The sequence below is a fragment of the Sceloporus occidentalis genome, unplaced genomic scaffold (assembly GCF_023333645.1).
Source record: "Sceloporus occidentalis isolate IW3139 unplaced genomic scaffold, rSceOcc1.0.p SCAF_240, whole genome shotgun sequence".
NCBI lineage: Eukaryota > Metazoa > Chordata > Lepidosauria > Squamata > Phrynosomatidae > Sceloporus > Sceloporus occidentalis.
In genome coordinates, this window is record NW_028317220.1 from 860916 (window position 1) to 933004 (window position 72089).

At 41.8% G+C, this 72089-nt stretch overlaps 1 protein-coding gene across 1 annotated transcript; it reads left to right on the forward strand.

Annotated features, from left to right (window-relative positions):
- The first annotated feature begins 22958 nt into the window (after positions 1-22958).
- LOC149276420 (phospholipid transfer protein-like) lies at positions 22959-36492 on the forward strand. The gene is made up of 15 exons (XM_089503676.1): positions 22959-23058; positions 23247-23346; positions 23423-23551; positions 23941-24096; positions 26612-26675; positions 26958-27021; positions 27208-27299; positions 27684-27860; positions 28209-28268; positions 34638-34802; positions 35397-35464; positions 35831-35873; positions 35949-36012; positions 36219-36295; positions 36379-36492. Exons 1-15 carry the CDS (start codon positions 22959-22961, stop codon positions 36490-36492), a joined length of 1473 nt encoding a protein of 490 aa, XP_089359802.1.
- The last annotated feature ends 35597 nt before the right edge of the window (positions 36493-72089 follow it).

Here is a 72089-nt window from a genome sequence, read left to right on the forward strand (position 1 = left end):
ATCCTTGGGATTTGTTTTTTAATCTTTTATCTTGAAGTCATTCACAGATTAACTGCCATAAATATCAACACCTTTACACTGCTTAGCTACAGTACACAGCCAGTAAGACAGCAAAATGCAGTCTCTCAAAAGAGTGGCAGATGGCACAGAGAGGGATGAATTGGGATGCCAGCTTTGTGTCATCCTAGTCTGATTGTGGGGGTTGTGTGTTAATGATTATTTATTTTGGGATGAACAAATGCTATGGCAGTTGGAAAGTACTTGGCTGGAAAGAGGATGGTTGTAGGCTTATCTACCCTCTCCCTGCCCCCCTATTCTCACTATCTACCCTACCCCCCCTTTCTCACTAGCTACCCTCTCCATACACCCTCTTCTCACTATCTACCCTCTCCCTACACCCTCTTCTCACTATCTACCCTCTCCCCCTTTGAAGGTCACTTACCGTGCAGTTCTTTGGTGGGGGCGCGAGGCCTCTGTCTCGCTGCTCTGCCGTGGTGTGCGGGGCTTCACTGCTGAGCACCGGCATAAGACATCATATGCCGCCGCTCAGCGTGAAGTGCCGGCACTCAAGACTGACGCCTCATGCTCCCACCACTGCAGCACGGCAGGGAGTAGAGGAGACAGAAGGGCGTCAAGCGGTTACTGAAAACGACCGCTTGGCACCCCTTGGGCCCCCCTGAGAGAACTCCAGGGCCCGGTCGCACTCGCGACCCCGGTAGTTCCGCCATTGCCTGTATCACATCTTGTAGGTCAGCAAAAGACGTAGCAGGAATGCTCACAGCTGGCATTATCTGACTAAAAGCTTTATTAAAACTCTTTCAGGTTGAATGTGGAATGATAAACCCCAGTGGGCAAAGGCATAATATGGAGATAGGAACATCATAGGAACTTGACTGAAAAGCAGACAGATTCAGGAACTCTAATTTCTCTTTGGAGAAAAGCTGGAAGTTAGAAAAGATGTAGAGTGGTCAATGTGACAGAATGACCGGTCATACAATGCCCAAAGGTAATCAGAGATGGCTCCAGCCTGGCTGTCTAACAAATATAGCACAGGTAAGAACTCCATTGTTTAACTAATCCCATTAATAGGATTGCTGCCAGGGGAATTGAAGGTTGGAATGTATACATGTATCTGTTTATCTATGTTTTACAACAAAAAAATGTTCATTCTTGCTGTACTCAATTCAAGATAGTTGTGTCTACTTTTTGGGTACACATAGCAGGGTTTTCAAGGTGTGCAAGCTGACTGGTGCTGGAAGTGATTTCGGGAACAATAGAAGGATACATCTGGGTTATCTCTGTGAGTTACTACAGCTCTCTTGGTGAACCCCTTACAGTCAGAATAGCATGGGGTTGGCGACAGGAGATCAACAGAAGCAACAAAGACTTGCTAGAAGTCGTGAACAGGAAGTCAACTTGAGCGGCATAAGAGTTAAAAGAGCAGATCTATGAAACACCAAGGAACAAGCGTCAAGTATTTAAATGCATTTTATACTTCAACGTTTGTACTTTAATGGCCCTTACCCAACATGCGTGTACCAAAGCCACAAGCACATATTATTGAGGAGAAACTCCCTGGCTCCAAGAGGAGGTGCCTGCCGCACACAAATGGACATTGAATAGCAACCAGAACCCCAAACACTACTAATATACTACGACTAGACCCTCTCTAGTGAATCCATTGCAAACAGTTTATTCAGAGAATGGCTAATCCGAAAGTGTCTGCCCAGGGAAATTATATCATGCTCAGTAGGTCGCTAGCACTGGGTTGTGAGCAGCCTTCTGGGTGAAGTCTGTTGGAGGGGACCAGGTTAAAGGGATGATGGAAGTTAGAGGCGATACAAATGTGCTTACTTATGTGACATGGCATTCTATGCTGCTGACTGAGTCATGCAGTTCGCAGAAAGTAGGGAAGCATTTACCCATGTTTGGGAAGCTAAATGGAAAGATATGGAGTAAATTGTAATTATGTACTCAGTCTTCGGCTCTTGAGGTTGTTTGTTGAAATGTTTGCCTAAGCATAATAAACTGGCAGGGATAGTTCATCATTTTGGATAAATGCTTTCCTCTCTGTTTCTGGCATATTGAAATGTAATCCATTGTGCAGCTGGGGTGATTGTATAACTGGGTAACATTCTCTTTTTTTCGGTTGCTGTTAAAAGTCTTGCAGTAAACAACATGTCCCGTTGTTTCCTCATCCTTCTCACACATTCGGTAAAAATCAAGTGCAAGCTGTAGTTTGAATTCACATTGCATCTTAAGCCTGTTTTGCTCAAGACTTGTACTGTCTTCTGCCAAGTTTATCCAAGCTTCTTAGAGTTGCTCTGGTTTCTGTAGGTATTGCCAATGGATTTAAGGAGTATTTGACTCTGTTCTCAGGTGATAGGGCATAGGTGTTAAGAATGTTTTGCTTGTACCATGTTTCACAGATCTTCTGGTTTCTTCTACAGCCTTTCTTCGATCATATTGCGCTAAGCTGCAAACTTTCTGTCAGTAGTGTGGAGTGTGTACGTGTGACGTTTTATGTATCTTACTATGCATGCTTCTGTTCTTCTCTGTCACATCATCTCGATTACTTTATACATACCTTCCATAGTGTATTTTTTTGTACAATACAAAATGCATATCTAACTGTATTCATGGTAATATGCTTTCTCAATCACATAAAAAGCTACCTAAGGTACAAATTAAAAAGGTAAATTGTATTTAGGCATCTTTTATTTATACATTAAAATAATTCAAACCTTCAGTTTGCTGTGCTCCAAAACATGTACCTGTCAAAATGTCCCATTTAACAGGACATGGATTTAAGGCACTGAGCTGCCCAACTTTGGGGAATTTGGGGAGATCAGAGATGTCCCTTGACAGGCCCACTGAGCTGTTAAATCCTTTAAGGGCTAAACTTTTTCAGCACAGACCTCAATCACAGTCCTCGCCTAGCCACTTCTCTACGTATTGACTAAGAACGCTGCAATATGACATTGTATCCTGACTTTCAGCATCAATATATCACGAGGGGGCTGGATCAGTAAATTAGGTGGGTGGTATGCAAACAAAGTATCTTTGTCTTCTACTGAGCATATTAGCTCAGAACTATATCTAGGACATTCAAAAACAGTAATTTTTAGTAGAAGTGATTGTAAATTGCACAGCAATGGTCCCCATTAACACTCAACACAGCTTTGGGATTTAAACTGAAAACACATATCACCTTTTATTGATTTACATCACATATTACATTACATCTATTTATATATACCATTACATAATTACATTATGATGGAAACCCTTCCACTTAAATTTAAGGGGTAAATAGAAGTATTATTAAACACCCATCTACACACACCAGACAAGCCAGAAGGCTTGTTATTCCCTCAGAAATCTCATGCCTCATACTATTAAGCCAGTATCACAACCTCATGCTGACGAGTCCCATGAAGGACGAAACAGCTGTCCATGAGTGGTGATCTGGCTATTGTACCTCTTTCTGAGTTTTGTCTAAAGGCTGTCTTGTACAGCGGGCAATTACTTTCAAGGAATCCATGTATAAAGTGGATATAGAGGCAAAGGTGATAATTGTTAACCTTGTTTGCATGTGCCTACCCAGAATCCCTTGTGGTTGTGAAAGCACCATGAGATTTCTGAGGGAATAACAAGCCTTCTGGCTTGTCTGGTGTGTGTAGATGGGTGTTTAATAATACTTCTATTTACCCCTTAAATTTAAGTGGAAGGGTTTCCATCACCTTTTACCCACCATAACTTATGTAATGGTATTTCTTAGTTACCCCAAGCCTCATACTATTAAGCCAGTATCACAACCTCATGCTGACGAGTCCCATGAAGGACGAAACAGCTGTCAATGAGTGGTGATCTGGCTATTGTACCTCTTTCTGAGTTTTGTCTAAAGGCTGTCTTGTACAGCGGGCAATTACTTTCAAGGAATCCATGTATAAAGTGGATATAGAGGCAAAGGTGATAATTGTTAACCTTGTTTGCATGTGCCTACCCAGAATCCCTTGTGGTTGTGAAAGCACCATGAGATTTCTGAGGGAAAAACAAGCCTTCTGGCTTGTCTGGTGTGTGTAGATGGGTGTTTAATAATACTTCTATTTATCTATTTATATAGAGTCAGCAGGTCCCGTAGCTCTGTTAGAATCAGTGAAATAATTCGTCACACACGATAACAAACAGATACAAACGGAGAAGAGGGCCCTGCCATGTATTCGGTGGTTGAGGGGGATGTGAACCCATAGGAGAGGAGTGAGTCATGTTTTCCAAAGGGGTCAAATACTTATTTCACTGAGTAAAATGCAAATCAATGTATAACTTATTGGAAATATGTAATTCTGGATTGTTTTGTTGTTATTCTGCATCTTACTATTCAAATAAACCGTTATTATTATTACTACCAAAATTATAGACTGATCTAAGATCTTTGTCAGTGGGCAAACGTACAAAATAAGCAGGGGATCAAAAATTTGTAAATCAGGAATTGTGGATAGAATGGATGGTGTGATTACCATAAACTTAGTCTTGGAGATGTTAAGCTTTATGTATGGGAGACCATCCATGAAGCAATTCCTGAATGACCGTCGGTGAGACGAGTTAGAAAAGATGGTGAAAGAGGAGATATAGATTAGGGTGTTGTCTGTAAATGAGTGGTACTGGAAGCCAAAGGACGATAAAAGTTGCCCAAAGGAAGAGGCATAGATGGAGAATAGTAGAGGCCCAAAAACTGAGCCCTGAGGAACACCAACAGCAATTTCATAACAACAAACCTATTTGCAACACAGTTGGAAATGTTGTAATTTCACACATTTTACTGAGGGCATGCGTTTATTTTGTATTTAGGGTGTATTTTTGTCTTAAAATGCTCTGCTGATGGTTGATTCATGGATGCTTGTATATTGTGAAATATGTTTATGTGGGGATGAAGCACATCTGCAAATATTTTTGCAAAGAGTCACTCTGTTGTCAACAATAAGATCTTTAAGGTTAAAGAAGTGCTCTGAGAACAAAAAGTGTTTTTATTGGGGTCAGCAGACTGCGAGCTTTTAGTCTAAGAAGCATGGTGTCCATGGTAAAATGAAGATGTGCAAAACACTTAGCTGGTTGTCAAAATAGTCCTGATGGCTAGGCTTAATCAGAGTAAAGCCTCTTATCTTTTTATTTTAAATGTAACCATGAGATAACTGTATAGATCAGCGCCAGGATTGGTGTTGGTAAAATGTCAGGATTATAGAGACAGAGTGAATAATAAAAATAATAAAAAAAAATAAGGGGGAGGGAGAACAAAAATTCATATAGGGAAGGTAGCCTGCTAAAACACCAGTTTGAAACTGTTCCCAAGTGCCCTTGCAAATTGTAACTCTTGATGTGATGTTTGTGGTGTTTTATTTATAATAAGTTTGGTAAAATACATATAGTATACATAAAATCAAGTGACAATATCTTAAAAAATTGTTCTCCACGACAGTTTATTCAGATACCGTAATGCGTTTCACCATAACGCTTCATCAGAGGTTGGATGATGGATAATTTAATCTTGAGATGGTGTATTTCCTCAATGGGAGGCGGTATAAGCAGTGGCGTCGCTACAGGGGGGCAAGGGGGGGCAATTGCCCCCCCTAGGTTAATCCTTGCCCCCCCTGTTGCCCCCCTACCGAAATTGGAATAAAGTCGCAATGCGACTTTAAATCCCGTCTTTTTTTTTTTTTTTTTTTTTAATGTGGAGGAGAGAGAGGGTGCGGCCCGCGTAAGATCGGCAGCCAGGGCAACCGATCTTACTTGGGCCGCACCTCGAGCCCTGCTACTTACCTGTGGGAGGGTCTTCTGTACTGCATAGAGGAAGCGGAAGCTAGCAGAGAACGCAGAGGGAGGCCGCGCCCCCTGCTGAAGTCTGTCAGCGGCATCGAGGAGCTGCAGTGCAGGTAAGGGGGTGGGGAGGGTGTTTGAATGGGTATGGGTGATTGAGGGAATGAATCTGTGAATGAATGAGTATATGAATGAATGTGTGTGTGTGTGTGTGTGTGTGTGTGTGATAGCATGGATGTGTAAGTGCTGGAACCTTGGCATGATGGAACTGTGATTGCTGTTAGCAATCACACTCCTATCATGCCAAGTCAGCCAGTACATGCTGAAACCTAGCTAGCTGCCCCCCTTGTGTATTGATGCTGCCAGCAGTATGGGGTCTGCACATCACTTACAGCCACCCTGTACCAGCATGTACTGGCTGACTTGGCATGATAGGAGTGTGATTGCTAACAGCAATCACAGTCCCATCATGCCTAGGTTCCAGCATTTACTGGTTGGATGTGTGAGTGCTGGAACCTAGGCATGATAAGACTTTGATTGCTGTTAGCAATCACACTCCTATCATGCCAAGTCAGCCAGTACATGCTGAAACCTAGCTAGCTGCCCCCTTGTGTATTGATGCTGCCAGCAGTATGGGGTCTACACATCACTTACAGCCACCCTGTACCATCATGTACTGGCTGACCTGGCATGATAGGAGTGTGATTGCTAACAGCAATCACAGCAAGCACAGTCCCATCTTGCCTAGGTACCAGCATTTACTGGTTGCCTTGGTATGATAGGAGTGTGATTGCTGTGTGGGCAGTGTGGACACAACTTGTGATCTATGCCTGTAATTTAGGGGGTTTTAAATATACCTTTTAATGACGTGTTTTTATGTGAATTCCAGTTGATCTATGCCTGCAAAGCTGTTTTTTTGCGTTATTCTGTAGAGCCATATCTATATATTTCCATACATTATTTATGTATACCTGCAAATACAGTGTTTCCATGTATTTATTTGATCTATACCTGCAAATACAGGATTTGTATGTCTGATTCTGTTTATTTGATATATACCTTCAGTGCTGAGATCACAAGTGAATATCAGTTGATCTATACATGTAAAGCTTGGTTTGTGTGTTAATGTGTTGATCTATACCTGCTATCGGCAACTGGGGCTAATATTAATATATATATGGGCAGCAGAGGCATCAATACACAAGGGGCAAAAACACTAAGGGGGGTATAAACGACAATGCAGTGTGAAAAATCCATCCAGCACAGCCCTGGAGGGAGAGAAATGGACGCAGGGGCCCATGACTGGGGGGGCCTGGGCTGCCCTTCCTCTCCTCCTCCACTTTCACCTTTTGAACTGTATAAAGTTACTAATTGCCCAGCTATATGTAAATCTGCAGATTAGGGGGTCACTCGGGGTTGGTCAGCAGCCCCCTGGTGCCCCCCCCCCATGATATGGGCTATAAATTTGGCTCCCTACAGGGTAGGGCATTATTCCTTACTGCCGTTTGCCTGAAAATATTCCCTCCCACCCTCCCTTTTTTTTGTGTTTGTTTCTATGGTGTAGGTTTTATGCTGGCATGGTGCTAGAGCTACTCACCTTTAGGGGTGGTTGGCTCGTGGTGCACAAGCCTTCGGGCTTAAGTGCAAGACACTCCTTGGGCTAAGGGCCCTTGCGATTCCTATTGGTGCCACGGGCTGACGGGCAAGGGACGCCGTCAGTCACAGCGGGTATATGGTTTACACGCCTATGCCAGATGGTGTTTATTCATTGACGGTTTCACTGGTTACTGTTTCAGTTTGATGGTGTTTAGTTAATTGTTAAAAGGGGCGTTCGTTAAGCGCCCAACACATTGGTGTAAAGTTTACAAAGGGTTAATGGTACTTAACCCTTGACACATTAATTGTGTTAGTGTCACGGTGCGGAGATGCAAGTTGGATTGCACCGTGGACATATTAATCCATATCTGACTTTTATTGACATTGTTAAATAAATAAAGTCAATTTGTTAAAATTACATTTGGTGTATGTCTTTATTGTGGTTATGGGAGGAGGGGAAAAAGGGGGGCTGCCAGGTAGGCCCTCCTCCAGTCATGATGTAGACGTCTGTGACGTAGATTGTGTCCTGCTGTTTGTGTGTTTTTGGTTATCAGTGTAGCAGAGCCTGTCCTCGGGTGTGTGTGTATAGGTGTTGGTGTGGCAGAGCCTGTCCTGGTGTGTGTTTGGGTGTTGGTGTGGCAGAGCCTGTCCTGGTGTGTGTGTTCAGTTGTCAGTGTGGCAGAGCCTGTCCTAGGGTGTGTGTTTGGGTGTCAGTGTGTTAGAGCCTGTCCTTGTGTGTGTGTGTTTGGATGTGGGTGTGGCAGAGCCTGTCCTGATGTGTGTGGGTGTCTGTGTCGCAGAGCCTGTCCTGGTGTGTGTGTCTGAGTGTTGGTGTGACAGAGCCTGTGTTGGTGTGTGTGTCTGGGTGTTGGTGTGACAGAGCCTGTGTTGGTGTGTGTGTTTGGTCATCTGTTTCCTGGCACTTAACTTACAGTAGGAATTATTTAATTTATATTTATCCAGAGATAAAATGCCCTCCTGAAGTTGTAGTGACTTCAGGGGACAAAACGTTCAAGGCCCTGAAATCATTTAGTGGAAAAGTTATTTATTGTGTTATAATATTTATTTCAAGGTCGCACTCAATTGTGGCTTCAGGCTTCCCATGTTGAATGATCAAGTATTATTTTAGCCCAATAACAAAAGTATAATTCCATAGCACATTACTTTTGGAAATTATGAATGCCCCCCCAGTTTGACTGTGGTATCTTGTGTGCCCCCCCTATATATTGTTTCTAGAGTCACCACTGGGTATAAGTATCAGTATTTTGGGTATTTGTTGTATAATTAGGTAGTCCTGACCATGCCAGAAGATTATTATTATCTTTTATTTATAAAGCGCCAACAATTTACACAGCGCTTCATACAATACATATATTCAAGGGGTATGACAAGACTAGAATTGACAGACTAAGACAAACCGGTACATTAGGGGGAGAGAGCCCTGCTTACAATTTTGAGATTAGCAAATTGATGGCGAGGATGGACTACACTGGTTTATTTGGTGGAATTAAATGTGAGGGGGGAAATATTGGTTATGTGCTCCGAATGCCTAAGGGTTATAACTGACCATTAATCAAAGTATTCCAATTATTATTTTCATTGAGTTCTGAAAATTCAGTTACCCAGTATATATGGGGATTGATATTGCAACAATACTCCACTTCTCTACCACATTGACTATGACTCTGCAAAATCTGAATATTAATTTAGCAAAAAAAGAAAAAGCCTGAATATAAGACGACCCTATAGGAAAAAAGTTTTACCAGTAAATGTTAATTCATGTAAACTATGTGAACAATTGTTTGTTAATAAAAGCTATGATTGAGAAAAATATTTTGTTTTTATTTCCTTTTTTTACAACCTGCCCCCCAGTTATGCACATCTGCCCCCAGGCTTGCCACTCTGCCCCAGAAATGCCTTATACCCCCTATATGCCACTGTGCCCCATGATATGCCTTTTAACCCTCTAAATGCCACTGTGCCCCATGATACCCCTTTTAACCCTCTATATGCCACTGTGCCCCATGATATGCCTTTTGACCCCCTATGTGCCACTCTGCCTCCAGAATTGCCTTATACCCCTATATGCCACTCTGGCATTTAGGGGGTTAAAATGCATATTATGGGGCAGAGTGGCATATAGGGAGGTATAAGGCATTTCAGGAGGCAGAGTGGCGTATAGAGGGTTAAAAGGCTGGAGGCAGAGTGGCATTAAGGGGGTTAAAAGGCATTTCACAGAGCACTCTGCCTCCAGAAATGCCTTATGCCCCCCGTTTAACACTCCCTCCCCCTCCAAACTTACCGGTGCTTCTGAGTAAGCTGGGGGGGCATAACACAGGATGATCCAGGTCCCCTGCATCTGAGTCCCCGGTGCTTAGTCCGGGCAGCGTGTAGAGCTCTACGCGATTCGCGTAGACAACTTCCGCTGCAGCGGGGGGGGGGGGGGGGCATAACACAGGAGGATCCAGGTCCGCTGCATCACTGCGGGGGATCTGGATCTTAGTCTCATAGTCAGACCTAGCTGAGGTCTGATTATAAGACAACCCCGATTATAAGACGAGGGGTATTTTTCAGAGCATTTGCTCTGGAAAAAACCTCGTCTTATAATCGAGCAAATACGGTAATATGTAGTGGTGCATAGTTATAGCAACTAAATTGGCATTATAGAAGATTCTGGTGTTGTACAGATAAATTTGACGAATGATTCTTTGTAACCTAATGTGCAAATCATAGAATTATTTGTTTTAGCAAGAACAAGCTGTTTTATTAGAAAGCAAGGAAAAGATATCCGAAAATATAATCAGAACAAAGAGTAGCAAGTACCAGGCATACTGCCCGTATTGTCTGAAGCGTCTTGTAACTGTATGGCTCATAGCCTTTAGGAGTTGGCCACTCGCAGTATTGTGACTCATGCAGTATACAACACGAGGCCAATACACGTAAATTTGTGTATAAAAGCAGGGGGAGGATCCCGATTATTCAGAAGCCTCGATTACCTGTATAGGAGTGCACACCTGTACAGTGTTGGTACTTTCCCGAGGAGGTTCTCTGACTGGTCGCCGGTGCTTCCCCAGCTGATGATTCCAGACAGATGACATGCTAGCCTCTCGGTGATGTAAGTATATAATCGATTGTTCTGATCAGATTTGTGATTTGTGAATACTTAATAAGATTGTGTTCAGGCAGTAATATCCTTATCTATCATATTATCTATCAATAAAACCATATTTATCCATTTATTCAACCTAAATGACCTTCTTTAAAGGCGTATCCGAACCTATTGCCATTTGGCAATACAGGTGTCTTCTACCTTGAATGTGCAATCAGACTCTGCCCACAGAAGAAATGCTCTAGTTGTACACATTCAGCATTTTAGGGGCCTTATAGGGGATGAAATAGATCTGGATATAAACTTCTACAAAGGATATCTTCCATCTCATAGATGTTTCATGCAAGCCACCAATGTCACCAAACCATGAGATATAAGCAAAAAGGGTTCTGAGTTATGAGGCTCTGTTTTGACGTGTCTACTGCAAACAGCTGCTAATATTAGCTTCTCCCTGAGGCCTGCTACATATCCTTAATTTACACAAACATGACCCTGGAAATATTTTTTTATGTTGGCAAGGACTTGTTCTTAATCCATAATTTGGCACAAAATTGTAGGGTTTTGGTAGGTATTATTGTCCACATCTCTGTTTCCATTTCATTGACGTTTGTACAACATAATTTATCAGTGCTGGTGTCATGCATCAGAGACACGCTACGGGCAGCCGAGTTGCAGCTAGCCAGAGCTAAATGATGGCTGTTCCTTAGCAGTCACTTCGAGTAATGCCAAGGCTCCTGTGATGTTAACTTGGGGGCACACCCGTGAGTTGCAACGCGGGGCAGGTCAGGCACAGCGCTGGATTTAAAAACTCGGAACTGCTGTACAGAAGCACCCCAATGTGACTCCTGGCCTGTTTGACTGCTGTCTGACAACCTGCTCTGTGTACCAACCTTGGCTATGTCTGACTACCCTCTTAGTGTACCGAACCCGGATTTGGCCTACCACCTGTTCTGTCTACCTGACTTCGCATCCTGAGGATACCTGTCCTGAGTGTCTTCCTGTGGCATCTCCTACATATAGGTATCTGGCCTTCCGGCAAGTGTTTTGCTATATACTACTCTGCACCTATAATATTTGCCTCTACCTGTTCCTCACACTATTGGGGTCATCAAAGTCCATGGCTCCTATCTTGGGGCTTTTACCGGACATCCTAGTCCTTCACGCACCCTGGACATCGCTGTGCAACACTTGTGACTGACTCTGACTAATATGTAGGAGTGTGTATTCCCTGTGCCAGCAAAACCTTCCATTCCCGACCGGCATGATTTTTTTTGTGGATCTTTCCCTTTTCGAGGGCAATAATGTCAATTTAGTTGTAGTGGATTGTTTTTCTAAAAATGATCATTTTATTCCTTTACTTAAACTGCCCTGAGCTCCTCAACTGGTTTCTATTTTTGTAAGGGGAACTTGTTCATTTACATGATCTTCCTTCCATATAATTTCTAATCAAAGTGTCCAGTATACAGCTTTTTTTGGAAAATATTCTCTTCGGCGGTGGGTATTTCCCTGGTCTTCTCAGCTTACCACCCTCAAACTAATGAGAGAGATAGTCAGTTGCTGGAACAGTTTGTCAGGCTGTTTGTGGGTTATCACCAGTCTTACCGGACCCAAGTCTTTCCCTGGCCTAAATTTGCCACCGATAACATCTCTCACAAAAAGTCTCTCTCTTTTTGTAATTTTGGATACCACCCTTCATCATTGCCTTCCTCATTCATGGAAACCCCAGTTATTGCTGTGGACCAATTGCCAGCTGTCTGGGCTACTGTTTGGTAGGCGTTATCTAAAGCTTCTCTACGCTACGAACGTCAGGCTAATAAGGTTCCATCTGTGAAGCTTGCTCCTCGTTACATAGTGCCCGGGTTCTTTGTCGCATGAATCTTGTGGCCTGTGAATTCCTTCGCTACCCTCCCTATCCTTACTCAAGCCTGCAACAAATTTACGAAGAGTATGCCCCATCCTAAGCCAGTGATAGTAAATTCTCATCTGGAATATGAAGTGAAGGACATTATGGATTCTAGAAAAGTTCAGAATTCTGTGCAATACCTGGTGCAATGGAAGTGTTATGGCCCGGAGGAGAGGTTGTTGTTCTCATCATGTGATCTATATCTTCCTGCTCTGCTTCAAACATTTCATAAAACGTTTCCTGATAAACCAGGGAGCCCTCGAGGATGGGATAATGTCACACATCAGAGACCCACTACCAGCAGGCAAGCTGCAACTAGCGAGTTCTCTGCACAGAGGTTTCCTACCCGACGTCTAACTCCTGTGTGGTCACATCTGGATTCTGGCAGTACTGCTGGAACTATGTTGGTGAGATAGCTCAGTTGGTAAACTCCTTGACAGCAGAACCTGTTCAAACCTGCAGAATCACGACAGGGTCAACTTTCCAAGGTCAATAAATGATTACCATTGATTGAGTAATAATAACATCTATTTATCATTCCACTATCGTTTTATCTTCTTTTGTTATCTCTACTGTTCTTTCTATCTCGCCTGTCTCTTTATCTCTCACTTTTCTCATCATTCTCCCTATCTCTCCTCTTATTCATTATCTTTCCAACTTTTCCCAATCTCACATTTTTCTTATTATTTCCCCATTTTACTCCCATCTATCTTTTTTATCATTTTCTCATATTTTCTAATTTCCCCCTTCTCACTACCTCTTCCCTTTTTTCACCATCTCTCCTCATTATTTTTCACTTCTCTATATTTGTCTCCCTTCTTTCTAATGCCTTACTAGCTCTCCTTTCTTTCACTATCTTTCCCCTTTACTTATTTTCCTTAGATCTGTGGTCTGAGGTCTGTTTGTACAGGCCCCTGTCATTTTACTCTGTTGCACTGCATATGGCTTCAGTGCTGAGGATCAGGATATGATGTCATATCCTAGCGCTCAGCATTAATAGAGGGAGCAGGAAAACAGACTTCACACTCGCTTTTAGGGGGGCAGTTAGCAAGAGATCTATCATCTCCTCAACTGGCCCTGACCCTCAATATTGATTGGACGCTGGACAAGCACCCCCTCATGCCCCCTAGCATGCAATCACACCCTCCACATCAACACCAAAAGAAACACAAAAAAACAAAAGTACTTGCTGCACTGACTCTGCAGATTAGGAGACTGCCAGAGTCAGTGCGATTTTCCCTACTTCTGACCCTAGAGAGACTCTGCAGGTAAAGTCCTCATGCCACATGTGCAGGGCCGGGGAGGAGCAAATTACTATGTCGTTCACATAACAAATGAATGCAGCCGGTCCAGCAAGTGACACTTTGTCACTTTAACACTTCACTGTGTCACACTCTCTTTTCCTGCCTCATGTGGTTCAGGTATCGATTAAATAAACAACAAATAGAAACACAGCATTGTAAGTGAAGAGCAACACAATAACACACCAACCCAGCCTTGTAGCTATAGATCAACAAAAAATCACGCATTGAAGGTATAGATTAAATAAGTAAAGCATAGAAACCCTAGATTGCAGACATAGATCACAGGTTGTGCAGATCCCTGCCACCCGGATTTCACACATAGGACCTGCCCTGGAACTCATATTCCAGTCATAGGACTTGCCCCAGCACCCAGATTGGACGCATAGGACTTGTTATCTTTTTCCCCAAACAGCTTGTCTGGGCCATCTTGTCAGTGCCACCAAACATTCTACCTGTACCACATATACCTCAAACAGCCTGCCTGTGCAATCTTTGCCCCCCAACACTTATACAGCCATGCTAGCACACACATACTTATTCATACTCCCTCCCGCACCCCTCAACCTTACCTGCTGCTTGTTCTGTGTTGAACACACTGTGTTAAAACAACTTGTCTTTTATCCCTCAGCAAAAGCAGGAACACAGCACGGTCACATAACGCAAGCAACACAGGAATAAGATGCGAGCCCTTGCGGAAGTGGTCACCAAGGCTGCGAAGAGTGGTGGGCCCATTTGAAGTGGCAATCCCTGAGACCCAGCTGCTGTGAGCCCCCAGGAATGACAGGGGGCAGCTGCCCCTTTTGCCCCATGTTAAATACTGCCCTGCCTCCAGCATCATCAGTGGCATTTCATTTGGGGGTGATACATACGGGCACCCCTCTGGCCCCCCTATCAACACCACTGGATACAAACTGGTTAGTGATATATTTGGGACTCTTTCAAGCCTGGTGTGGTTATGATGTGTGGACCAGTATGTGTGCATGTAACATTAAATATTATATAACAAATATGGCATTAACAGTTTGCCCTATATACCCTGCTCATTTGAAAGCAGTGCCAGTTGTATCATTGGCGGGATGCAGAAATACCCAGATATCACTCTCTGACAGTGTCCTATGCAGGTGGATTAGGGAAAATAACTATACCCAACTCATTACGCACACACTGACTCTAACACCATACACTTATAGATACACTATCCCTCTCCTACTTTCTCCCTCCCACTCTCTTCCCCTCTCCCAGGTTCCACTAACCACTAACTAGACTCACCTCAGACACTGTAGAACTATACACTGACACAGACACTTAAGTCATATTAACGTAACACCACACAGTAACACACACATGCATTCTAGCAGCATATACTAGCATAGGCACACTATGACACATGCACTTACCTCACACATTAACACCCATACTTTAACACCATACGTTAACACACACACACACACACACACACACACACACACACTCTTCTTCCTCTTCTCTTCCTCAGCTATCCCCCCTTTAACGGATTTTCCTCTCCCACACTTTTCCCTGCTCTGTTTTCCCTCTTCCTCAGCTATTCCTCTCTAACGGCCCTCAGTTATTCCTTATAACACAGCCCTCTTTGTCCCTATCTCTCTCCCATCTTCTACTTATCCCCCCACTCACATCTTTCTCTCCCTCCCTGTTACCTAACGTGAAGCCCTTTCTACATGTCTGTGTAAGCTGCCGCACTTCTACTATGTAACTTATGTAACATGTGACCCCATTGGGCTATTGGAGGCACCTGGGAGCAGGACAGGTGGGACTGCGGGAGCTTTCTGAGCCCTCCTTGCCCTATGCAAATTATGGAGTCAAAGAAACCATGAGTAAGGAATAAATAGGTAGCGTACCTTGTAGACATATCCATATCAACATGTCTATTTTTATTTTGGTTCCAGATTTTGTCTGGGATTAATAAGTATTTTGTATTATAAACATCTGTCTCGTGTGTGCTTCTGTAATCACTGCATATTGTATGTGGGTTTTCTCTTGTGTATGTGCTTTCAGGCTGTACAGGTATCCTGAACATTAAATCAGCATGTGTGCTTGTATATGCCTTGCGTATATTTTCCACTGAGCTGTGTGTAATTGCTGAGCTTTTTCTGTACACTTTGAAGCGCATGCCAAGCTGCAGCCTCGGGGTCTATTGCGTGTCCAGCTGTGTGGTCTGAGGGTAGGAGGAGGAGTTGTGTAAGATGTGTATGTGTGTTGAGTATAAAAGACTGCAGGCTGCTTTCTGATATTTCTGCTGGTAGCTGCTGCTGTGTGGAATCTGAGTAGAATCATTACACATCACGATAAAGGGAGCATTCTATGGGTAATTGTCAGAACTAAGGTGAGTGAAATGGTTTTTTGTAAGCTAACACCCATATACCTTATGAATAAGCTCTATATAAAGACAGAATCTGTGAGCATCTGAGGTTTGTGAGAAATGAAGATGGTCTGTCTATTTCCCTATGAAATAGTGATAGTATTTTACCTGTGACATAGGAAAGTCCCAAACCAGAGAACAGCCCTTAACCTGATAAAAAAAACCAAAAAAAAAAACCTAAACAGTGTTACTTCTGAAGTTCAATTAAGCAGCAGTGGCATTACATAGCATTTATCTACTGTATGGAACCCAGATTGGGATAGTAACTCCCTTTTTTTAGAAGACGGACCACTTCCAGACTTGTGATGCTGCTGTCCAACTAGAGAAGGTGACCCCATGGTAGATTAACCATAGTGCACTCTATATGATCAAACTACAAGTTGACTGTATAGCAACGTTAGAGGTAGATATCGGTAGTAGTAGGACAGTGTCTTTGGAACCACGAGGTTACTGTATAAGCAGGTATTAGATAGATGGCAAGCACAAGTTATGTTCTCAATATAACCATAACTGCTATGTTTACGCCTGTAAGAATGAAAGATAATTGCTAAATTTGATTACTGATGGTATGAGATGACACATATCTGTTACTTTATTCACTTTTTTACTTGCATGAAATTACATATATTGTTCTCAATATACCGATTGCTAGTTAGTACTATCCTTTGGCATTTCCGTATCCCTTCTGCTGTTGCTTGTGGCAAGTAATAAGGAACTTTAGGCAGTTTTTCGCTGTAGAATAAAATGCTGCTTGTTGACACTCAGGTATGTTCTTTTGGACTGTGGAGGGTGCAGTTTCAAGCACAGTAGATTGTAAGCTCACAAGGACCCTTTTCTCCATCTCTGGTGTGTCTTAACATATATTAATGTTATTGTCTATTTTGTATATTGTTAATTTTAATATTGTAGTCATTTTTCACTTCTCTTTGAAATTGTCCAACCGAATCTGCTGACTCTCTTTAAATATAACGTAATATAAAATAATGGGTCCCATTACACAATCCCTATAGAGACTCTGCTTCATCAAAACCGCAGCTGCTATTAAACACAGTGCAGAGCATTACAGTCTGTTTTCTGATTTTTTATTCATATACTACCCTAAATGTATTATATTTTGCATGTACTGTATTTATGAACCTGTCTAATGAGAGTTTCATGTTCTCTATTTTCATATATATGTGAAAGCGATTGTAGATAATGGATCATGGGTGGTTGGTACTGTGTATGTGGTGCTGGCAATAAAAATGTTAAGCATCTCTATCTTTATAGTTATAAATGAGCATTTAAGGATGTGTATAGTAAACAACCTTATTGTCATAATGGGAAACTATACGGTAAGTAGGGGATCTAATGTTAAGTTCAACTTAAGTAGAGTCTTATCTTGGAATTATAAAGTGCGCAATGAGGCAGACTTCTCCTGGGATCTTGTCGGATGCTGTAAGGGTATAGTCCTTTGTAAAGGATATTTTGTGTGCGACTCCCAGTAACATTAGTGTGTTGTATTGAAAACAACTAGTGTTGTGTACAGCTACTATCTGCCTTACGTACAGTTGGTCAGTAAGTTAAAACAACCGAGTAACTACAGCTTTGTACTAATAACAAGAAGCATTTAGATTAAAGAAAATCAAAAATCCAAACCACATATAATCATATTTATGTTTTAAATACAGCCCTACATGGCATAATTGTGTGTTTTTATAAAACCTGCTTATTACATACTCTTTTATCTTTTTGGTGACTACATATTTCTGGAATGAAAATTTATACGTAGTTAAGTTTGCATTTTTTTTTATTTAGTCCTCCTCCCTAGACCATCTCTATTTAAGTCAAATGATTGTAGACCAGATACAATGTGGCTGTTGAGAATGCATTTATTAATAACTCTAAAGCTGTGATTACGGACAATGCGCTGAACAGATACAATCAGGTTTCTCTGTGGTTTTGGAGGTTTCGTGAGGGAGAGGCAAAGGAATGGCGTTAGTGCTATACAACAAGTCTCTTCATGTTGGGATTCCAGATCAATAAAACCTTTTAGAAAAATTGACATGAAATGTAATGGACTATACTGCTTGAATTTACAAGTTGTGTGTGTGTGTGTGTGTGTGTGTGTGTATATGTGCATAACATATCTAACATTCAGTTTCCTAAAAAGCTAGACAAATATTTTCACACCTCCAGGGTAAATGCCTCTATCAAACTCTAATGATTTCAAATGCTAGGTGTTTTATATACTGTATATATATATATATATATATATACTTTGTATATGTTTTTTAAAAAGGTCCTTTGGTGATATTTGTGATATAATTGATTGGGTGCACGTGGTTGCTATAGATCAGGCATGTCCAAAGTCCGGCCCGAGGGCCAATTGCGGTCCGCATTCCGGACTGATAAGGCCCCCCAGATAAGTTGCCCAACTATAGATCTGTTTTTTTTATATTAAAGGCAGAGTGATTTAACACCTGTTTAGATTTGTCATCCAAGTCACAAAATGAAAAGTATGCCGTTTTCAATAAGCTTTGCATAAGATAGTTAATTTCCATTTAATTTTAATGGTTCAAAGAATGTCAGGCAAAATGGTCGGCCCTTGCACATGTTCACTTCATCAAATCTGGCACTCTTCGAAAAAAGTTTGGACATGTCTGCTATAGATGTTTGGTGAAATTTATGTTTGTATACATGTTGTGGGGTAGATAAGTGGAACAGCTTCCCAGCAGAAGTGACAGATGCTAAAACAGTAAGGACATTTAAGCATGCATGGGATAGTCATAAAGCTATCCTAACTCTAAGAGGAGACCAATGACTGATCAAGGAGTCTTTACAGAAGGACAAATGGGCAGACAAGGTGGGCCGAATGGTTCTAGTCTGCCGTCAGATTCTACGTTTTTACTTATCTAAGAAACATATGTTATATATCGTTTCCATGATGAAATATTTAATAAATATTGTAAATATTTGTAGCAAATTACCTTAATAAATATGGTCATCTTGGTTACAATATTTAGCGTTTTATGGTAAAATCTTATTGTCCACTTATGGGTATTATATAATATTGTTGCTGTGTAGACACTAAAAATACTAATCATCATACCTAGGAACTCTCAGGGTTTAACCCAAAGTCTCAGGGTTTTTGCCCCAATCTCAGAGAAGTTGAAAGGTGGAAGATTATCATGGTCAAACAGGAACTCTATGGAACTGATTCTATCCTATTATGTCACAACTGAATTTAATGACTCAATCAAATGCTGATAATTCCAAATGCTAGGTGGGTAAAAGCATACATAGGAAGTTGCATGCGTAACATTTATTATTATTATCTTTTATTATATAGTGCCAACAATTAACGCAGCGCTTAAATACAATATATTTATTCAAGGGCAATGACGAGACGAGAATTGACAGACTAAGACAAACCGATACATTAGGTGGAGAGAGCCCTGCTCACAAGCTTACAATCTTGAGGGAAAAATACTGATTTATATTGTGCCATTTGAAAAGGTTTTGGGTTTTTTTTGTGGAAAACGAACTTTGACGGAAAAAAGTTTATGGGGAGTGATTGCAGGCAGGTCACATTTGCTACCAATTGGCCACTAGGTAATGTGATAAATTCCCCGGTTTTTCTATTTTCTGGCTAGGAGATGTCATCTCATTCCAGCTTTATGCATATCTGATAAATGATGATTTTATTACATTTGTGTTTAAAGTTGATCTTTTGTTAGGTATAGTTTACAATATGTGTATGGATGTAGCAAGTGCTTTATTTGTGTAGGACGTTATTCCTTGTATATAGGACAGTTTGGCAGGTTATAGTTTTCAGTTAAGGAACTCTTTGGCAAATTCTTACAAGGTTCCTCTACGTCAGGGTTCCTCAGACTTGGGTTTTGTGATGCCCGTCACTGGGTTGTGCCCGGGCTCTCGCTCTTTCTTTTCAATTGTATTTCTGTTACCAAGAATTACTGAAGTAATGAAATACACACAAATCTTTTGATTGATTGATGTCCTCTAAATGTGTTTTTAGTGCTCCTGTTTGATAGGGCCAATCAGCTGGGCTAGTCTTGTGAGACAAAAGTGACCAGTCCTATTCCGACAGGCACACAAATAGGGTCCTGCGAGTATATGATACTACTGGACTGGGTCACAGGGAAAAAACTTTGAATAACATTGTTAAGTCAATGGCGACTGGGCTTTTTAGAACTATGCAACTATGCATCTTAGTAAGTAATTATATGCTGCATGAGTCGAAGTTTTGTCTGAACATGATGATTTTTCCAGTCACTTGTGGTGTAGTGAATAGACCCAAATCTATATACAGGATTCAGGGAATCCAGGAATAATTGACACACTATATGGAACTGTTAGCATGGTTTAAGTAAACCAAGTAGAATGTAGTAGACAGTTATTACATAGAGATTAATACGCAAATCTGAGGAACTGTGTCAGAGTCTAAGTATTTAGAGACCTATATACATATATAACAGTAAAATAATTCAAGGATGCCTCGGATGTGCATAAAAGTATCCTAAGAAATTAATAAATATAATTAATAATTTAATAAATTAAATAAAGTGATTTAAGTCAGGCAAACTAGAGCAGCCAATTGTTTCTTTTCTGCTTTTGCTATCTATATATCTATGACAGCAAAAGACAGGGTTGAATAGACAGTTCTTGAACAAAAACAAGGTTAAGATAATCAAATTGGAAATATAACTCGAACATCAGAAAAAAACATATACACTGGAATCGGACAAAGTAGCAAAGTCTAATAACCTAGTCTTCTGTCTCTCATCATGCTGACCTGGGGGGTCTAACGGTTCCTGGTGGGTTAAGGTATTTATTGATGCATATTTGAGTCTATTTTGCATGGACTCCAGTGAATTTTGCATTATGTCATGGTTGGGGGTAAATCAAAGACTGCTTGATTGAACACGTCCCCAGGTCTACAGCCTCTACTAAACAGGAAGCACACTTAAGTACACATCATGCACATGTTCTGTAGTACTGTCATTGAAGTGAATGGGAACCGAATTTCCATTGTAATCAGTGGAATTAGTAGAATGCTAACTGAACTTCGCTCAGAAGACCAAGCTCATTGGCTCATTGATCTTAAAGGAAGACTTCAGTCATAATTTATAGTAAAATGCACACTGGAGCCCATTTTGCATGGACTCCAACGTGTTTAACTGTGTTCAAATAAATGTATTAATTCATTTTAAATTGTAGCCAGAAAGTAAGGCTTATGCTTTCCCCTCACCCTTACTTGCTAATGACTAATTCTTAATTTTGCAACTACCAAAACAGCATGGTTTCCAAAGCACCATCTGCAGTCACAAGTTATTCATGCCTTTTAGTTTCTTGATCATAGGTCAGATGAGCTCATCTCCTTCAAAAGGATAAAATAGGACATATAAACATATAAACCAGACTGCTGAGTCTGTTTATACCAACACCAGGGATTCCAGAATAAACAATTGTTTAGGAGAAAAATAATCTTTCATTATGAACCACAAAATTATATGATTTGTCTAAACCTGTCTAAACCTTGGATTCAATGACCTAGATTTAGTTAGAATCTAGACTATAACCAGTGGAAATTGCTTGAATTGCTAATGGAAACACCTGTAAACAATTCAATGGGATCCGTAGACCCGTGCAGTGGGTTTTATCTTTTCTAGTACGGTGTTTACGTTTAGTTCAGCCACATCTAGCAGAGGTTAGGCAAAACATATATTAGGCAAAATATACCTTTTCAATAGTTTGCATGTAGTATTTTCCATGCATTCTTACTGTTAAAATGTGCTCGTTCTGCGGTTGAGTTGGGCCATTGAATTGCTTACTATGTTTTTTTTTACCACTGTTGCAAATAATGCTTTAATCGGGTAAATAAATCAACTCCCATATCTCTTTCCTCTAGTTTTCTTTTACAAATGCATTACAACTTAGAAGCATAGCTTTTATTGTTGCCTAGTGGTAGCCTTGGCTAAATTATGAATTCACTGAATGATGTTAATTGCAGTCTTAGCATGTGATCCCTTGCCTTCAGTTATTGTAGCCAATGGTTGCCAGAGGCCCCTATGCGATACATTGGATGCCGTTAAGGAGCTGCAATGATGGGAAACACCAGTGGGTGAATCACTATACGATCTTCCCTTTTGGATACATGTGTTTAATTTATAAACCTATTAAACAAGGACAATAAAGCAGTTTACAGCTGCCACCTTTGTCATTTAAAACCTGCCACCTATGAATTTTACATGTTGCAGAGAATGCATAAATTTCTTATGCAAAAGATGTGACTTTACATACAGGGCCGCTAACAACTCCAACAGCTGAACTGTAGTACAATGCTGACTAAATGGAATACAATGTTGAAATTCACAGCACGCAAAATAAACTCCCTTCTTGTCTTGTGTTTTTGGGCTACTTTCTCAGAATTTGTTTTGAAAGAAGTTACTTCAGGTCAGCGAAGCCTTTTTATCAGATGGCAGCTGCTTTTGTTCTGCTTAAAATCTAAAATAATCAAGAGGTTCACAATAAATATGTCAAAGTGAAAAAATACGATCAGCAGAAGGAAGTTCCAGATTTTCAAAACAACAAGATATTTCTTTCTTGGCTTATTCTGCACCTAAATTCCCAGAAATATAGGTGCAGAATAAACCTGTAAATAAGGGAGCTTGTTTTTTAAAATAATGTATATCATTTATTTTTTGATTCTGTGAAACATGTTGTCTTTCTAGGAATGTACATTACTCAGTATTTGCAAATATGTTTAAGCTTTGCATTATTGTTTTTTTTTTCTTTTTCATTTTCAGGTTGAAAAGTGCAATGGCCGTACCAATGTACCTTCTGTTACTTCTCCTACCCTGTGTGGTATCGGGGCGCAACTCAGTTAATCCTGGCTGTAGAATAAGGATCACATCTAAGGGGCTACAATTTGGTAAGGAGATATTGAACATAGAATTGATGTTCTTAGGAGCATGATCTTAATAAAAGTTGGGTTTGCTGCTGATTGAGAACTTGCAGTAAAGATGTCTGGGCTGGATGTGTATTTATTTTAATATCTTGGACCCATACACAGTCTATATAGTTCTGATGAGTATGTGGGTAATACTATTTTCTGATCAGTAAAACAGCAGGGTCTGAAATTTGTGGAAGAGGAACTGGAAAACATCACAATCCCAGACCTGTCTGGAAAAGAAGGGAGATTCTCATACAGCATCAACAAGTAAGTGTTTGCATGTGTTTTGTAGTTTACTTTATACAAGGTCTCTTCCCGTGTAACACAATGTTTTCTCTTGCAGTGTGCATGTCACGCATTTGCAGCTCTCTTCCTCTGAGTTGTGGTTTCAGCCACACAAGCAACTTGTGTTGGACATAAACAATGCATCCATCAGTCTCAGCTTCCAGCGAAAATTGCTGTATTGGCTCTTGTAAGTAACATATCTTGCCCAGTTTTATTGTTATACTTTGCAGTTTTATTGGTTTCCATTCCTGGTAATAGAATCCTGGGCAAATAAGTGTTGGAAGCCCCTCTCTGATAACACATTTAATGCTCTTTAGAGCGGTGGACAAAAGACACCATCGCCCCCATTGGTGTTTTTTAGACAGTCACAACTTTTGTCCCCATTACAAATTATCGATCTTATCTCTACTAACAGAGATCTTTGCCAGATTAATGTATGTATCAATAACAATGATTATAAATAAACCTCAAGTTCTTTAAACCTTTAGTGGCAGAAGCACAAAAGAATCAAAAATCCATATTATGATAGGAATTTGTTGTACCATTAATTTATTATTATTATTTTTATATTTTCAGCTATGACGTGGGGGTTATTAATGCTTCTGCTGAGGGGGTGCATATTAAAACGGAACTGGAGCTGGCACGGGATACCCTTGGCCGTTTAAAGATTACCAACATGTCATGCGATGCATCCATCAGCAAAATGCAGGCTGGTTTCACCGGCACCCTTAAGTAAGTAAAATATATTCTGATTGTGATGTACGCTTCCTACATATAATGGTCCCTAAACCCAAAGGTAACCAGATTTCTAAAATGAAATCCGGGGACATTTTTTTTTTTTTATTGGCAAATGTGAAAAAAACATTTTATATGCATATTTTCTTCAAACTATATACTTAGTGCGTGTTTATGAAGTGATTGTATGATATATGTTATTTCTCACATTTTGTCCATGAGATATAAAATACTCGTTAGAACCTTTTGGGCAGATTGAGAGCATCATGGGCCTGGTGCCGAGGATTTTGGGCCTTTTCATGCAAATAAATAAAACAGAGTCTTAACCAGGACAGGCTCTGCCCCACCGACACCCAAACACACACACACCAAGACAGGCTCTGCCACATCGACACCCAAACACACACACCAGGATGGGCTCTGCCACACCGACACCCAGGCACACACACCAGAACAGGCTCTGCCGCACCGACACCCAAACACACACACCAAAATAGGCTCTGCCACACCGACACCCAAACACACACACCAGTATGGGCTTTGCCACACTGACACCCAAACACACACCAGGACAGGCTCTGCCACGGCGACACCCAAACACACACTGGGACGGGCTCTGCCACATCGACACCCAAACACACGCACTGGGACGGGCTCTGCCATGGCGACACCCAAACACACACCAGGATGAGCTCTGCCATGGGACACCCAAACACACACTGGGACGGGCTCTGCCACATCGACACCCAAACACACACACTGTGACGGGCTATGCCCCATCAACACCCAAAACACACATACCAGGACAAGTACTGCCACACCGACACACACACCAGGACAGGCTCTTCCACACCGACACCCAAACACACACACCAGGACAGGCTCTGCCACACCGACACCCAAACACACACCAGGACAACCTCTGCCAAACCGACACCCAAACACACACACCAGGACAGGCTCTGCCACACCGACACCCAAACACACACACACCAGGACAGGCTCTGCCACACTGACACCCAAACACACACATACCAGGACAGGTACTGCCACACCGACACCCAAACACACACACCAGGACAGGCTCTGTCACACCGACACCCAAACACACACACACACCAGGACAGGCTGTGCCACACTGACACCCAAACACACACACACACCAGGACGGGCTCTGCCACACCGACACCCAAACACACACACCAAGACAGGCTCTGCCACACTGACACCCAAACACACACCAGGATGGCCTCTGCCTTTTCATGCAAATAAATAAAACAGAGTCTTAACTCCTCGGTACCTGGTGCGTGTGTTTGGCTGCCACACCGACACCCAAACACACAAACACCAAGACAGGTTCTGCCACACCAACACCCACACACACACACTGGGATGGGCTCTGCCACATCGACACCCAAAACACACATACCAGGACAGGCACTGCCACACCGACGCACACACCAGGACAGGCTCTGCCACACCGACACCCAAACACACACACCAGGACAGGCTATATGATTATTTACAGCAATCACACTCCTATGAGGAGTCTGTGCAATGTTATATAGAAGGCTTTACCATCATATTTTATCTTGAAGATGTTCTCCATTCCAGTAGCTTTTCCAGAATTTTCTTCAGTGCATTTTAAAACAATATACACTGATTTATGATGACTAACATATAATTGTACGCAACAAAAAAAGACCTTTTTCGTAGAACAGCGGCCCAGACTGGCCACCTGGCACACTGGACAAATGCGTAAAAAGATAGCGTGCCGCCGCGCATATCTCAGCAAATCCACTGAGCAAACTTTGTCACTTTTTCTAAATTAGTGTGCCCACTATGTAGGAGGTGAGAGTAGGATCTCACCCTATTGAGAGTGTGCCTTGACGTGGCGGGTGAGCTTAATTATGCTTTGGCCAATTCATATAACCAAAACCTCTCATTTATATTATGTTTATATATTTGTTGCCAACTTAATTAGGGTGAGAAGCGCAGACAGTATTTTGTTTTTTGTATACATTGTACAGCCAACACACTGTATTTGCAGCATGCTTACACCTGTTTGGTAGGCCTCATATTATACATTTGTATTATTTGAGCCTGAGACTAGCTTAGCGCACAGACATTTTTCCTTTTCCCACTTTTTCTAAATTCACTACCCTTAAACTATCTGCCCTCGTTTTAATTCTTTGTCTCCTGTTGAGTGCTAAAGTGTTTCTTCAGCTCAGGTCCAGTTCTAAAGGTGCACAACAGTGAATGTGTTCAGAAAATCCAGAGATTTCTCATATAAGCACTTCTCGTATACACTGTTTTATGTTTCTGAATTGCAAAGTTGAACCCTGGCATATTTCAAACTCTGTGATGTTGTCAATACCCCTAGTGCCTTACCATTAACTTGTCCTAACTCATTTCCAGTGCCTTAGTATTTACCTGTTTAACCACGTCATCCTACTTTCACACTACCAGCTTCATGTCCACACTACATACCAATGTCACTCTCTGTTTATAGGATGGTGTATGAATTTCTGAGTACTTTCATAACCTCAGGGATGAGATTTCTCCTAAACCAGCAGGTAGGTACAAGGAGTAGGATGTATTTAGTTCATTTTTGGTAACACAAACGTATTATAACACACTTACCTTCATGGCCCTTACCCATAGTTAATGATTGTTCGTGACAAACTGTTTTTAAGAACTGAATTAATGTGATTCCTTTAAAAGCGGTGTTCTATTGTTTCTTTGATGTAGTGTTTTCCCATCATTTACCATTGCTAGCTCTACCCTTACTGCACTTCACAAAGGCATCTCCTGGCTTCCTTTAATAATTCACTATACCTGCGTTGTGTTGGTTATAGATTTGTCCTGCACTCAGACATGCGGGGCTGGTGCTGCTGAACTCTCTCCTGAACACAGTGCCTGGTAAGTACAGTGCTGAGTCTCACTATGTATATGGGAGGGCTAAGTCTTAAAGTTAAAATAAGGATTGACAGAGTCTCTGGGCAAGTGTATGATTCAGCAGATGTCTTTGAAGTCCTTAACTATGTAATGTACAAATATATGTATACTAAGTGACAAAAAATCTCTCTCTTTCTTCTCTCTGCGCAGTACGGAATCCAGTGGATGATTATATAGGAATTGATTATTCCCTCTTGAGTGACCCAGATGTGTCTGAGGACAACTTGGATATGGACTTTAAGGCAAGAGTCTTGGCTAGAAAATGGCTAGACAATGTATTAGACATAAGAACAGGGAAGGTGTTGATGAAATTGTTGGAAAAGTGTAGAGAACCATTAAGTTGCCAGGCATCCCAGGTGTATGCTGTTCCATTGTGGTACATTGTTTTAGTTCATTAAATTTTGGGTAAACAAAGGTTCATTTCAAATTAAAGCCCTGTGACCTGACTCACAAACCCTAAAACCTTAACACCACCTGCTTAATACATATGACATACAACATAATTTCAGTAAATTGCTGCAGCAATGCCAAGACAACTGCAAGAACTATAGTTTGACACCCCTGGGTATGGTTTTGAAGTGCATTGCTCTGTCAAAGCTGTACTAATGTGACCCATTGTTTTGCAGGGCATGTTCTTCTCACTGTCTGGAAAAAATGTCACACTTCCCAACACTTCGCCACCACTGTATATAAAGCAGCAGGAACGCATGGTGTACATTGCCCTTTCTGAATATTTTTTTGACTCAGCGATGCATGCATATTATCAGTCTGACATACTCAGTCTGGATATTGCTGATGAACAGGTGAGTGTACATTTGCTTACTGATCATTTTTAAAGATTTTTTTTAAAGTCCATGTTTATTTCATCACCAGATGCAGGAACATATGTGAGATTGTTATGCTGTTGGTCATATTAAGGAGAAAACTATAAAAGCTTTGGTTTCCATTGATCACAGTGTCATTAGGTGAATTTCATGACATGATCTATCTGTGCCATATTTTCACTCAATATAGTTACTGTATAGCTATGAGTATCAAATATGGCTAGTGTGCAGGCCTGACTCTAGGAGGGTCACCTTACGTAAAGGCTGTAGGCATTGCTGATTGGCATGAATGGTACTTGTTACCTGCATAATCTTATGTCTTCTCAGATGCCCAAAGATCTGGAAGTCCTGCTGCGTACTTCATACTTTGGAAGTATCATGTTGCTGGTATGTATGCCCTCTCCATATTAAATACTGCTTACACTATTATACCCATCTTTTATCTGTATAAAGTCTACCTGTGTGAATCCACTGCTCTACTTATAGGTTTTGATTTAATAAGAATATATAATAATTTCCTGCTTTATGTCCTACAGAATTATTATGTGGGAAACACTCTGCAGTGATGCTTGGCTTCACCAGTTTGGAGTTTGTAAACCAAAAATGGAGTTTGCAATTGCAGAAGTAATGCAGCTTTAATTCGTTTTCCCTGCAAGATGAGCTTGGTGGTCAATTACATGATTTAATCAATTAGATTTCTTTACTAGTCGGCCCTTCATAATTCATAGTGAAGACAGTGGAGTTTATTCACTAACTGGAGGGATAAGAGGGAAATTGTTGTTTTAACTCCCTGAATTCACTATTCATTAGAAAAGGCTAAAACTAGCAAGTGTCTCCTGTAAGAGTGGCTGAGCTGGCCATGCAGTGGGTTTGGAGACTGAAGAAAAAAATCACTGGATGGAATATACGTTAAACAGGAATATCTAAACCCTTCTTACAGCAGGACTCCACTGGCATTGGACCTTCCTAATGTATAGCTAAATCAGGAAGGTGAACTGACAACTTTCCAACTTTTAATATAGTGAATGGACACCAGTGAGATAAAAACGTAAAATAACACCCAAACGCACACCAGGATAGGCTCTGCCACGGCGACACCCAAACACACAGACACCAGGACAGGCTCTGCCACAGCGACACACACCCTATATTTTGACATCATATTAGCCTGTTCACCAGGCTAGTATGCCATTGACAAGGGTGGCTGCCAGTAAGGTTCAATACTGTCCTCTGCCACTGGAGGAGAATGCATTTTTCCCTGCCATCCCAGGTGACACTATGAGAGACTCCTCCTCCGTACCTGAGATAGGGCAGGACTCAAACAGTTAAAAGGCCCCTCCCCTCCTAGCACCCTCAGTGTTTTTTCCTGCCCTACATCAGGTAGGGAGGACTCGTCTCCCGTTTGTTATTTTTTCACGGCTCTAGGTTGAGCCGGTTCTCCCTAGGGCTAAGCCTGCCTGCACCATAGCCGGGTGGCTGGTGCCTGCACCATAGCCGGGTGGCTGGTGCCGCGCTGCCCCACGCATACTCACCGTGGCTGAGCGGTGGTCCGTCCGGCTTCCTTCCCTCAGCTCCCGCGGCTTCCTTTGCTGATCTGCCGTTAGACGCTGCTGTTCCGGCGTCTCGGCGTGTTTCAATATGGCGTCCCTGCTTCTTCCGGCGAGGAGTTCTAGGCATGTCCGGTATGCGTTCCTAGCCTCGTTTTCGGGTCAATTCAAAATTTTGGCGCCAAATTTGCTGCTGTTGCAGTTTGTAGCCTGGTATGAAGCTATTTAAGCGGTGTGGTGAGTTGAGAGCTGTTTATATATATATATATTTCTAACGGTGCTGTTGCATCCTGTTTAATTATGCCTGCTCCAGATAATTCTGAGCCTCCCTCTCTTGAGGAAAGACCTAAAAAGGCTTTATCTAAGACTAAGCATGCGCAGTGTTCTGGTTGTCACAAGCCTCTGCAGGATTCTAAGAAAAAGCTCTGTTCCGCCTGTCTAAAGTCTGTGGCGGATTCTGAAGCCTCTGGTGGGAGAGAATTTTTAGCCTGGCTTAAGGAAGAGATGCAGTCTACCTTTTCTGCCTTTCGTCAGTCAGTTCCTGCTCCTCCCCATCTTCCGGCAGTACGGGAACCATCTTTCCTGGGTTATCAGCAGCTTTCTGACTCCGAGTTCGATCACCCTGAGTATTCTTCAGAGGAAGGTGAAATCCAGGAGGAAAGTTCCTTTTTGTTTCCGGTGGAAGAGATTGATACTCTCGTCTCTGCTGTAAAGTCGGCCATGAACTTGGAGGATACAGCTACACCTAAAAAAGATCACTTTTTTTCCGGCTTCTCCAAGCAGTTACCGTCTTTTCCTGTACACCCTGCTTTATCCGACATCATTAAGCAGGAATGGAACCATCCAGAGAGGAGAATTAACCTGTCCAGGCGGGTGAAACGCCTTTTTCCGTTTGAGGAGGACTTTGTCAAATTCTGTGCAAACCCACTGGTTGACACCGCAGTGATGAAAGTTTCCAAAAAGACTGCCGCTGGAGGATGGCTCTCATTTTTCGGATCTTATGGAAAAGAAGGCTGAGGCAGCCGTTAAGAAATCTTTTGAAGCTTCCACCGCTGCTTTTAAACCTGGCATAGCATCTGCCTCGGTGTCTCGAGCTGTTAAAATCTGGCTGTCGTAGATCGAGGAAGAGGTTACAGCTAAAACGCCTAGAGAAACTATCCTCAAGAACATTGCTGCTCTCAAGTTGGCAGTGGATTTTCTCTGCGATGCCTCAATTGAAAAGGTCAGGATGTCAGCCAGGGCCTCTGCACTTTCTGTGGCGGCCAGACGGGCCTTTTGGCTTAAAGCCTGGGGGGCTGACAATGCCTCAAAGAACAGGCTGCTTAATATCCCTTTTAAAGGAGGGTCTCTGTTTGGCGAGGAACTGGAGTCCCTGCTTGAGAAAACGACTGGTGATAAACATTGGATGTCACAACGCAGAACTGCTTCCAGGAGGCGGCAGTCCTTTCGTCCATACTTTCCAGGCCAGTCCAGGTCCGGTTTCTCTCGCCCTGCAAGGGAACATGCCTTCCGGGGCAGACTTCATCGTGAAAGGGGTAGATATGACAGGTTCGCCTTCCCCAAAGCGGCCCAGGACCCCAAAGGTTTTGCATGACTCCGCAGGCATCCCGGTGGGAGGAAGATTTCGGCATTTCATAGACTATTGGTTCTTCATCACCCAAGATTCCTGGGTGAGATCCATCATATCCCAGGGTTATCGACTACAATTCGAAAGCAAGCCTGCAGACCAGTTTTTGATTTCCCACCTTCCTCAGAACGTGGAACAGCGGGGATTCCTGTTGTCTGCCGTCCAACAGTTTGTAGATACAGAAGTCCTTATTCCCGTGCCCCTGCAGGAACAGAGTCAAGGGGTTTATTCTCGTGTCTTTTTGGTTCCAAAAGCACCAAAGGGGTTTCGTCTCATTATAGACCTATGTTTCCTGAACCGTCACCTTCGTTTCCTAAGGTTCAAGATGGAGACTGTACGATCAGCTCTGGACTCTCTAAATCTTCGAGACTTCATGGTCTCCATAGACCTAAAGGATGCGTATCTTCATGTCCCTATGCACCCCTCCCATCAACGGTTTCTGCGGATAGCTATTCCTTGGGGTTCAAGAATCAGTCATTTTCAATTTCAAGCCCTTCCATTTGGACTGTCTCCAGCCCCCAGAGTGTTTACAAAGCTCCTTGCAGTGGTGGTGGCCCATTTCAGACGTCAGGGTATTTCGGTCATCCCTTACCTGGACGATTGGCTGATTCACACTCATTCAGCTGCTCTCCTTCAGTCTCACCTTTCCCGGGTGGTCCAGACGCTTCAGGAGAAGTCCAATTTAGTTCCTTCTCAACAATTGGTGTTCCTCGGCCTTTGCCTGGATTCCTGCGAAGGAAAAGCTTTTCTTCCTTCAAGCAAGATCAGCGGTATTTATTCCCTAACCTGCAAGGTGCTTGCTGCACGCAAAAGTCCACTAAGGCAATGTATGTCTCTTCTCGGCAAGATGACTTCAGCAAGGTATGCAGTTCCCTGGGCCCTGGCTCACATGAGGGTTCTTCAGAACCATATTCTTCATCTGATGGAAGAGAACCCATTCACCCTGGACAGACTGGTTCGTCTTCCTCCGCATGTCAAGGCATCCTTCTCCTGGTGGCTCCTACGAGACACTCTGGCCTCAGGAAGACGATGGGCCTGGTGATCCAAAGAGCTCCTTACCACCGACGCAAGCAGAACAGGCTGGGGAGCCACCTATCGGGACGGCTTTGTTCAAGGTCTCTGGTCGCCTGCCACTCAGCTCCTACCCTCAAACTGCCCGGAGCTGCTGGCGGTGGAGAATGCCCTACATCACTGGGAAAAGCAGCTCTTCGGCAAGAACATCCTGCTTCGTTCCGACAATCGGGCGGTAGTTGCCTACATCAACAAACGGGGGTACAAGAAGTCCTCGCTTTTGTCTGCGGTTCACCTTCAGGGGGCTTTGAATTCCCAAGCCGACTTTCTGAGCAGGACTCCCGTTCAAAGCAACGAATGGGCTTTGCATCCGGCAGCCTTCCACATGATTGTCCAACGGTGGGGAATGCCCGAAATAGATCTTATGGCCTCCAGGGACAATGCTCAAGTTCTAGCGTTCTTTTCTCTCAATCCTCGGGACCAGCCTCTGGCAGTGGATGCCTTCGCTCAGACTTGGAGTTTCAACCTCGCCTATGTTTTCCCTCCATTTCCTCTGATATCCAAGGTTCTGCAGAAGATCAAGTTTGACCGGGCGTCGGTTATTCTGGTTGCCCCAGACTGGCCCAGACGTGTCTGGTACGCGGGCTTAGTCTCACTCAGCCACGCACCGCCCCTACGGCTCCCGGCCTGGGAAGACCTGCTTCACCAGGGTCAGTTCCTTCATCCAAATCCTGCGGTATTTCAGCTGACGGCTTGGAGGTTGAACGGAGAATTCTGAGGTCTCGAGGCTTCTCTGAGTCGGTTACGGAAACACTTCTTCGCAGTCGTAAGAAGGTCACATCCCTCAGATACATTAAAGTGTGGAAGAAGTTTTGTAGCTGGTGTGGATCCAGGAAAATTCTTCCTTCAGACAGTTCTCCGGCTGCCATTCTGGAATTTTTACAGATGGGGTTTGACCATGGACTTCAGCCTTCTACCATCAAGGTCCAGATTGCTGCCATTAGTGCTTTACTTGGCTTCGATTTGATTTCTGTTGCAGTCATCAGGCGTTTCTCCAGGGCTATGGTGCGTATTTGTCCTCGCCCTGTCTCTAAGATGGTGCCCTGGGACCTGAACCTGGTCCTTCGCAGGCTCATGTTGCCACCTTTTGAGCCTCTTCAAGCGGTTTCCCTACACCTGTTGTCTCTGAAGACGGCCTTCCTGGTGGCCATTACCTCTGCGAGGCGTATCAGTGAACTCCAGGCCCTTTCAATGAAGGAACCGTTCCTGCGTTTTTTTCCGGATAAGGTCATCCTCGCTTTGCCCCCTGAATTCTCACCCAAAGTACAGACGGCGTTTCACAGGGACCAAGAAATTGTGTAGCCTACGTTCTTCTCGTCCCCTCAATCGGCGGAAGAGAAAGCGCTCCATATGTTGGACTTAAAAAGATGTCTTTCAATTTATCTGGAACGCACGCAGCCTCTGCGCAAATCATCTAGTTTGTTTGTAGCCTCTTCTGGTCCCAGTAGAGGTCTTAGCATTTCTAAGCGTACGATGGCAAAATGGATTGTGTCAACTATCTGTTTAGCTTACACAGCAGCTGGCGGGGTTCCCCCTCCCGGGATTCGTGCCCACTCTACCCGCGCAGTTTCCACTTCATGGGCTGAACAATGTCTCGTCTCGCCTGAACACATCTGCAAGACAGCTACGTGGGGTACTCTGAGTACTTTTGTTCGACATTATAGACTCGATCAGATGGCACAAGAGGATGCCCTGTTCGGTCGTACGGTTCTTGGGGCTGTTTTCCCCCTGAGTTTCTTTGTTTCCCACCCTTCTTCTTTGTTATATCTCTCATAGTGTCACCTGGGATGGCAGGGAAACATTAAGTTCTACTTACCGAGAGCTTCTTTTCCCTGCCAATCCCTGGTGACACGTTTGGTTCCCTCCCTTCCTTTCAATAAATGTTTTGCAGCGATTCTGTTTTCCTGTGTGGTCTTTGATATTCACTGAGGGTGCTAGGAGGGGAGGGGCCTTTTAACTGTTTGAGTCCTGCCCTATCTCAGGTACGGAGGAGTCTCTCATAGTGTCACCAGGGATTGGCAGGGAAAAGAAGCTCTCGGTAAGTAGAACTTAATGTTTCTTCATGTGCACACAACATTACCACACTGGTCGCTTCTCTGGGTTGCAGCAGCCGCGTTGAGGCATGCCCCACCCGACTCACTTCCCCTCCAAAAACAGGCAGCTTTCAGTGGGACCGTCCACCAATGTCAAGGAATTACCCGCCCCCATTCCAAAACGATAGGGCTCCGGGTAGCCGGAGCCTGGATGTTCCAGAGTATGAACATTACATGCTCATCTTCCAGGAAGTTACCTTTAGTAATTGAGTGGCGTTTCTAAGTGAAGGACTATTTATTACAATTCAAGGAAAGGAATCAAAAAGAATATCTGAAAAGGCCACAGGTTGTTTCTGCCCTTTTAAATGAACACTCTTTTATACTTTTATTGTTTAGCATGCATCATACCTCATATTGTTTGTAATGTATTTATAAAGACTATTTTTTCACTGGGAAATCTTTGCATATTTTGAATTAGGATCCATCTGTGGCTGAAGCCCCAATGAAGCTGGAGTTACGCGTCTCCACTCCACCACGTTTCACTATCAAGCCGTCTGGTACCAGTGTCTCAGTCAATGCCATCTTAAACATATACCTGGCCCCACCGGACAAGCCACTTGTGCAGCTAAGCAGCATGACCATGGTGTGTCCTGATTTTGAATGGACATTCATCCACAGTCTAAGTTAAAGTCTCCATGTCTTTCTTAGTTTGAATGGATGGCCACGGATTTTCTTTTTTTTTTAGCCCCGTCCAAAGGGTAGAATAGAATAGGCAGAATATTCTGGGAGAATAAAATGTGCCATTTTGTGGACACTGATGACTGTGATGACACTGAAGTCTCTCAGTGATAAGTGAACTTTCCTACTGCTCACAACTTCTTTGAAGTAGTGCACAACGCAACGTAAACTGGGTCAATCAGTGGTAGAAGTGTGTTTTATTTTGCTTAATGCATATTTAAAATAGAGAAGATGGAAGTAGAGTTGTTTGGCTGTAATGACAACAGTGGTCCTGAGCACATGAGTTACTTAAATTAGTTTTATTGCTGCAGAATGGTATTTACATTTCTACAGTTTATTCAGGACCAACTGTTTGTATCAAGTTGCTCACTTTACTTTGTTATTTTCACATTATTGAGATATATGCTTTGCAAATTCTTTCTGTGTTAGATAACCTAAGTATGCTGAAACCAACATTCATGTAAAACTGAGCTGATCATCTCTTATGTTTACTATTAAGGAATCACGCCTCAATGCCAGAGTGTCCCTGAAGAAAACTACCTTGCAGGTTCAGCTGGACCTCAAAAGGTAATATAAACATAATTATTATTGATGTATGTGCCATGTATGCAGATGGCCAGATTTTCTTAAAAAGACATACAAAACTTTTATGTCTCATAATTCCAGTATAAATCTGTTTACCAATTATAGTCCCCTGTAGGTTTGATCATTCATCTCACATGCTGAATATGTGGTGGGTTGGTGGGTTGATTTAATAACATGGAATCACAAATGCCCTATCAATTGATTGTGAACAGCTCAGGACAAAACTTTACATCTTTGGTAGTTAATAGCGTTAATAAGGTCCAGTCCTTGTATCCCAAATGCGTCTGTGCCATGCCCCTCAAACCTCCTCTTTATTCCTACTGGTAATAGGTTGTTTGTGTTTTTCAGGTTCCGAATTTACTCCAATAAGTCAGCACTGGAGTCTCTGGCAGTGAGTACTGCTACTGGCACTAACAACAGTACTTTTTGGTGTAGAGTCAACTAACCATTTCCCATCTCTCCACAGCTCATCCCATTACAAAATCCTCTAAAGACACTTCTGCAGTTGACTGTGATGCCTGTGCTTAACGGTAAGTTACCCAGACATAAATCAGACAATTAATATGAACAGGGATGATTCTGTAGTTTGCAGTAGTCTATAAACTTAAATATAAGTAATATAAGTAAATATAAGTAGATAACATTTTCTCAACACGTCTGGGTCACTATATAATAAATGTCTACTGGCTGTGTTCAATCTGACTGCATCTAACCCACCTATCCTTATATATTGCAGAGAGAACAAAGAAAGGAGTTCAGATTCCATTGCCTGAAGGGTTGGATTTCAAGAGGGAAACCACAACGCACCATGCCGTAAGTAACATTAACACTAATGTTACATATATTTACCTGCCTGATGTTCTTCAGGCTTAACGTTTTATCCCTTTCACCTTTAGGGGTTCATTCTTATTGGTGGAGATCTGCACTTTTCCAAAAGCCTGCGGGAGGTTATTGAGAAATACCGGCCACCCCCAACAGCAGCTACTGCAGGGCCTAATGAATCCATCTAAAAATATGAAAGCAAGGGTCTTGAGAAGGAGTCTCACAAAAAAGGGAGCTCTGGTACATAAATCCAACAAGTCCTTATGATATGCATCCAAACCATTGACTCAAGGCCAAATCATCTTTCAAGAACAAGAAATGTTATTAGCCAATGAAAATATATTTTGTTTCTTGGGTCCACCATTATAGAGACTCGACTTTATACGAAATTAGAAACCAGCAATTATTCCAGCTGTGGGATAGATAATACCTAACTTTTATCTAGAGCAAAAATGATTCTTCTACTCAGCAATAATCCAAACTGTAATTTCTGTAACATTGTAACAATTTATACTGTTAACATACATAACATACAGAATACTGAAAAGTCAGGCTTCTTGTGTAGTCTTTAGAGTAATATATAAGCAGTTGTAGAGCTGGAAAGGTGACTTTCAGGACTAGAAAGGCTCATTCTGGATGAAGTGGTTAAATATGATGAATGCCAAGTCTGGTTTGTCCATTGGTACCATGTGACCTGCGCCCTGTGATCCCAATAGACGTGTTAAATAAGTGTCATGCTTTAAAAGAATAATGTTAATAAACAAGATGTTGTAAAGATAGGAAAATGTGACACTGGATAGATAAGGACATTAAATAGCAATGGAAACAGAGATCATGTTATTAAATAAATATATGTTATGAACTTACCTAAAGTGTTCAGAAAGATATATTGAGGCAAAAGTATTATGAGTGGTTGATGAACTGTAAATAGTTGTGTACTGATCAAAGAAGAAAATATTGAGGTTGTGTGTTTTGTGTTGATCCTGGAAGAAATAGTTGTCAAGAAAACAGTGGACAGAAAACTGGAATGGAAATGATTGGGAAACAGTGGGCATTGAAATAAGGTGGTATGGGATGGGAATGTATAGATGGTGAACAGTAAAGATAAAGGAGTCTTACTGGTGGCGCATGGATAACTATAAAGCAAAAATATTTCTTGCCTACATTCTCTACATTGACAGTTATGTCAGTTAGGTGGAGAAATTCCTTCACAAAACCAGCAACTCACTTCTTCCACTCATCATCATAGAAACAAGCACAAAGGTTTACATCCAACTACATATCATAGAATGTGAGAATGGGATGCTTAGTGGAATATATGATTAAAGTTTATTTTATACCGCTAAAGAATGGAAGCCAAATTAAAACAAGGATAAAATATATGGACTGGTAAGAGAAATCCTGCCTTCAACCAGGACTAGTGGTTTACAGTCTATGCAAAAATAAACTTCAATGACAACTATCTGTATGAAGAATTATGTAAAGTGTGTTTGTGATATTTAAAACAAAAAATTTACCTCAATTACCATATTTATCAGGGTTTATCTTAATAAGATAATGCTATGTAATGTTAATTATAGAATCAAAATTATTATTCAGAGAGAATGAAAGGAAAATCATTTACAGGTAAGGCATAATTCTTATTGCCGTCAAATATTCCTGGAAGCAAATTTGATGTATTACCACAACGGCACTAGTTCTCGGGTTGAAATTAGTTTACTGGCAGCTGTGGCACTGAAAGTAAGAACATATGGTGCTCACTATTAAAAATATGGTAGGGCCTGCACAGAGTATATGGACAGCAGGGGCAGGATTGTTGCAGGACAGCCCAAGCTGAGAAAGCACAAAGTGAGACGCAGGTCAGCAATCCATCGCTGCACCAATCACCACTCTGTCTCCATGAGGCTGTGATGCTGGCATCACAGACACAGAGCAGCATTGTGACATACCTTCTAACTTGCCCTCTTTATGCCTGCATTATAAACAGAACTTACATTTGGGTTCAAGGAGTCCACAAAACACTCAATACCCAGGAAGTTTCAGGTTATGTCAACATCTACATTATATAAAGATACAGTATTACTGACATAAGAAACAGAGTTTAATTGTTGACTCATCTACAAAAGTGCATGAAGGTCCAAATGGAGAAGGTATTGTAGAGAGAGGGAGAATCATGGATGACCCCCTCCCCGCAACATTTCAAATGTTATTATTGGTTGTTATTCCAAAGTAAAATAAGCACAATGTACACAGCGCTTTGTAGAACAATAGTGGAAAATGTTGGATCCGAGGCCTCCTCCTCACTCTTCCTCTTAGTGGTGACATCATGTTATGGGAATAGGACCCTAAGCTTTGTTGATGTGAAAAGTACACACAGGTAATGATAATGGAGTAGGTTGAGCTTTGTATCTCTCCACTTTTAGTCCCCCCCCCCCCCAGTCTTCAAATTAACTTAATTAAGTGAAAGCAACTTGTAATCCATTTTCATTCACTTAAATGTTTGGTTTCGGTTCAATGCTTGTATGTTACATACATACATGTACATATCAGGAAAAATTGGATATATCACAATTAGATTCATCCATTAATCTTTACCTCATGAAATCAAGAAAACTGATTGTCTTATAAAAACTCTTAAGCAGAGCACTTAAAGTATTTTTATTGTCTGCTATCTTGGCACCCAAGGAAATGTAAATGTGAATGGACATCCTCCGACCTAGAGATGGGGTCTAACTTTTTTCATTTCTTTCTTGTAATCCTACAACAAAAGGCATGCATAGACTTCTTACCTCCCTATATCCCAATTTTATCCCCAATTCCACTTAATAGTGAGGTGAGAAGGCAGCATTGGTGAACTTAATGTCTCTACCATAGCTATACTACACCTTTAAACCCTTCACAAGTTGCCTACCTACCAAGTGTCCCAAAACCTGATACACCCCGCCTGCTGTCCCTCTTTTCAAGTAGCTCAGATTGCTATGTGGATATGAGTCTATCAAGCCTGGGACTCAAAATAATATGTATGTATGCAATAACATATGTTATATATTACATTGTGTGGTGTAATCTCCCTCTCTCTCTCTCCCTCTTCCCCTCTCCTATAATAAGTAGGCAGTGAAAACGCGTGAGAGGGAAAGATGATGTAATTTTCATTAAAAACAAGTTTGCACAAATCTGAATGCACATGCCTACTAGGCCAAAATAGGTTGACACATTTTTGTTTCAGTTTTGGCTTATTTGTTTTTGGACAGTAAATTTTGGTACAGACAAAACCAAATATGTTGCCCCAAAATAAGTATCTTTCTCTCAGTGTCCCCTGCTTGTCAGCACCATGCTTGTGCCCAAGCAGTTTGTTGGTGCCTTTTTTCGGACCAAACAGGTCGTCAATTACATCTTTGCCCCTAAACAGCATGACACTGAATGTGTCAGTGACATCTGGCACTCTGACTTTAAAGAAGCCACCAAGCAAGAGGGGCAAAGCTGTAGCTAGCTTTTTTACAGAGGTTATTTTGAAGAAAGTTAATAAATAAGAAGGATATCAGTGAAACAAATTTCCAGTAGTGTACCCCAACTCATATCGTTATAAATGCCAGGCATAATTGGTGGTACAGCATAACTTCATCAATCTGATATTGACAGTGGTAAACCATAACTCCCATCACTAAATATTGAGCCAGAAATTGACGGTGGTACACCATAACTCCCAATAATAAATCAGGATATTACTATTACTTTTTAATATGTGCTGGGCCATTTGTGCCGCTATTAGACCATTTTTTTATCATGCATGCAAAAGAAACAATAAAAGGACTCACCTATAAGAATGTAGAATTAAGAATATGATCATTGATTCATCACAGATCAACAGATTCAGTTTTCATGGTGTAAACAATGTTAGACTAAAAAAAAACCACGAAAAATGCACACTTTTGACCCACATAGTATACAGCAGGATAACACCTGCATTCATGGTGCCTAAGTCTCCTGTCCTACTCCATTACAAAATGGAGATTCTGAAGCCTAGAGGACTAATTATATATATATATATACTATATACACTATGTACACACACACACTCACTGGCCACTTTATTAGGCACACCTTGCTAGTACCGGGTTGGGCCCCCTTTTGCCTTCAGAACTGCCTTCATTCTTCGTGGCATACATTCTACAAGGTGCTGCAGACATCCCTCAGAGATTTTGGTCAATATGAACATGATGGCATCACGCAGTTGCTGCAGATTTGCTGGCTGCACATCCATGATCCGAATCTCCCGTTCCACCATATCCCAAAGGTCAGGGCCTTGCCGACGCCACTGCTCATTATCTACCCTTCCTCTCCCTACCTTCTCATTATCTATCCTCCTCCCTCACTATTATCTACCCAATCCCCCCCCCCTTTGTACTTCACTTACCTTCCAGCAGTCCTGCGGCGAGAGTCTCCCTGCTCTGCAGCGATGCACGCTGCTTCACTGCTGAGCGTTACAAGCCGGCACCGAGACCGAGCTAGAGGGCTCGCAGAGGAGAGAGAGGGGCGCCGAGCGGGTACTGACAACTTGATATGCGAAAAGCACTCGGCGCCCCTCTCTCTCCTCCGCTTCAAAAAAAAAAGGAGCTTGGGGCGGCAAAGCTGCCTCTTCAAAAGTGCCGCCTGGGGCAATTGCCCCACTCTGCTCCATGGCAGGGCCGGCCCTGCCAAAGGTGCTCTATTGGATTGAGATCTGGTGACTGTGGAGGCCATTGGACTACAGTGAACTCATTGTCATGTTCAAGAAACCAGTTTGAGATGATGCTAGCTTCGTGACATGGTGCATTATCCTGCTGGAAGTAGCCATCAGAAATCATCAGTGGTCATAAAGGGTTGGACATGGTCAGCAACAATACTTAGTTAGGCTGTCGCGTTTAAACAATCTTCAATTGGTACTAAGGGGCCCAAGGTATGCAAAGAAAATGTCCCCCACACCATTACACCACCAGCAGCAGCCTGAACCATTGATATAAGGCAGGATGGATACATGCTTTCATGTTGCTTACGCCAAAGTCTAACCCTGCCATCTGAATATTGCAGCTGGAATCGAGACTCATCAGACCAGGCAACGTTCTTCCAGTCTTCTATTGTTCAATTTTGGTGAGCCTGTGCGAATTGTAGTGCTGACAGGAGTGGCACCCGGTGGGGTCTTCTGCAGCTGTAGTCCATCTGCTTCAAGGTTCAACGTGTTGTGCGTTCAGAGGTAGTATTCTGCATACCTTGGTTGTGCATTCGTATTCGGGCAAACTTAAAAACGGACACGAAGGGTGCTTTCTCGTTGTTCAGTCCGAATACTGAACATACGAACATGGCGGCAGAAATGTATACGAAGATGAAGCTTCATGTTCGTCTTCGTTTACTAGTCTCCCTGGTCCCTTCCCCATGTAGCCTATCTTATCTACGCAGTATCGCAGGGGTTAACGGAGCAGAAATTCGTAGGTTCACTGTCAGGAGTTTAAGGGCCGTGCCAACGACTCTATTGGTCGCCTGCAGGGGTCTCCTCTGGCATCAACCAATTGGTTGATGCCAGAGGAGGCCCCTGCAGGCGACCAAAAGACTCACTCGCAAGCCCCTGTAACTCCTGACAGCGGAACTTGGCCTGGGTCTCCCTGCTCCAATAGTTAAAGGTTCGTATGATCGATTTTATTGGTCGTTCGTACGGACTTTTAACTCTTGCAGTGGGGAGAATAGTAGTGTGCCCCGGCTATTGGTCACAGGCAGGGGGCTTGTCTAAAATCAAACAATGGCAGAGGAGCTCCCTGATGGCGACCAATAGAGTCGCTCGTACAGACCTTTAACTCTTGGCGCAGGGAGACCAATGGCAATTGGCATTGGTTGATGCCAGAGGTGGCCCCTGCAGGCGACCAATAGACTCACTCGCACAGCCCTTTAACCCCTGACGGCGCAACTTGTCCTGGGGAGACCTCTCAGTGAGGTCCACTGAATGCTTGACATTTCAACTGTTATTGGATTTACATACTACAAGGAAGATTTACTTTATGGAGAGGGTATTAAATAAGTAGAACAGTCTCCAAGCAGAAGTAGATTGAGGTCAATAGACCTCTGAGGGGTGGTGGATATTTTGCATAGCCTCTCAGAGGAGGTAGCTTGAGGTCCATATAACTCTTGATATTTTTTCCTTTGTTTAATGTAAGAAAGTGACCCTGGTAAGCAGGATAGGACTCGAGGTTTTCCCCGACATTATTGCAGTGGAGAAAGTCATCAGGGCCTCAGCATTTGGGGATGAGGGTGAGGAGCCAGACAGAATTTTGATGTCAGGCCCCTAAGTGCTGCATTATCTCAAGGCAGGTAATCTCCTGTTAACCCTCAAAGAGGAAACAATGCCCAAAAGCAGTCTCAAAGGGCTCTAGCCACAACATTGTGCGCACAATTCCATCCGCAGACTCATGAAAAATATATACTAAGATTAAGAAAATCCAGTTTTTGGCCCATTTGTTTTTGGACAAAAATCAGGGGCATTTTTAGTTCATTGTCCACATTCACTCTCACTCTCTCATTTTTGTTCATTTTGGTTCATTTTGTTTCACACTCTCTGAATTTTTCCCTACCTTCTCAGCCAACCACTTGGGCATGAGAGAGAGTGAATGTGAATAAGAGTGTGCGTGAAATAAGTACAAGTAGCATTTTGCCATTTCAAAACCATTTTTTTTTCCAGATCTGGTCATTCTGCCCCTTGTGCTATTTCGGGTATCTTTGAAACTGGCAAATGCAAATCAAACCATATATTTTTGAAAACTAGACACCTAAAGGTATGTGTGGCACCTTTCAGATGGGCTTCTTTAAAAAAAAAAAGTGTCATCCACACTTCGTCAGACATTTTTTAGGAATTTCGGGTATGGCATTGATCGTCATTTCCCGTTTGAATCTTCCTGCGTAGCCTTAATAATCGCTTCAATGGTGTAGAGATGTTTTATCAACTAGGAAGCAATATAACATTAACATTTCTGTTTGCCATAGAAATCCCTTCACTGCAGAGTGAGAGAACCAAGACTAAGGAACTATGTATTAAAACAATAAATGCATTTTTATTTATTATCAATTGTTCAAAATATGTAAATAAAATAATTTATTACAACTAAGTTATGTTGTAATTATATGTGTATTTACGGAATTATTATGAAACTAAAAAATTAACCCCTTTAGTCCCAGGGGTTTTTGGTACCTCAAGTCCCGGAGTAGGTACCTCAAGTCCCGGAGCAGAAATACCGTATTTATCAGTGTATAACACGCACTGCCGTATAACATGCGCCCTCCCCAGGACCAGAAGTGAGGTCCTCCCTGCAATCCCCCTGCATCAATCACACGGTGATCTCAATGCAAGTCCCCACAGACTTGCATAGAGATCGCAGTGCCTGTGCCTCATCGGAGCGATCCGATATCCCTGCAGGGTCTAGACGGACCCTGGAGGTGATTATCCTGTCCTCCAATGACCTTCCGGGTGACGTCAACAGTGATGCAACCCAGAAGGGAATGCCCGATCTTGCCATTGGGCATTCAAAATACTGTTTTCCAGCGCTTGCGATGCTGGCTTCTACTGGCTTCTGCTGGCAGAGGAGAGTCCAGACTGTCAAATGACAGCCTGATCTCCCGTGTAGCGGCAGGGATGTGTCCCTACAAGAAGGTCAGGACGTACCGGTACGTCCATAAGGGTTTCTTGAGATGCGTTTTATGGACGTAAGGGGTTACAAAAAACAAATTCAGCATTAGGACTATTAGGATGCAAGGTCTGTAATTCAAATACTTTTCATACCTATGTTTGTTATATTATCACCTCCCCTCTGAAGTTAAAGAGAACTGGACCCAAGAAAGAACCATGAGGCACCCCACTTACCACAGTTGTCTATCTTAAGAATTTACCATGTCACTAAGCCAATTTCTAATCCAAACACAGACATTCTCTCCAAGACCTATTTGTCCTAGCTTACACAATGACCGCTGGTGTGGAACAGTGTCAAATACTTTTGCAAAATATAAATAGACAACATCTACAGCTACACCCTGATCTTTACATGTACTTACAACGTAATAAAATGCAATTAAATTGTTCTGACATGATCTGTTCTTCCCAAAACCATGCTCATACAGTCAGAGAGTCGTTGAAAGATTCAAATGATTCGAATCTTACAGAGATTCGAATCATTCAGAGAATATCACAGATACATACTTCTATAAATCAATACATTAATAATCTTCACTGCCCCCATGATTTAGATTCCCCTTAGTTTGCCCCCCTAACCTCTAACTGCACCTTCAGTTAACTTTATTAAATTAATTAAATTAACCCTCAGTCATCAGCATTAAATTAACCCTAAACACCCCATCAACCATAACTGCCCCCTAAAATTAACCCTAAAAACCCCATTAACTATAACTGGCCCTAAATTAACCCTAAAGACCCCTTTAACCATAACTGCACCTAAATTAATTGCATGTACTCCAGATAAATTACCTAATAAATTGGTGTGGTTGATGGGGTCTTTAGTGTTAATTTAGGGGCACATATGGTTAATGGTGTGTTTAGGGTTAATTTAGGGTCAGTTATGGTTAATGGGGTGTTTAGGGTTAATTTAGGGCAGTTATGGTTAATGGTGTGTTTAGGGTTAATTTAGGGTCAGTTATGGTTAATGGGGTGTTTAGGGTTAATTTAGGGCAGTTATGGTTAATGGGGTGTTAAGGGTTAATTTAATGCTGAGGACTCAGGGTTATTTTAATTAATTTAATAAAGTTAACTAAAGGTGCAGTTAGAAGTAAAGGGGGGCAAACTAAGGGGAATCTAAATCCTGGCGAAAGCGATGATTAATGTATTTATTTATAAAAGTATGGTGATATTCTCTAAATGATTCGAATCCCTGTAAGATTCACTTTAATGAGCCGAACTTCCCATCACTACTGTGCAGACTGGACCCAGTTCTCACTGGATCCCTGATAAATAAGCCAGCCCTTACACATCAGCTTTGCTGGCCTATCTCTGCTTTTCCTGAGTATCTGTACCCCCAGACAAGATGAGTATATATGTAATAATCACACGGGAAACACGGTAGCATACTGTACACTGAGACAGGCTGACAAGCTTCCTATCGTTCATTATATACAAAAAAACAGTATACCCACTAAAGGAAAATAAGACTATATATATATATATAGATATATATAGATATATATAGATATATATAGATAACGCCACCACCACCACAAGCCAATATACTACTAAGTCAAAGCAGTAGGTTTCCAATTCCTGAGCGCTCGAATTCCTACGTAAACTGCACTACTTGAATTGCAGACTTGAATTGCCTGAAAGAGCCCTTTGAGCTTGTAAGCGTGCAAGTAGAGCCTTCTCCACCGTATGTATGGTTTTCTCTTAGTCTGTCAATTCTAGTCTTGTCATACCCTTCTAACATATGTATTGTAACAAGCGCTGCATAAATTGTTGGGGCTAAAGAAATAAAGAAAATATAGATATAGATAGATATAAATATACAGTATATAGAGAGGCATATATAGATTCAAATGTGTATATATATATATATATATATGCATTTGTTACAATATGAAATTCTTGCGTATCTCTTTTGTGTTAATCCCATATATATGTTAAAATTGGAGCGGATTCCTCATAGAGTCCATTTGTTTGTTTCTTCAGAAAACCATAGACTGGGGCATAGTTTTCTACATCTCCTATTGATGATGTACAGGATTTACCTTTAACTAGACTTGTGCATTCGTCTTCGGGCGAACATGAAAACGAGCACGAAGAGGCCGTTTTTTTGTTCGTTCCGAAGGAACGTAGAACAGAATACAGTGCCGGCAAACCGTAGGCGAAGACGAAGACTCACAATCACGAAGAATCGAAGATTCTTCGTGATCGTCTTCGTTTTTGCCGCGCAACCGCCAAAATTTCAAACAGGAGTGAGCTGATCCTCGTCTGTCCAATCAGCTCACTCTTGTGACGTAACGCTAAGGGTCTCGTCCAATGCCTGTGCTGCTGTTTTTTGAATTCTGAAGGCGCCTTTATAAGACCAGAGCTTGCCTGAGAGATCCATTCATTTTTCGCTGTGACTGCTTTGGCAATACTGCTGTGCTGCATCCGAGCGTTACAGAGAGAGATTGTTCTGTTCTGTGTGAGACTGGTAAGCCTTAGCCTGACATTTCTCACTGTGTACTTCATCCTCACTTCAGTGCTACTTAATTAATATATTTAATAATAATAATTTGATTAATTTAATTTTTTTTAAATTAATTTGTCATCAACTTTAGTGTAAGTGCTGTTGAGTTGACAGTGCACCCAGTGCCTCAGTGGCACTGGGGTGCCCTTGCCCTGGGCTGGCACTAGTGCCTATTGCCTGTCCTGCTTAAATAAATTAAATAGAATTTATAAATTACAATTTAATAGAATCTATAATTTAATAGTTCATTATAATATTATATATATATATATATATTTGTCAGTCATATATATATATATACTATAGTATACTAGTGTAGAGTGTACTGTAGACATTCATCTACTAGTGTCTAATTTAAAATCAGTAATATTAATTAATATAATTAATAATTGAATTCATTATAAAATTATATATATATTTGTCAGTTATAGTTAGTAATAGTATACTAGTGTAGAGTGTACTGTAGACATTCAGAACATCTACTAGTGTCTAATCTAAAATCAGTAATATCAATAATTCTCTAATTCTTTCTTATCTTAATAGTTAATTAAATTAGCTATAAATAAAAGTAATAATATTAATTAATTACTACTAGCGTATAGTTCAGCTAATCTTATTAGTACTGGTGCTGCAGCTCTATAGTTTGTGCTTTGTTTTAGCAACAGTAAGAGACCAAGTCAATTTTTCTTAATTAATCTTTCATTTTATTTCATTTGTTTTGCTCACCTCAGTCCATCAGGGAAGTGAACTTGTTGGGCTAGTGAGTGCAGCCGCATAAGTGCTGTGTTTTTTTTTGATCAGCAAGCAGTGACGTTAACTGTTTTGCAAAGATTTTCTCATTTATTTTACATTTTATTTCAATTTTATTAAAAGTACCCTTAGTGTTTTGCTCACCTCAGTCCATCAGTGAAGTGAACTTGTTGGGCTAGTGAGTGCAGCAAGCAGTGAAGATAACTGTTTTGCTGTGACATTTTATTTTATTTCTAATTCTTTTCAAGAAAAATTGACTGTGACGAGCTGTACTAAGCAAAGCTTCAAGCTACTAGCTGTAGTACTAAAATAATTCTAATCTTCTTTAATCTTAATCTATAATATATTATAAATAATAATATTCTAATTCATAATCTATAATATAAGTAATTCTAATTCTAAATTCTAATTCATAATCTATATTCTTCTATCTATAATACATAATATATAAGTAAATTAGTTCTAATCTATTAATATTATATAACTTAATATTAATTAATAAATCATATACTGAATCTGATTTAACCTCACTTTAGTTTAGTGGGTTTGAGAGCGTCTGCCTAGAGGTAGACTTATAGTAAGGAAATATAGCTTTAGGCTAGCATAGTGGTAGGCTAAGCTCTTAGGTCCGTGTAAATTCAAATTAAAAATAAAATACTGCTAGTTATTAAATAGTTAATCTTGAGTTAATAATTTCAATAACTTTAGGATTTTGGCAGATTGCACACAGCACAGTGCAGTAGTGCATAGTTTTACTTTTTAAGCAGTAGCACTGAAGAGAACTTCCTCTAATTTTTTTGTCTTTAATTAGTTTTTCCTTTTTTTTATTTTTATTTTTTTATTTTTTTTTTTATAGTTTTTTAAACACTACACTACACTACACTACACTACACTACACACACAACACAAAATTTGAAATGGATCCTCCTTTTGGGACTAAGGAGGGACAAGCTCCATCTACCACCACCACCACCACCACCAGCACCACCACCAGCACCACCACCAGCTCTAAGATGCAGCCTTTGCGTCAGTCTAGTCGGCCAAGTAGGCCAAGCTCTCGCTTATCATTTGGGGAAGCATTGCTTGAAGGATCATCAAGTAAAGGAAAGGCACCAAAAGCAGGCAGTAGTAGTGCGGCTAGGCCCACAAGCTCTATGGTTTTTTACGGAAAGCCTAAAGCACCAGAAGCACGTTCAAAGTTAAAGGGTAGCACAAGTAGTACCAGCCCAGTGACTAAAAAGAAGTGCCTTTTGCCCCAAGCAGCATCTTCCCCATCCACCAGCAGCATGCAAGGTACCAAGCAGAGCCAAATTAGCAGCAAGACTCAGAGGGGTCCCAAACCAAAGCGATCTCATTCCTTTGTAGGGAAAACCACCACCACCACCACCCCCGCCTCTACCACCACTAGTGCTGCGCCTACTGTTCCCACTGGTACCGCCACGCCATGTCCTCCTAGTACCTCTAGCAAGCCACCAAGTCCTTACAAAATTTTTGTAAAGACAGTTAGAGAGAGGGCTACACATAGTGGAACTCCACCTAGCGAGGTAGCAGAGGAGCCTGAGACTGAGAGGCCAAGTGCAGAGTCTATTCTTCCTGCTCGCACTACTACTAGTCACGAGTCTCACGACGATATCAGTCTTAGCTCCAGCCTAGCAGGAATTCCATTCGATCTGGCTAATGAAGAGCTAGACTATGAGCCAGAGGAAGTAGAGGAGATGAGTGGTCAGGAATCAGATTCCTCAGGGAGCAGTGTCCAAATGACTAGTGCACAATTTTCCCCTGAGCCTCCACCTTCTCCGCTACGATCATCACCATCACCACCACCAGCAGCAGCAGCAAAACCTAGCAAATCTAAAGCAATTAGCAGTCCCACTATGGCCAGTACTGTTACCACCAGTCCCACCACCACTAGTTCTGCCTCTGTTCATCCACCCCGAGCAGTAAGAGCAGCACCCAAGGCACACTCCAAGGCTATGCGCGCCCCAATTTGGGAGCACTTTGAAAATGTTGAAGAAGGGCGCTATGGAAAGTGCAAACATTGTGGGAAGCTAATAAGCAGATGGAAAGTGTCTGGCCATTTTACCAGTGCTAGCATGAAGCATCACCTCAGCACTCAACACAACGCTGTGCTATTGGGGAAAGATGCAGAGGTAAAACTTAGTGCAGGCAGCATAGCTGGTGGCCGTGGAAAAACCCCAACAGCTTCTTCTTCTGAGCCAATAGCAGCAGCAGCAGCAGCAGCAGCAGCAACTAGTGCTGGCAGCCAGAGACCAAGGCAGGTTGGAGCACTGCATGCCCAGCCCACCCTGGAAGAATTTGGGGCATTCCACTCCAAGAGAACGATGCCCAAACAGCAGGCCAATAAAGTAACGCGACTTATTGGTCAGTTCATTGCTGTTGGAGGGGCATCCTTCTCCATGATTGAAGGGGAGCCTTTCAAACAATTGATGGCGGCTGTGGCTCCACAATACACAGTTCCGTCACGTTCCACTTTCAGCAGGAACATTGTCCCCTCGCTGTATCGGTCCTGTGTTGCAGCAGTGAAAGAGGAGCTTTCCAAGGCTGCTGGTCAGTGTGTTCATTTCACTACAGATTTGTGGAGTGCACCTAGCGCCCAGCATGCCTTTCTTTCTTTGACAGCACACTGGTGGCAGCCCGGTGTGTCTAAGGAAGTTGCTGCAGCAGGCTACCGATCATTCCTTCTCCATGCAGAAGTGATGGATGAAAAGCACACTTCCCAAAATATTCTGCATGCGATTAGGAAAATGTTTAGCCTTTGGGTGGGAGCAGAGGCGGGCACCAATGTTGAAGTTGGTTTTGTGGTAACTGACGGAGGTGCCAATATGGTGAAAGCGCTGCGAGATGGTCATATTGTTGGTGTGCGCTGTGCAGCCCACATCATCCATCTTGTAGTGAAGGCAGCAATGTCAGAAGGAACTAATGTGGCAGCAGTAGTTCTGTCCCGCTGCAGAAAGATCGCTGGGCACTTTCACCATAGTGTTAAGGCTAGCCAACTTTTGAGGGAAGAGCAAGAGAGGTCAGGTCTTCCCGTACACTGCCTACGTCAGGATGTCAGTACACGGTGGAACTCCACGTTAGACATGCTAGAGAGGATTTTGGAGCAGCAGAGGGCAATCCATAATCTTGCCTCAGAGCACAATATTGGGATTACCTCTCCATTGAATAGGGAGGATTGGACAGTGATCGCCCAGCTAGTGGCAGTCCTTAAACCATTCAGGGATGCCACAGAAAATTTAAGCTCAAACACTGCCAGTCTGGCCCAGGTAATCCCAGTGTTCTCCCATCTAGGCAGCAAGATGGATGTGTTCCTTGGAAACCGTGAGGCTGTTCAAGGTGGCACTCTACATCCTGACGTAGCAGCCATAGTCAGGAAGCTGAAGGATCTGCTAAAAGTACACCTTCGCAAGCGAATGGAAGAGAGTCCCGAAATGATGCTAGCGTGCCTTTGTGATCCAAGAATTAAGGGAAAGCTAGCTTTGAAATTCAATGTTCTCAGTAGCTACCGGGAGCAATTGGTCAACAAGGTGCGTGACTGGCAGCGTAAAATGGGAATGCTGTCCGAGGAGGGTGAGGTGCAGGAGGAGGAAGAGATGATGTGGTCTGCTACCCCTAGCAGCAGCATCAGCAGCAGTGCCACAAGCAGCACAACACAGCTGAGTGGAGCAGCTGCGTTTTGGGAAGAGGCACTTGGCAGTATAGTTGGACCATCTGACAGAGCTAGCAGCAGAAAGGAGAGTAGTGCTGCTGAAATTGTCAAACTTTACCTCTGTGAAGTTCCTTCTGCTCCTAATGTTGATCCTCTTAGCTACTGGGATGAAAAGAAGAGTGTGTGGCCTGCACTCTCATGGGTTGCGCAGCAGCTTCTATCATGTCCGCCAACCACTGTTCAAAGTGAGCGCGTGTTTTCTATGACTGGAAACATACTGAGTCCACAGCGCTCACGCATGGCACCTCATCTGATGGAGCAGATTGCCTTTCTTAAATTCAATCTGCCCAAATTGGGTTACCCAGCTCTTAGCTTGGAAAGTTAAATTTTTTCTCTCTAATGTTTAAGGTAGTTTCTCCCCCTGGTTGCACTTGCTGCGGTGTGGCAATGCCTGCTACCTCCGCTGGTGTAGCCAATTTACGCTAGGGCCTAGTGTCTGAGCTCTGTAAGTCCGCTCCCAAACGCCTAGGACTGACAGTCTTTGGATGCTTTGCCCTGGGGTGAAACAGGTGAGTGGGTCGTCAATTGCCCACTCATTCACCTTTTTCCGTTTCCAACGCTGCTGCTGGTGGTGGTGCCAGTATCTTTTGCCAGTTCGCTTCCTGGCTGAAATCATGCCTCAGATGTCCCTAATGGAAAGGGTAGTTTCTCCCCCCTGGTTGCACTTGCTGCGGTGTGGCAACGCCTGCTACCTCCGCCGGTGTAGCTAGCTTATGCTAGGGCCTTGTGTCTGAGTTCTGTAGGTCTGCTCCCAAACGCCAAGGACTGACAGTGCTTGGATGCTTTGCCCTGGGGTGAAACAGGTGAGCGGGTCGTCAATTGCCCACTCATTCGCCTTTCCCAATTCTGCTGCTGCTGGTGGTGGTGCCAGTGTCTCTCTTCAATGCCAGTTCGCTTCCTGGCTAGTGTCATGCCTCGAATGTCCCTGATGGTAAGGGTAGTTTCTCCCCCCTGGTTGCACTTGCTGCGGTGTGGCAACGCCTGCTACCTCCGCCGGTGTAGCCAGCTTACGCTAGGGCCTTGTGTCTGAGTTCTGTAGGTCTGCTCCCAAACGCCAAGGACTGACAGTGCTTGGATGCTTTGCCCTGGGGTGAAACAGGTGAGCGGGTCGTCAATTGCCCACTCATTCGCCTTTCCCAATTCTGCTGCTGCTGGTGGTGGTGCCAGTGTCTCTCTTCAATGCCAGTTCGCTTCCTGGCTAGTGTCATGCCTCGAATGTCCCTGATGGTAAGGGTAGTTTCTCCCCCCTGGTTGCACTTGTTGCGGTGTGGCAACGCCTGCTACCTCCGCCGGTGTAGCCAGCTTACGCTAGGGCCTTGTGTCTGAGTTCTGGAAGTCCGCTCCCAAACGCCAAGGACTGACAGTTTTTGGATGCTTTGCCCTGGGGTGAAACAGGTGAGTGGGTCGCCAATTGCCCACTCATTCGCCTTTTCAATGCTGCTGCTGGTGGTGGTGCCAGCATCTCTTCTCTGCCAGTTCGCTTCCTGGCTAGAGTCATGCCCAAAATGTCCCTAATGGTAAGGGCAGTTTCTCCCCCCTGGCTGCCTCTGTTTGCGGTGTGGCAACGCCTGCTACCTCCGCCGGAGTGGCCAGCTTACGCTAGGGCCTTGTGTCTGAGCTCTGGAAGTCTGCTGCCAAACGTCTAAGACTGACAGTGTTTGGGTGCTTTGCCCTGGGGTGAAACAGGTGAGTGGGTCGCCAATTGCCCACTCATTCGCCTTTTCAATGCTGCTGCTGGTGGTGGTGCCAGCATCTCTTCTCTGCCAGTTCGCTTCCTGGCTAGTGTCATGCCTCAAATGTCCCTAATTGTAAGGGCAGTTTCTCCCCCCTGGCTGCCTCTGTCTGCGGTGTGGCAACGCCTGCTACCTCCGCCGGAGTGGCCAGCTTACGCTAGGGCCTTGTGTCTGAGCTCTGGAAGTCTGCTGCCAAACGTCTAAGACTGACAGTGTTTGGGTGCTTTGCCCTGGGGTGAAACAGGTGAGCGGGTCGCCAATTGCCCTCTCATTCGCCTTTCCAATTTTTCAATGCTGCTGGTGGTGGTGGTGGTGGTGGTGGTGCCAGCATCTCTTCTCTGCCAGTTCGCTTCCTGGCTAGAGTCATGCCCAAAATGTCCCTAATTGTAAGGGCAGTTTCTCCCCCCTGGCTGCCTCTGTCTGCGGTGTGGCAACGCCTGCTACCTCCGCCGGAGTGGCCAGCTTACGCTAGGGCCTTGTGTCTGAGCTCTGGAAGTCTGCTGCCAAACGTCTAAGACTGACAGTGTTTGGGTGCTTTGCCCTGGGGTGAAACAGGTGAGTGGGTCGCCAATTGCCCACTCATTCGCCTTTTCAATGCTGCTGCTGGTGGTGGTGCCAGCATCTCTTCTCTGCCAGTTCGCTTCCTGGCTAGAGTCATGCCCAAAATGTCCCTAATGGTAAGGGCAGTTTCTCCCCCCTGGCTGCCTCTGTTTGCGGTGTGGCAACGCCTGCTACCTCCGCCGGAGTGGCCAGCTTACGCTAGGGCCTTGTGTCTGAGCTCTGGAAGTCTGCTGCCAAACGTCTAAGACTGACAGTGTTTGGGTGCTTTGCCCTGGGGTGAAACAGGTGAGCGGGTCGCCAATTGCCCACTCATTTGCCTTTCCCATTTCCTTTTCCATTTCATTATTTTCCTTCTGATACACAACCAACCAAACATAACACACACAATAACACATATAACACATATAACACACAGTGACATCACACATAACACACATACACACACACTTACAATGCACAAAACACAAGGACCTTTTCCTTGTTATTTGCCCTGGCCTTCACTCACTAATAGCATTACATTAACACTATAACTCACACTTCACCCTATAACATTTTTCCATCCACATACCTGCCAACAGACCCAACTTTTTCAGGGACAGTCCTGCTTTTTTCCAGTCCTGTCCCATCTAATTTAGCTAAACTAGGTATGCAAAATGCAAATACACATAGGTAGTTATAGCTCGGTAGGTAACGCTACTATAAACATTTAATAAATATAATCAAGTACTAAATAATAAATCTAACTTTAAAATACATTTAAATAAACCCCTATTTTTTTTAAAAAAAAACCATTAAAATTAAATTATTATTATTTAGACATAATCCATCTTTAACCAAACCAGTGCACTGCTACTAATCTTAAACATAACCGTACATTAACCCTAAGCTATTTTTTAGTTCTTGTCCAACATTTTTCCATCAGCATACCTGCCAACACACCCAAGATTTTGGTGGACAGTCCTGCTATTTTCCAGTCCTGTCCAATAAGTAAGTTGGGTTGTTGCAAAGTATGCCATTGTAAATAGGTAGCAAATGTTAGGCATGTAAAGTGGTCCAAAATCAATTTAAAAATGTAAAATATTCCCTATTCTTTTATTAAACATCTATGGACAGTACACCTCGGTATGTGTGTGCAACTCTATTGGTCGTTTCGGCAGGGGGCTCGCCTGCCATCAACGAATGAAGTGCATTCTGCAGTTCTGCAATTCACTCGTTGATGCCAGACCAGCCCCCTGCCGAAACGACCAATAGAGCTGCACACACGTACCTTCACGGCAGCTGCTGCTGCTGTGATGTGTTATTAACCCCGTATTAACCCCTGCTAGGCAACCAGGAGGAAAACGAAGATTAAACGAGCACGAAGAATGTCCGCGAATATTCGCCCGAAGAGAAGACAGGAACGGGCGAATATTCGCGGAATACGAAGATTTTTTTTCCCCCGAAGACGAGCACGAAGACGAACACGAAGAGCCCCCTGGTGCCCAAGTCTACCTTTAACTCATACAACATTCTTAGAAATTAAAAAAAGAAAAAGAAATGGGGAGTTTTTTTTGTCTTTTGAAACCCCAGAGTACATGCAAGTGATGAGACTTCAGTCTTTACTCCAGATTTTAAATATTATTTTGCTGATATAGGTTAGAATTTTGAAAATTTTACCTCATGAGAGAGATTATTATTTATCAAACCGAGAAAAAAATAACAGACTTGACAAATATCTAATTCCAGAGAAAGAGAGATTTTACTAAAACGGGATCTCTGTGGCACGCAGGTCATAATATTCTAAAAGAGGTGCCTGTCATATATTTTTAATACACTTACTGACGGACAGACAATTGTTAGGTAACTGTCCAGCCTTGTGTCAGCTTCACATAAGCCTTGGTGGCCCCTGACCAGAATCTGTAATACTCTAACATTAGTACATTAATGATCAAAAGTTTGTTTTCCCTTGGAGAATTGGTAATATATGTAGCATTTTTGAAAAAAAAAACATGTGTGAGCAGGCAAAACCCATTTCTGTTATTTCTTATGGGATTCATATTTGACTGTAGGTTATAACAGGATGGCATAATTATAAAAAAAAACATGCCAACAAAGAAAAATTAAATGACACCTGTTTCAAAGCCTATATACCCTTCATTCTCTTAATAATTTAACATTAGTATATATGATATGATATTAGTAACAAAACCAGTATATACTGTCATAGTATATTGAACGTTGAAGTGACCAACAATCTATGGTCAGTTCAACACAGAGAAGTGTTGATGACATCACAATCACTCTGTGATGTCACAAACAGCTTTGGCTGTTTACGCTGAACGCCTGTCAATGAAAATCATTTCTTAATGAAAGCTGCAACGATGAGGATCATTCAACTCATTTGCTTTGTTTATTTTCCAGCACTTACCGTAAGGTGGTGGGTGAGTAATGTTACTGTGTTACATTTTTAGAAATATAATACCCCACAATAGTAGGATACGGGGAATACACATATTGTGTTAGGGACTCGCCCTGGATTTGCCGTATTTTAACCAATTACCACTGGGCATCTAAACTGCTGGCGACTGGCCTAAAAAGCCAAAATGTATAAAAAGGCACTTTTTGTTGGTGCAAAAAATACAGATCCCAAAACAACAAATGATTCTACATTGAGCTTGAAAAGGACTTTTATTTATACATCTGCCCCAATGGGAATATTTTAGGCAAGAGATGAATATGTATGTTTGTATGTATAATGTTTATAGAATGCATGCATATATAATTTATGGATATAGATACAAATATATATATATATATATATTCATTTTATATGAATTTATTATAATATTTTCATGCTTATTTCTTTCCCTTTTGTGTTAATCCCATATATATATTTAAATTTGAGCAGCTCACTCATAGAGTCCATTTGTTTAATTCATCTGAAAACCATAGACTGGGCCATATTTTTCTACATCTCCTATTGATGATGTACGGGATTTACCTTTAATTCTGTAACAAATATGTCTCATACACTCATACCAACAAGAAAGCGAAAAATACTCAATAAACCCTGGAATATTCTATGAGATAATAAAGTTATAACAAAATACTCTAACATTAGTACATTAATGATCAAAAGTTTGTTTTCCCTTGGAGAATTGGTAATATATGTAGCATTTTTGAAAAAAAACCATGTGTGAGCAGGCAAAACCTATTTCTGTTATTTCTTATGGGATTCATATTTGACTGTAGGTTATAACAGGATGGCATAATTATAAAACAAAACATGGCAACAAAGAAAAATGAAATGACACCTGTTTCAAAGCCTATATACCCTTCATTCTCTTAACACTTTAACATTAGTATATATGATATGATATTAGTAACAAAACCAGTATATACTGTCATAGTATATTAGTCAATTCAACATTCCATTGAAAGTTGAAGTGATCAACAATCTATGGTCAGTTCAACACAGAGAAGTGTTGATGACATCACAATCACTCTGTGATGTCACAAACAGCTTTGGCTATTTAAGCTGAATGCCTGTCAATGAAAATCATTTCTTAATGAAAGCTGCAACGATGAGGATCATTCAACTCATTTGCTTTGTTTATTTTCCAGCACTTACCGTGAGGTGGTGGGTGAGTAATGTTACATTTTTAGAAATAAAATACCCCACAATAGTAGGATATGGGGAATACACATATTGTGTTTGGGACTCGCCCTGGATTTGCCGTATTTTAACCAATTACCACAGTGCATCTAAACTGCTGGCGACTGGCCTAAAAAAGCCAAGGCATAAGGCACATCATGGGGCAGAGGGGCATATAGGGGGTTAAAAGGCATATCATGGGGCACAGTGGCATATAGGAGGGTATAAGACATTTCTGGAGGCAGAGTGGCATTTAGAGGGTTAAAAGGCACATTAGAGTGGCAAATAGGGGGGTATAAGGCATTTCTGGGGGCAGAGTGGCAAGCCTGGGGCAGATGTGAATAACGGGGGGGCAGGTTGGCAAATAAAAAAAATATATATTTTTCTCAATCATAGCTTTTATTAAATATGAAAAAATAGTTTACATGAATTAATATTTACTAGTGAAACTTTTTTCCTATAGGGTAGTCTTCTAGTTTTTTCCTAAATTAATATTTTGATTTTGGGGAGTCGTCTTATAATCAGAGTATTAATGTATGTATGTATATACATCATTGTTATGTTTTCATGGTAGGTTTTTGCATGTATCTGTAAATTAGCTTTTCATAAGCCTTTTCATACTGACCACCTTATTCTTCCCTTAGACCGATGCTAATGAACAGCTGTTCTTCAAGCACCTTGCCCACTTTGTCGTGCTACTGATAGCACTCACCTTGATATCTTGGGCTGTCTTTAAAGTTTGGGAGTATTACAGGGTTTCTCTGCCAAAAAAATATGTGAAGAGCTTGAAACCTAGAGAAGGAACTCGCCAGCAAACTAACATCTTAGCCATCAGGGAAAATGTGCAGACCCCAGCCCCACCCTCCACTATTTCTACAGTGAGGAGTGATCGCCATGTGAAAATCAACGATGTCGTGCGGGTTTGTTACATCCCGGCTGAGAACAAGGGGTGGAAAGTCTCCCCAGGCGGGATGAAGCATGTCAGGACATTGATATATGACGACATGCAGGCAATCTCTGAACGCAACACACCCCCAACAGCTCAAGACACCTCCAGCCTGTACCGTCACTCGTCAATCCTCAAGGAAGCCCCAGAAGCTCAGGAGACCTTCGACCTGGACTGCCAACCTCCTCCTTCCATTAGTTTGTTAGCGAGTTTGAGGCGGCATGTAAAAATCAACAATGTTGTGCGCGTTTGTTTCATCCCGGGCGAGAACAAGGGTATAAAAGTCGCTCGGAAAGGGATTCAGCATGTGAACAGGAGACTGGCCTATGACAACATTGACTTTCTCAGAAAACCAGTACCACGTGCATGCAGGGAGAGGAAAGCCAGAAGAGATTAAGTCTCTCAAAAAAGGATTGATCATGAGCTGAGACTGATCCATTAAAAAACAGTTGCCGGTACAAGCAGGCCAAGCAACACCAGAAGAGACAAGTGGAGTCACCCGCTCATAGGAACTGCTTGAAGCTGAAGCTTCTATGCTGCTGGAGGTGCAGGGGTGTAAATTGACAACTAGCTGAAGCCTTCTTGTCTGGAGTCAGAAATACAACCAGCTGTATGCAACAGCAGCAGGAGTACTAGCAAGCATCCTGACTCCAGTAGTGGCAAAATATTCTCCTCCCCACCTGCCAACATGAGGCTCAGTTTTAGTCACTACCATCCTGTCACAGTACTACACAATTTGGGTCACAATCATAGATCCTAAATCTGTTTCTTTGAATAAAATCTGATTATTGGGGGTTCATTGCGTATGAAAATGTGTAACAATACATCGCCGCTGACCACAAATGCGGGATTTGGAGCAAGCAGCCAAATTCTGGCATCATTTTCAATTATCACTTATTTTTAAGTCAGAAATGTTTTTAAAAAATGATGATGACAAAGATAACTGCATTTTAACTACTTAATGACCACAAAAAGATCAGTTAATGATGAATGACTTGCATGGCATGCTATAGCATTAAATAAGCTTAGGAAGCAATCAAATGGTGCTTTCTTTGCTTCAAAAGCAACATTGAAAATTCCTGTGGGGGCTCCATGTTATTGCTCCCCAGAGCATCCAGGTGCACCATATACAATATGACCTTGGCTGCCTGCTTTAAAAAAGATTACATTCAAATAGTGTTGCTTTGATAATTTAGGTTCTTTTAAAGCTTTAAAAACACACAAAACAAAACAAAGCTCCCACAAGCAGGAAATGTCCCAGATCTCTTACTGCAGAGCCTGTCCTGGTGTGTGTATTTGGGTGTCTGTGTGGCAGAACCTGTCTTGGTGTGTGTGTGTTTGGGTGTGTGCTCCAGCCTTGTGCAGTTTTATTTGGCTAAACTTGTTTTACATGGTTTGTGGACTGACATTGTTTTACTGTTTAAGTCATTTAGTATTTGTGACATCCTTGAAGCAGGGCAATTCAATTTAGTTTTCAAACATATATGGTTTGGTGGGGTAGACACCCCAGGGTACTTCAAATAGTGGTATTTTAACACCTTTCTACAACCAGCCTTTGTCAAAGCGTGTGGTAGTCATTTTTTGTGTGAGTTTTGTATTTCAGGCATCAATTTATAGCTCCTTGTATATGTCACTGTCAATTTTTCATTTTGTTCAAACTGGATGGTTCCCCTGATGGTGACATCACTGCATAAGTGCTTTTACATGTAACCAATGCCCCCCACCAATATTTTAAATTATACTTTACTAATTACATTGTGATTAGAAAGCTGGGCTCCATTGACTTTCATGGTTTAATGCACTACTTGTATTCAACCTGCAGAAGAGCCCAGAGTTTTCTGTAGAGACCCTCTTGGAAATGTGTTTATTTGTTAACAGGTGCAGCCATCTCGCGAAAGGCAAAATCTCTTGCGGTGCTGCTTGTGACCGCTCCCCAGAGCGTCCTGGGGTGGGCTTTCCATGTTGAATGCCTCATTACCAAGGCATTTCAGCAAAAACATTGAAGACAGCGACACCATCATTAATCGTTTCTTAATCTCTTTTAAATCAGGCGTCCACTGCCATATTATGTATGGCGAATGTTGATTCCCCAGGGAGGGGCCACACGGGGCCCCTGCTTCAGTTCTCAGTGTTGCTGAATGCCTTAACCGCTCATTTAATCCCATGATGTGATTTTTTTTTGGTCAAGACAAAATGATGTTTTACATTTATGAATATGGTTTCAAAAAACCCTTCATGTGCTGAAGAAAGCAATACACAGTATTTGTGGGTTCACTAATTGAGAAAAAGGGACATTACAGATAAACAGGGTCAGAAGAAAAACATGAAAATTGCTCCACTCCTGTAGTGTAAAAAAAAGCCCTGGTTCTTAAGAGCTAATGAACTCAGAAAGTACTTTCACGTGGATTTCTGATGTATAAGACAGTTATTATGACAACACAGCAGAGTTGGTGTGCATGTTGTAGTTTTCACATTTTTAAAAAAGAGTGGATAAGCAGTTTAGTGGAAGTCAGCAAATATTTACACTGTTTAAATATGATAGAGCTCCAATATAAGGTTAGTTTAAGATGGTATATGATACCGGAGAAATTAGCGAAATTTAATGTCAATGCAGTATCTACGTGCTGGAGGTGTGAACAAGAAAAAGGCACATATATGCATATCTGGTGGTATTCTAATGACCTCCAGAAAATCTGGTTTGAGTTATTTAAGATCATATCGGGAGTATTAAATTGTCATATAATTCCCACCCCAGATAAAGCCCTGTTACATCTGAACTTGACTAACCTCTCCTATAATCAGAAAGCACTGTTTATCCAATGTGTGTTGGCTTTGAAAATAATAATTGCTAGACATTGGTTACAGAATAAATCAATAAATATACAACAGGTTATTAATCAAATTAACTATCAATGTTTAATGGAACGTGGATACTATCAAGCGCAATACAAATTATACAAATTTCATAAAGTTTGGAGACCATGGCTGTTAAAATATTCTAACTTAGTACCTCCTGAAATAAATGAAATTTGAAAGAGTATAAGCTACATATGAATGGAAATGCCTATGGAATGAATGGTGAGAATGTCCAGTATGAATGTGAGTAAACCTCATCTTTTGTTAATTATTTAATTTACTATAATTATTTAATTATTATTTCAATTTCTTTTCTGACTCTTTCTTGTTTCTTTGTTTCTTTTTTATTCTTTTTTTTTTTTTTTTCTCCCTATTTTCATTGATAATTATGACTAGGAGATATCTCATGAATAACCTAGTCTATATATCATCTATTTAGTTAGTATCAGTGGATAACAAATTAATATTAGAAAGATAGACCTATTTAACTTGGTAAAATAATCGCTAGGAAGATGTGAAAGCTGTCTGATTAATATCAAAGAAGTATTGAAAAAGTCGATGCCAATGTGTCTGGTGTTCTGTATATATGCAAAGATATGTCATAAATGGATGTTGCTTTGTACAAGGAACCGCTATTGGCTGCCACTGTTGCTGTACTGTTTGTTCTTTTAAAACAAATAAAAAAAAAATTGGGCCAACATAGAAAGAGATGTAAAGTTACATAAGCTTTACATATGCTTAGGTAACACTATATCTTTTTCTATGTTGACCCAATAAAGAAGTATTAACCTCCCATTTTCTCTTGGGTTAATGCAGCCATATTCATTTGTTTCAGTTAATATTGGGATTCCATATTGTATTCCTGCTGGACTCATTCTCCTTCTTTAATGAGACATCCCTAGATATTAAAGTTAGCTTAGAAAATGCTGGTGCAGACGGAATTCAGTACCTTTTTCAGGACTCTATGTTTTGGACAGGTTGACCATAACATTACGTTTAATTTAAGTCTAACTAAACATCTAACTATTAATGCTTTAGCTACATTTTTTAGTTCATACCAGGGTCTCAAATCCCCTCAAATGTATTCTTTTATGTTCTTGTTTAGTGAATACTGTTGTCAGCTATTTCTTATATGTCAACAAGGCTTCAAGTTCATATAACAGCATCATGAACTCCAGCCTATTGTTTGCCAAGGTCACACACACCTTTTTCCCAATAAAAGCTTTACCTAGTTTCTCCTCACCATATAAACTCTTAATCCTGCACTCTCTACTGTGTTAATTAAATATTGTTCTTTAAAACACTCATAACAAACACTGTCAAATGCAAAAAGGATAAAGACAAACACATATGAAACAAAGTATAGTACTGGCCCATTATTTTATAGTTATACATATAATGACTGAAAAGTTTGTGGATATTCACAGAATAGTCATTTGAGAATGTATGTAAATTGTGCACCATATCCCTTAGGAATGGTACGGTATGTAGTAAAAATTAACAAACGTTAATCAATGAATCTCAGGAGCCAGCTCAGTGGAGTGAGAGTTCAATGTGACTACATCCCTACAGAGATTGAACAGAAGAGGGCACCACAGAGAAAGCAATGTTTAAAGGTAACACCCTACAGAATAAGAGACAGTTAAAGGTTTGTTCAGGGACAACTTTATACTGTAAATACAAAACCACCCTCACATTCCATCACTATCTAAAAAAGTGGCAAATGCTAAATCAACAATGTGAAAAATAATCCATTTGGTATGTTGCCACCTTTTATGTGGTGATTTGCGTAAATTAGTAACAGATCAGTGAAATGACTCTTGCCCATCAAACAGATAAATATGTGCTTTCCATCTACATTAGCTTTTATTATGTGGAGTCAACACTATTAGATTCAGCTTTATAACCGAGTAAAATAAAACCATACATACACACATTTCATATATATACTTAAGTGGCATTTTCCTCACCTTCGGGTTAATGGTGAGGTCATAGGAGACCTCTAAACCCAGAGTTGGAACATACATCGCTTTCAACAGTGATATATCATTCTCATCAGCTTCCATCATTCTCTATCTGAGATTAAAAGAAATAGTAATAAATTCCACGAATACTTCTATTGCCTATAACATTTGCCAAAATCACTTTATAGCTTATGTTAAAACATGCTCATAAAGACACACCAGAAAGGGGCTATGTTCTGCTACAGCCCATATGGAGAGCTGCAGCCATGACCACCATTTAGCCATATAACCAGAAGACTATCCAAGACTCCACAAACCTGTATAAGCACAATCTATGCTGTATAACTTTCACCAGTAATGAAAGTATTTGCCACCTAAAACACGCAGATACCCAGAGTAATGACGGAAAGCCTGCTTTATAGCCAGTCCTGGTATATAGACAACTTCATCTGCAAAGGGTACAACTGCTAAAGGAAGAATTCCATGTAACACAGTGTAGGAGGCAGGGAGGTACCTAGAGAGTATATGGCACCTGGGGTGGATTCTGTATGTGGCACCCCTCCTCCAAACTGAAAATAACTAGAAATCAGAAAAAATAAAATTAATTTATAAATAAATTAAATCAGTTTAAATAAATAACATTTACTGAAAAGATATGGTACAGCATAACTCATATCACAGTATACAGAGCCAGAGATTGATGGTGGTACAGCGTAACTCCCATCACTATACACTGAGCCAGGCATTGACGGTAGTGCAGCATAACCCCTATAACCATACGCTAAGCAAAACATTGTGCCACCACTGCCCCTTTAGCAGCCTGCCTGTTCCACCACTGCCCCTTTAGCAGCCTCCATGTGCCACCTCTGCCCCTGAAAAAGTCTACCTGTTCCACTGCTGCCCCATTAACATGCAGCCTGTGCCATTTGTGCTCATTAAGCAGCCTGCCTGTGCCACCTCTCCCCCTTTAGCAATCTGCCTGTGCTGCCGCTACCCCTTTAGCAGCTTGCCTAAGCCAACTCTGTCCCTGAAACAGCCTGCCTGTGCCAATTCTGCCCCTGAAGCAACTTGCATGTGCCACCTCTCCCCCTTTAGCAACCTGCCTGTGTCACCTCTGCCCCTAAACACTCAATTTATTCACCCACTGACTCTCCTGCACCCCCTTTCCTCTCTTGCAGAATTCACTGGTCCGGGGTAACGGTATCGGAGGTCTTTAACAAGGGAGATCCTTGAACCGGCTTAAAATCACTCAAGGGAGCCAGAGGTCCAGTAGCGTACCTAGCGGGGGGGCGGTCCGTACCGGGTGCAGCTCATCAGGGGGGTGCCAACTTGCCGGCACCCCTCCAGAGACGGACAGTAATGTCCGCTGCTGGAGGAGCAGGCTCGCAAGGGAGCGGTATCGGAGGTCTTTAACAGACCTCCGGCTCCCTTCAGTGATTTTAAGCCGGGTTCAAGGGTTGAATCCGTCTTAAAATCACTCAAGGGAGCCGGAGGTCTGTTAAAGACCTCCGATATCGCTCCCTTGCGATCTGCGCGGCAACAGCTGCTGTGCGCCGGGATTTGTTGTCAGATCCCGGCGCACAACACTGAAGCCGCGCCCACTGAACCGGAAGAAGACAGAAGAACTGAAGAAGAGGAGGAAAAGAAGCTGTAAGGAGAAAAGAGGAAAGGTAGGAAAGCATTCAGTGAGTGAGAGTGGATTGGTATGTGTGTGGATTGGTATGTGTGGATTAGTATGTGTGGATTAATATTTGTGTGGATTGGTATGTGTGTGGATTGGTATGTGTGTGGATTGGTATGTGTGTGGATTGGTATGTGTGTGGATTGGTATATGTGTGGATTGGTATATGTGTGGATTGGTATATGTGTGGATTGGTGTTTGTGTGGATTGGTATGTGTGGATTGGTATGTGTGTGTGGATTGGTATGTGTGGATTAGTATATGTGTGGATTGGTATGTGTTGATTGGTATGTGTGGATTAGTATGTGTGGATTAATATATGTGTGGATTGGTATGTGTGTGGATTGGTATGTGTGTGGATTGGTATGTGTGTGGATTGGTATATGTGTGGATTGGTATATGTGTGGATTGGTATATGTGTGGATTGGTATTTGTGTGGATTGGTATGTGTGTGTGGATTGGTATGTGTGGATTGGTATATATGTGGATTGGTATGTGTGGATTAGTATATGTGTGGATTGGTATGTGTTGATTGGTATGTGTGGATTAGTATATGTGTGGATTGGTATATGTCTGGATTGGTATGTGTGTGGATTGGTATGTGTGTGGATTGGTATGTGTGGATTGGTATGTGTGTGGATTGGTGTATGTGTGGATTGGTATGTGTGGATTGGTATGTGTGGATTGGTATATATGTGGATTGGTATGTGTGGATTGGTATGTGTGGATTAGTATATGTGTGGGCTGGTATATGTCTGGATTGGTGTGTGTGTGTGGATTGGTATGTGTGTGGATTGGTATGTGTGTGGATTGGTATGTGTGTGGATTAGTATGTGTGGATTGGTATATATGTGGATTGGTGTATGTGTGGATTGGTGTATGTGTGGATTGGTGTATGTGTGGATTGGTGTATGTGTGGATTGGTGTATGTGTGGATTGGTGTGTGTGTGGATTGGTGTGTGTGTGGATTGGTGTGTCTGTGGATTGGTGTGTCTGTGGATTGGTGTGTGTGTGGATTGGTTTATGTGCGGATTGGTAAGTGTGTGAGAGTGATGGGTGTTATGCTGTACCATTTTCCAATGTATTTTTCATTATATAATTATGCTCTAGTACATCATAACTCCCATCACTCTATACTATTCTATACAGTGGCAGAGCTGGGAGACAGAGGCCTTGCACCTCCTGAAAGGTAAGTGAAGTTCAAAGGGGGAGAGGGTAGATCGTTAGGAGGGGATAGATAGGGAGAAGGGAGTGAGGCGGGGGGATAGGGGGTAGATAGGGAGAAGGGAGTGAGACAGGGTAGGCAGGACAAAAGGGAGTGAGAAGGGGTAGATAGGGCAATCATACTCCTATCATGCCAAGTCTGCGAGTACATCCTGGAATTTTTTTTATGGTGTGGGGGGGGTCATATTCGGTTTCGGCCAGGTAAATGCTGCATTTTCGGTTTCAGTCCAGAATTTGTTTCGGTGCATCCCTACTACTAATGAAGTGGTAGGCCTACACCACATCAATGTTTGGTTTAGTATAGAGTGATAGGAGTTATGCTGCACTATTGTCAATGTCTGGCTCAATGTATAGTGATAGGGATTACGCTGTACCACCGTCAATGTGTGCCTCAGTATATAGTGATAGGCGTTATGTTGTACCACCATCATTGTCTGCCTCAGTATATAGTGGTAGGTGTTATGCTGTACAACCGTCAATGTCTGCCTCAGTATATAGTGAAAGGTGTTATGCTGTACCACCGTCAATGTCTGCCTCAGTATATAATGATAACAGTAAGTGTTATGCTGTACCACCTTCAGTGTCTGCGCCGGTATATAATGGTAGAAGCTATGCAGTTTTAAAGTATTACTGTCCGTCTCTGGAAGGGTGCCGGGTGCCGGCAAGTTGGCACCCCCCTGATGAGCAGCACCCGGTGCGGACCGCCCCCTCCGCCCCCCGCTAGGTACGCTACTGCCTCTTGTCACTCTGGTCAGTATTTTGTTTTTTCTTTCCAATATACTACTAAGTCAAAGCAGTAGGTTTCCAAATTCCTGAGCGCTCCAATTCCTACGTAAACTGCACTACTTGAATTGCAGAGCCCTTTGAGCTTGTAAGCATGCAAGTAGAGCCTTCTCCACTGTATGTATGGTTTTCTCTTAGTCTGTCAATTCTAGTCTTGTCATACCCTTCGAACTTATGTATTGTAAAAAGCGCTGTGTAAATTGTTGGGGCTAAAGAAATAAAGAACTACATATATATATATATATATATATATATATATACAATATATATAGAGCAACATATATAGATTCAAATGTGTGTATATATATATATATATATATATATATGCATTTGTTACAATATTAAATTCTTGCTTATCTCTTTTGTGTTAATCCCATATATATTTGTTTGTTTCTTCAGAAAACCATAGACTGGGGCATAGTTTTCTACATCTCCTATTGATGATGTACAGGATTTACCTTTAACTCATACAACATTCTTAGAAATAAAAAAAAAAAATGGGGAGTTTTTTTAGTCTTTTGAAACCCCAGAGTACATGCAAGTGATGAGACTTCAGTCTTTACTCCAGATTTTAAATATTATTTTGCTGATATAGGTTAGAATTTTGAAAATTTTACCTCATGAGAGAGATTATTATTTATCAAACCGAGAAAAAAATAACAGACTTGACAAATATCTAATTCCAGAGAAAGAGAGATTTTACTAAAACGGGATCTCTGTGGCACGCAGGTCATAATATTCTAAAAGAGGTGCCTGTCATATATTTTTAATACACTTACTGACGGACAGACAATTGTTAGGTAACTGTCCAGCCTTGTGTCAGCTTCACATAAGCCTTGGTGGCCCCTGACCAGAATCTGTAATACTCTAACATTAGTACATTAATGATCAAAAGTTTGTTTTCCCTTGGAGAATTGGTAATATATGTAGCATTTTTGAAAAAAAAAAAACATGTGTGAGCAGGCAAAACCCATTTCTGTTATTTCTTATGGGATTCATATTTGACTGTAGGTTATAACAGGATGGCATAATTATAAAAAAAAACATGCCAACAAAGAAAAATGAAATGACACCTGTTTCAAAGCCTGCATACCCTTCATTCTCTTAATAATTTAACATTAGTATATATGATATGATATTAGTAACAAAACCAGTATATACTGTCATAGTATATTGAACGTTGAAGTGACCAACAATCTATGGTCAGTTCAACACAGAGAAGTGTTGATGACATCACAATCACTCTGTGATGTCACAAACAGCTTTGGCTGTTTACGCTGAACGCCTGTCAATGAAAATCATTTCTTAATGAAAGCTGCAACGATGAGGATCATTCAACTCATTTGCTTTGTTTATTTTCCAGCACTTACCGTAAGGTGGTGGGTGAGTAATGTTACTGTGTTACATTTTTAGAAATATAATACCCCACAATAGTAGGATACGGGGAATACACATATTGTGTTAGGGACTCGCCCTGGATTTGCCGTATTTTAACCAATTACCACTGTGCATCTAAACTGCTGGCGACTGGCCTAAAAAGCCAAAATGTATAAAAAGGCACTTTTTGTTGGTGCAAAAAATACAGATCCCAAAACAACAAATGATTCTACATTGAGCTTGAAAAGGACTTTTATTTATACATCTGCCCCAATGGGAATATTTTAGGCATGAGATGAATATGTATGTTTGTATGTATAATGTTTATAGAATGCATGCATATATAATTTATGGATATAGATACAAATATATATATATATATATTCATTTTATATGAATTTATTATAATATTTTCATGCTTATTTCTTTCCCTTTTGTGTTAATCCCATATATATGTTTAAATTTGAGCAGCTCACTCATAGAGTCCATTTGTTTAATTCATCTGAAAACCATAGACTGGGCCATATTTTTCTACATCTCCTATTGATGATGTACGGGATTTACCTTTAATTCTGTAACAAATATGTCTCATACACTCATACCAACAAGAAAGCGAAAAATACTCAATAAACCCTGGAATATTCTATGAGATAATAAAGTTATAACAAAATACTCTAACATTAGTACATTAATGATCAAAAGTTTGTTTTCCCTTGGAGAATTGGTAATATATGTAGCATTTTTGAAAAAAAACCATGTGTGAGCAGGCAAAACCTATTTCTGTTATTTCTTATGGGATTCATATTTGACTGTAGGTTATAACAGGATGGCATAATTATAAAACAAAACATGGCAACAAAGAAAAATGAAATGACACCTGTTTCAAAGCCTATATACCCTTCATTCTCTTAACACTTTAACATTAGTATATATGATATGATATTAGTAACAAAACCAGTATATACTGTCATAGTATATTAGTCTATTCAACATTCCATTGGAAGTTGAAGTGATCAACAATCTATGGTCAGTTCAACACAGAGAAGTGTTGATGACATCACAATCACTCTGTGATGTCACAAACAGCTTTGGCTATTTAAGCTGAATGCCTGTCAATGAAAATCATTTCTTAATGAAAGCTGCAACGATGAGGATCATTCAACTCATTTGCTTTGTTTATTTTCCAGCACTTACCGTGAGGTGGTGGGTGAGTAATGTTACATTTTTAGAAATAAAATACCCCACAATAGTAGGATATGGGGAATACACATATTGTGTTTGGGACTCGCCCTGGATTTGCCGTATTTTAACCAATTACCACAGTGCATCTAAACTGCTGGCGACTGGCCTAAAAAAGCCAAGGCATAAGGCACATCATGGGGCAGAGGGGCATATAGGGGGTTAAAAGGCATATCATGGGGCACAGTGGCATATAGGGGGTTAAAAGGCATATCATGGGGCACAGTGGCATATAAGACATTTCTGGAGGCAGAGTGGCATTTAGAGGGTTAAAAGGCACATTAGAGTGGCAAATAGGGGGGTATAAGGCATTTCTGGGGGCAGAGTGGCAAGCCTGGGGCAGATGTGAATAACGGGGGGGCAGGTTGGCAAATAAAAAAAATATATATTTTTCTCAATCATAGCTTTTATTAAATATGAAAAAATAGTTTACATGAATTAATATTTACTAGTAAAACTTTTTTCCTATAGGGTAGTCTTCTAGTCAGGCTTTTTGTTTTTTCCTAAATTAATATTTTGATTTTGGGGAGTCGTCTTATAATCAGAGTATTAATGTATGTATGTATATACATCATAGTTATGTTTTCATGGTAGGTTTTTGCATGTATCTGTAAATTAGCTTTTCATAAGCCTTTTCATACTGACCACCTTATTCTTCCCTTAGACCGATGCTAATGAACAGCTGTTCTTCAAGCACCTTGCCCACTTTGTCGTGCTACTGATAGCACTCACCTCGATATCTTGGGCTGTCTTTAAAGTTTGGGAGTATTACAGGGTTTCTCTGCCAAAAAAATATGTGAAGAGCTTGAAACCTAGAGAAGGAACTCGCCAGCAAACTAACATCTTAGCCATCAGGGAAAATGTGCAGACCCCAGCCCCACCCTCCACTATTTCTACAGTGAGGAGTGATCGCCATGTGAAAATCAACGATGTTGTGCGGGTTTGTTACATCCCGGCTGAGAACAAGGGGTGGAAAGTCTCCCCAGGCGGGATGAAGCATGTCAGGACATTGATATATGACGACATGCAGGCAATCTCTGAACGCAACACACCCCCAACAGCTCAAGACACCTCCAGCCTGTACCGTCGCTCGTCAATCCTCAAGGAAGCCCCAGAAGCTCAGGAGACCTTCGACCTGGACTGCCAACCTCCTCCTTCCATTAGTTTGTTAGCGAGTTTGAGGCGGCATGTAAAAATCAACAATGTTGTGCGCGTTTGTTTCATCCCGGGCGAGAACAAGGGTATAAAAGTCGCTCGGAAAGGGATTCAGCATGTGAACAGGAGACTGGCCTATGACAACATTGACTTTCTCAGAAAACCAGTACCACGTGCATGCAGGGAGAGGAAAGCCAGAAGAGATTAAGTCTCTCAAAAAAGGATTGATCATGAGCTGAGACTGATCCATGAAAAAACAGTTGCCGGTACAAGCAGGCCAAGCAACACCAGAAGAGACAAGTGGAGTCACCCGCTCATAGGAACTGCTTGAAGCTGAAGCTTCTATGCTGCTGGAGGTGCAGGGGTGTAAATTAACAACTAGCTGAAGCCTTCTTGTCTGGAGTCAGAAATACAACCAGCTGTATGCAACAGCAGCAGGAGTACTAGCAAGCATCCTGACTCCAGTAGTGGCAAAATATTCTCCTCCCCACCTGCCAACATGAGGCTCAGTTTTAGTCACTACCATCCTGTCACAGTACTACACAATTTGGGTCACAATCATAGATCCTAAATCTGTTTCTTTGAATAAAATCTGATTATTGGGGGTTCATTGCGTATGAAAATGTGTAACAATACATCGCCGCTGACCACAAATGCGGGATTTGGAGCAAGCAGCCAAATTCTGGCATCATTTTCAATTATCACTTATTTTTAAGTCAGAAATGTTTTAAAAAAATGATGATGACAAAGATAACTGCATTTTAACTACTTAATGACCACAAAAAGATCAGTTAATGATGAATGACTTGCATGGCATGCTATAGCATTAAATAAGCTTAGGAAGCAATCAAATGGTGCTTTCTTTGCTTCAAAAGCAACATTGAAAATTCCTGTGGGGGCTCCATGTTATTGCTCCCCAGAGCATCCAGGTGCACCATATACAATATGACCTTGGCTGCCTGCTTTAAAAAAGATTACATTCAAATAGTGTTGCTTTGATAATTTAGGTTCTTTTAAAGCTTTAAAAACACACAAAACAAAACAAAGCTCCCACAAGCAGGAAATGTCCCAGATCTCTTACTGCAGAGCCTGTCCTGGTGTGTGTATTTGGGTGTCTGTGTGGCAGAACCTGTCTTGGTGTGTGTGTGTTTGGGTGTGTGCTCCAGCCTTGTGCAGTTTTATTTGGCTAAACTTGTTTTACATGGTTTGTGGACTGACATTGTTTTACTGTTTAAGTCATTTAGTATTTGTGACATCCTTGAAGCAGGGCAATTCAATTTAGTTTTCAAACATATATGGTTTGATGGGGTAGACACCCCAGGGTACTTCAAATAGTGGTATTTTAACACCTTTCTACAACCAGCCTTTGTCAAAGCGTGTGGTAGTCATTTTTTGTGTGAGTTTTGTATTTCAGGCATCAATTTATAGCTCCTTGTATATGTCACTGTCAATTTTTCATTTTGTTCAAACTGGATGGTTCCCCTGATGGTGACATCACTGCATAAGTGCTTTTACATGTAACCAATGCCCCCCACCAATATTTTAAATTATACTTTACTAATTACATTGTGATTAGAAAGCTGGGCTCCATTGACTTTCATGGTTTAATGCACTACTTGTATTCAACCTGCAGAAGAGCCCAGAGTTTTCTGTAGAGACAATATTGGAAATTTGTTTATTTGTTAACAGGTGCAGCCATCTCGCGAAAGGCAAAATCTCTTGCGGTGCTGCTTGTGACCGCTCCCCAGAGCGTCCTGGGGTGGGCTTTCCATGTTGAATGCCTCATTACCAAGGCATTTCAGCAAAAACATTGAAGACAGCGACACCATCATTAATCGTTTCTTAATCTCTTTTAAATCAGGCGTCCACTGCCATATTATGTATGGCGAATGTTGATTCCCCAGGGAGGGGCCACACGGGGCCCCTGCTTCAGTTCTCAGTGTTG

Coding starts and splice junctions, on each gene's coding strand:
- LOC149276420 (XM_089503676.1), top strand. CDS start 22,959: ATGTACCTTCTGTTACTTCTCCTACCCTGTGTGGTATCGGGGCGCAAC. Junction 23,552..23,940: donor AAATTGCTGTATTGGCTCTT/GTAAGTAACATA, acceptor TTATATTTTCAG/CTATGACGTGGGGGTTATTA. Junction 27,861..28,208: donor TGGATATTGCTGATGAACAG/GTGAGTGTACAT, acceptor ATGTCTTCTCAG/ATGCCCAAAGATCTGGAAGT.